The following is a 72,089-nucleotide window of genomic DNA, read 5'->3' on the forward strand; positions in this document are numbered from 1 at the left end:
TCGAACAAGAGCGCTTCAAGCGCCGGCTTATAGCCACGGCAAATAGCCTTAAGAAAAAGCAGCAGCAGCTTCAAGCTGATCAAGATCTGCTAGCTGACAGATGGACCGAAGTCCTGGCGGCCGAGGAATATAAACTCGAACGCCCCTCCAAGAGTTACCCAAAATGTAGGTTGCTACCCCGACTGGAGGAAGAAGCGTATGATACGGCTGATCGGCCACCCCGTGGCCGCGACAGAGAGGCATTCCAGCCAAAAGCTCAGCCCGCACCCCGACACCATTCAAATAAAAAGGCATGGGGAAATATGCCAGACCTACAAGACGTATTGGAGGACAAAGCAAAACATGCAAGATCGATCTACGGATCACGAGGGCGTGCCACTACGCGAGACGATAATCGTCGCACCGGATACAGTAAAAGTAAATCCGGCCGGGCTGAGCACAGCGGACAAGACTCATTGGAGCAACGTCGCGACATTGCCCAGTATAGAGGCGCCGCACACCCCTTATGCTTCACAGACGAAGTAATGGATCATCAAATCCCAGAGGGATTTAAACCGGTAAATATAGAATCATACGACGGCACAACAGATCCTGTGGTATGGATCGAGGATTTCCTCCTTCATATCCACATGGCACGAGATGATGATCTACACGCCATTAAATACCTTCCACTCAAACTCAAAGGACCATCTCGGCATTGGCTCAATAGCTTGCCCGCAGAGTCCATTGGCTTTTGGTAAGATCTGGAAGCCACATTCCTCGACAACTTTCAGGGCACTTATGTGCGACCACCAAATGCCGATGACTTGAGCCACATAATTCAGCAGCCAGAGGAATCGGCCAGGCAATTATGGACACGGTTACTAACAAAGAAAAACCAAATCATCGACTGTCCGGATGCAGAGGCCCTAGCAGCTTTCAAGCACAACATCCGTGACGAGTGGCTAGCCCGGCACCTTGGTCAGAAAAGCCGAAATCTATGGCAGCCCTCATGACACTCATGACCCGCTTTTGTGCGGGAGAAGACAGCTGGCTGGCTCGCAGTAATACCATATCAAAGAACCATGGTACTTCAGATACCAAGGACAGCAATAGCAGGTCACGTCGCAACAAACATAAGCGTCGCATTAACAGCGATAATACTGAGGATACGACAGTCAATGCCGGATTCAGAGGCTCTAAACCCGGTCAGCAGAAAAAGCCATTCAAACAAAGCACTCCGGGCCTGTCCAGTTTGGACTGTATACTCGATCGCTCATGTCAAATACACAGCACCCCCGACAAGCCAGCCAACCACACCAACAGGGCTTGTTGGGTGTTCAAGCAGGCCGGCAAGTTAATTGCCGAAAACAAAGATAAGGGGCCGCATAGTGATGACGAGGAGGAGCCCCGGCAGCCGAATACCATAGGACAGAAGAGGTTCCCCCCCACAAGTGCGGACGGTGAACACGATATACGCAACCCACATCCCCAAGAGGGAGCGGAAGCGTGCGCTCAGGGACGTATATGCGTTGGAGCCAGTCGCCCCAGAGTTCAACCCATGGTCCTCCTGTCCGATCACCTTCGATCGCAGGGACCACCCCACTAGTATCCATCACGATGGATTCGCCGCACTGGTCCTACACCCAATCATTGATGGATTTCACCTCACTCGAGTCCTTATGGATGGCGGCAGCAGCCTGAACCTGCTTTATCAGGACACAGTGCGCAAAATGGGTATAGACCCCTCAAGGATAAAACCCACAAAAACGACCTTTAAAGGCATCATACCAGGTGTAGAGGCCCATTGCACAGGCTCAGTCACACTGGAAGTGGTCTTCGGATCCCCGGATAACTTCCGAAGCGAAGAGTTAATCTTCGATATAGTCCCGTTCCGCAGTGGTTATCATGCACTGCTCGGGCGAACCGCGTTTGCAAGATTCAATGCGGTACCGCATTATGCATACCTCAAGCTCAAGATGCCAGGACCTCGGGGGGTCATTACAGTTAATGGAAACACAGAGCGCTCTCTCCGAACGGAGGAGCACACTGCGGCCCTCGCAGCAGAAGCGCAAAGCAGACTCTCAAGGCAATACACCAGTTCGGCGTTTCAAGACCCAGACACCTTCAACCGCGCTCGGAGTAATCGACAACTGGATCGCCTGGCATGATCTGAGCTCACGTAGCAATGCGGCCCACACCCCAGTCCCAGCCAACCGGCGAAATCCGTGCCACGCGTACATAATTACGCATTAAAAATACCATGGGCACAGGTGGGGAGGGGGGCACAACTACGGCACGCCCCAAGACGCGGCTTAAACTGCACTAGGGGCTTCCCGCTTTGTTATCTTTCTCTTTTCAGGACTTTAATCTCTGGAAACCCTATCCGACAGCATGATTGCCGAACACATGATGCAGCAACCAAGGAGGCAGAAAGCTACGTCACACCACGGAACTCCCAGGTGGATTACGATAATGAGTGAAATACTTACTTTAATATTTTCCTCAGCCTGCCCTTGGAGGGGACATAGTCCTACTTTTTGCTTATCGCACTACCTGTATCATTCTGCTTTAACGCACCTTTTTGAATAAACAATGCATAGCATTAAGACTATTATTGCATTCTTCTTTTTTTATATATATGTGTTCATTAATGACGCCTTGCAACCGTACATTTTGGTACGGCCAATACACCAGGGGCTTAAATACCCCACAATATGGTGTGAGAAGTCCGAACACTTTCACAAGTGCGGCACCCCGAACTTATAGCATTATATGCATCAACTCCGAATCATGTCTTTGGTCAAATGTTGGGTTTGCCCGGCTCCTATGTTTTGGTACCTTATGTTCCGCTCTATCGGCTAAGGTAGCACTAGGAGAACTACTGCGATTGTGCCCCGGTTCTGCTGGGCTAAGCACCTCAGTAGAGAAAGCTAAAACTGACTGTCATGATAAGGCGAGAGACTGGTCGCTGTTCGGCAAGGTTTCGAGTCCCTAAAGACTTATGCCGCTTAGAGCGAGGAGCCGGTCCTGTCCGGCTTAAAGGCGTGTATCGCGCCCCGAATTCGGCCTTCCGAATACCAGGGGCTTCGCCGAAATTTAAAATTATAGAATTCTATGGCTAAGTGAGAGTGATAAAGCATTATTAGTCTGGTTGCCTTGTTCGCTGTGCTGAGCACCTCCCTTGAAGGACCCAAAAATGGGAACAAGAGTGCTCAGGTTTATCCCGAACACCCCAGCACTCGCAGCATGGGGGCAGAAGCCGAGGACTAGCCATCTCTCAGTTTGGATACACAGCCAAACAGAAGGTAATATTTTAAATTCAAACAAGCGTTGCATAGCGCATATGAAACAAGTTTTTCATCATACAGGATTACACGAGCAAGTTTACTCAAATATTACATCCTTTGGACATTCGTCCGCTACAAGATGGGCACCCTTCAGGACACCCTCATAATAAATTTCGGGAGTGTGATGTTCCTTGCCATGCGGCGGTCCTTCCTTCATCAGCTTCACGGCGTCTAGCTTGGCCCATTGCACCTTCACACGGGCGAAAGCCCGGCGTGCACCTTCGATGCAGATGGACCGCTTGACGACTTCCAGCCGTGGACAGGCATCCACAAGCCGCCTCACCAGGCCGAAGTAGCTGTTCGGAAGGGCGTCGCCAGGACACAGCCGGACTATAAGGCCCTTCATGGCCTGTTCGGCCGCCTTGTGTAGCTCGACCAGCTGCGTTAGCTGGTCGCTCAGAGGCATCGGGTGTTCGGTCCCAGTATACTGAGACCAGAACAACTTCTCCGTTGAGCTTCCCTCCTCGGCCTGGTAAAACTGTGCGGCAACCGACATGCTGCGGGGAAAATCTGCGAATGCTCCTGGAGAGCTCCGAATTCGGGTAAGTAATAGGTAATTTACTCTCACATGCTTGGTTTGCATATAGAATGTCTTACCCGCCGCTATTTTCTTCATCGTGTCAATCTCCTAGAGAGCCATTTGGGCTTCAGCCTTGGCACTCTTTGCGCTCTTGAGGGCCGCGGCAAGCTCAGACTCTCGCGTCTTCGAGTCAAGCTCCAATGCCTCGTGCTTCGTCATGAGAGCCTGGAGCTCTTGCTGCACCTCGCCCACCCGAGCCTCTTGCCTTTCCCGCTCGGTGCGCTCCTTGGCCGCTTTATCTTCGGCCTCGGATAGCGCTTGCTTTAGGGTCGCCACTTCGGTTGTGGCCCCTGGCAAATTCATGATGATCCTGTCATTTTGCAATCGCATTCTTTTTATACATATCCATAGACTAGGTACTACTTACCTTTGTTCTCCTCGAGTTGCCTCTTGGCAAGGCCGAGCTCTTCCTTGGACCCTTTCAGGCCCTGCTTCAGTACGGCGACCTCCGCAGTCAGTGCGGCAGAGGCCAGCAGCGAAGCCTGCATACGCATATAGACATACTTATATTAGACTCCTACGATATTGTTTGATCCTCTGTTCGGCTTTTCTTTGTGAACACCGAACAGAGCATCAGGGGCTACTATCTATGCAGTAATATTTTTTGTATATTTTAAATACTCACCTCAAAGCCTGTTAGAAGGCTGGCACAAGCTTCAGTCATTCCGCTTTTGGCGGACTGAACCTTCTCGATCACCGCACTCATAATAGTGCGGTGCTCTTCGTCGATGGAAGCGCTGCGAAGCGCTCCCAGCAGATTGTCCGGTGCCTCTGGATGGACAGAGGTCATCGGCACAGGCGTCTTGCCCCTCTTGGAAGGAGGCCACCTGCTTGAGTCCGGAACCACTGGAGGTTCCGGGCACGGTGTTCGGCTGAGGGCCGAACTCGGAGCCCTCGGGGGCTTTGCTCCCTCTGCTCCCAGAGTCCGGAAGGTCGCCTTGAGGCGCCTCCGGGACTGTCACCCCTCGACCCGGTGCCTCTTGAGACAATACCTCGGCATTGTTCGTAGGGCCAGGGGAGGTGGCGGTCGAAAGTAGATCGCTATCCATATCCGACAAGCCCAGGGAGCCGTCCGACGATACATCGATACGGGCTCGTGGCGGTCTGCATAGTCACAATTCGGCGTTAGGAAAGGAAGTGCGACAAAGGTATGCTATGAGATGCTCTGGCATCTGAATACTTATGACTTCGCCAGGGGCTTATCCCTGAGAAGCCACTCGTCTTCGTGTATGGCGGCGGTGGTGGAGTAGTCCGGAAGGAGAGTCATTCCCTTCTTGGACCCTTCGTCCTCCCCAGTTGGGGCGGCCTTCCTTTTCTTGTCTCCCCCAGCTGGAGGGGGAGCATCTTCATCTTCCTCCTCGTCTTTGGGGGGGAGTGCGTCGCGGAGTTTTCAAACGATGAGTCTGATACCCCCTGGCGCCGGGAACTCTTTCGGGTTCCCTTGGCCTTCTTGGTCTTCTCCGGCAACTTGTAAGGAGCCGGAGTCAGCATCTTCGTCAGAAGAGCGTCTGCTGGGCCTTCGGGCAAAGATGCCGGACAGTCGATCTGTCTGGCCGTCTCCTACCAGTCATGTCAAAGGTACGGGAGCTTAGATCCTGCATAGAGTCAAACTATGAAAAACAAGTATCCTGTAAGAGGTAAAACAGCTTACCGCGCTGGCTTGGCGCTTCACGCTGAATCCGCGATCCTCAGTAGTGGGAGGGGGAACCTAGGAACCCTTGAATAGCACCTTCTAGGCATCCTCGTGTGTTGTGTCGAAGAGCCTGTTCAAAGTTCAGTGTTGGGCCGGGTCGAACTCCCACAAGTTGAAAGCCCGTTGTTGGAACGGGAGGATCCGGCGGATGAGCATGACCTGGACTACGTTGACAAGTTTGAGCTTCTTGTTCACCATGTTTTGAATACATGTTTGGAGTCCGGTCAGCTCTCCCGAACTACCCCATGACAGACCCTTCTCTTGCCAGGAGGTGAGCCGCGTGGGGGTGCCAGATCGAAACTCAGGGGCCGCTGCCCATTTAGGGTCACGTGGCTCGGTGATGTAGAACCACCCCGATTGCCACCCCTTTATGGTCTCCACGAAGGAGCCCTCGAGCCATGTGACGTTGGGCATCTTGCCCACCATGGCGCCTCCGCACTCCGCCTGGCGGCCGCTCACTACCTTCGTCTTGACATTGAAGGTCTTCAGCCATAAGCCGAAGTGGGGCTTGATGCGGAGGAAGGCCTCGCACACGACGATAAACGCCGAGATGTTGAGGATAAAGTTCGGGGCCAGATCCTGGAAATCCAGGCCGTAGTAGAACATGAGCCCCCGGATGAATGGGTGGAGAGGGAATCCTAGTCCGCGGAGGAAATGGGTAAGGAACACTACCCTCTCATGGGGCCTGGGGGTGGGGATGAGTTGCCTCACATCTGGGAGCCGGTGCGCGATGTCGGCGGGCAAGTATCCGGCTCTCCTCAGCTTCTTGATGTGTCCCTCCGTAACGGAGGAGACCATCCACCTGCCTCCCGCTCCGGACATGGTTGGAGAGGGTTGAGGTGGGAAGTGCGGACTTGGGCACTGGAGCTCGAGTGTGCGAAAATGGATGAGCAAAGGAGGAAGAAGGCGTGGATGAAAAGGTGAATCCTTATCCCTTTATATGGGCGGACGAAACTATGCGTCCCCACTAGCCTGGTAAAACTCGCTTATCCCCCAAGCGCTGTAATCGATGGCGCGGTTGGGTTACCCACGCCCGTATTGATGAGAATCCCGTGATAAAGGGGACACGATCTCTGCTTTGACAAGACATGTCAAAAAACTGCCTCGCGTTATATGCGGGGCTAGTTAAAGGAAACGGTTCGAATAATTATCGGGCCATGGCATAATGTCATGTTGCCAAAACAAGTCAGCAGATTAGATTTGTGGAAATATTATTCTCTCTACGGTGGAATGTGGAACTTATTTTGCAGGGTCGGACACTATCCTTGAATTTTTCCGTGGTGTATTCGGAGGAGGAACCCGCCTTGCAATGCCGAAGACAATACTGCACGCCGAACTCATCGTCATTGAAGCCTGGTTCAGGGGCTACTGAGGGAGTCCTGGATTAGGGGGTCTCCGGACAGCCGGACTATATCCTTTGGCTGGACTGTTAGACTATGAAGATACAAGATTGAAGACTTCGTCTCGTGTCCGGATGGGACTCTACTTGGCGTGGAAGGCAAGCTAGGCAATACGGATATGTATATCTCCTCCTTTGTAACCGACCTTGTGTAACCCTAGCCCCCTCCGGTGTCTATATAAACCGGAGGGTTTTAGTCCGTAGGACAACATACAATCATACCATAGGCTAGCTTCTAGGGTTTAGCCTCTCTGATCTTGTGGTAGATCTACTCTTGTACTACCCATATCATCAATATTATTCAAGCAGGACGTAGGGTTTTACCTCCATCAAGAGGGCCCGAACCTGGGTAAAACATCATGTCCCCTGCCTCCTGTTACCATCTGCCTTAGACGCACAGTTCGGGACCCCCTACCCGAGATCCGCCGGTTTTGACACCGACACCAGGCTTATGAGAATGCCAATCTGTTTAAAGGAAAGGTTAAAACATGGCATGACAAAAGGATACAAAAACGTGAGTTTAATGTAGGTGATTATGTATTGTTATACAACTCTCGTTTAAGATTTTTTGCAGGCAAACTCCTCTCTAAATGGGAAGGTCCTTACGTCATCGAGGAGGTCTATCGTTCCGGTGCCATAAAAATCAACAACTTCGAAGGCACAAATCTGAGGGTGGTGAATGGTCAAAGAATCAAACATTATATCTCAGGTAATCCCATAAATGTTGAAACTAATGTTATTGAAACCGTAACCCCGGAGGAATACATAAGGGACACTTTCCAGAACGTTTCAGATCCAAAAAGGAATAGGTACGTGGTACGGTAAGTAAACCGACTCCAAAACAGTTCTAATGGCAATTTTTCTCCATTTTGTAATATTTAAGAAAATAGGAAAATAAGAAGTCATCCGGAAAGGACAAGAGGCTTCCACGAGGGTGGAGAGCGCGCCCTACCCCCTTGGGCGTGCCCCCTGCCTCGTGAGCACATCGTGTGCTCTCCGGACTCCGTTTTCTTGCACGATACTTCTTTTGGTCGGTAAAAATTCATTATATAATCTCCCGAAGGTTTTGACCACCGTATCACGCAAATATCTTCTGTCTTTGTTTCGAGCTGTTTTTCTGACAGATCTAGATTGCCATGGCGTCTTCAAGTGCCCCCAAGGACAAGTTCTTCGAGAAGGTCATCAACCCCTACCTCGCGGAGGTGCTGCAACACCCTCAAACCATTGAGATGTGTGAGGGGTTGCTGCACATCCGTGATGTTGAGGGACCAAGGAGGACCGGAAGCGTGGAGACAAGGCTCGAGGAAATGGAGCAACAAGTTTTCAAGTGCCAGGAGATGATGGAACATGGACTCGAATCCAATCATATCATGATCACGGAGTTCACCAACAACCACAAGCTGGATGACAAGAACATTGGGGAGGTCATCTTCAAACTTCACGAGAAAATTGAGCGCCTCCAAGCCCAGATCTATGACCTGCAAAACCAAAATTGTGAATATGAATATAGATTCAAGAGGATGAGTTTGGCTGCAGATTTGAGGATCCCAGAGACTCGATCATCCTTCTATGATGGTGATCCTATGCCTTGGAAGATGCACGACAAGCCCAAATCATCAACAACTCCATCATCACCACCTCCGAGGAAGGAGACATAAACACATGGGTATGGGCACTCCCCTTGGCAACTTCCAAGCTTGGGGGAGTGCCCCGGTATCGTATCACCATCACACTTTTATATTTACCGTTTTTCTTAGTTCGATCCTTTTGGTAATATCTTGACATAGTAGAATAAAGTTTTAGTACGATCTAGTTTTGAGTTTTGCTTTATGATCCTTCTATGTAATCGAGTCCCTGAGCTATATATAATAAAGATTAGTGTTGAGTCAAGGGCTTGATTATCTTGCTATGATCTCGGGGGAATAAAATAAAAGAGAAAGAATAAAAAGAAATAAAGAGATCATATGGATCTTATGGAGAGTAATGACTTCACATATAAAGAGTATGATGAATAAAATTTGTTGAGAGTTGACAAACATAGTTTTGGTCATCGTTGCAATTAATAGATAGTAATAAAGAAAGAGAGGTTTTCACATATAAATATACCATCTTGAACATCTTTTATGATTGTGAGCACTTATTAAAATATGACATGCTAAAGAGCTGAGGTTGGACAAGGAAGACAACGTAATGGGTTATGTTTTCTTACATCTGAAATAAATTATATTGTCATGGATCATCCAACATGTTGAGCTTGCCTTTCCCTCTCATGCTAGCCAAATTCTTTGCACCAAGTAGAGATACTACTTGTGCTTCCAAATATGCTTAAACCTAGTTTTGCCATGAGAGTCCACCATATCTACCTATGGATGGAGTAAGATCCTTCAAGTTGTCATCATTGCAAGCAATAAAAAATTGCTCTCTAAATGTGTATGATTTATTAGTGCGGAGAAAATAAGCTTTATACGATCTTGTGATGTGGAAGAAATAAAAGCGACGGACTGCATAATAAAAGTCCATATCACAAGTGGCAATATAAAGTGATGTTCTTTTGCATTAAGACTTCGTGCATCCAACCATAAAAGCACATGACAACCTCTGCTTCCATCTGCGAAGGGCCTATCTTTTTATTCTTGTCCTATACTTCATGCAAGAGTCGTGGTGATCTTCACCTTTCCTTTTTACATTTTATCCTTTGGCAAGCACAATGTGTTGGAAAGATCTAGATATATATATAGCTAATTGGATGTGAGTTTTCATGAACTATTATTGTTGACATTACCCTTGAGGTAAAAGGTTGGGAGGCAAAACTATAAGCCCCTATCTTTCTCTGTGTCCGATTAAAACTTCATAACCATAAATATCGCATCAGTGCTAGCAATTGTGAAAGACTAAATGATGGTTGAGTATGTGGACTTGCTGAAAAGCTCTTATATTGAATCTTTCCTATGTTATGATAAATTGCAATTGCTTCAATGACTGAGATTATAGTTCGTTGGTTCTCAATGAAGTTTCTGATTCATACTTGAAATTGTGACTGAATTTTTACTTTAGCATAAGAGATCATATGACAATATGTATATGTTGTTGTTCTAAGAATGATCATGATGCCCTCATGTCCGTATTTTATTTTATCGACACCTCTATCTCTAAACATGTGGACATATTTTTCGATGTCGGCTTTCGCTTGAGGACAAGCGAGGTCTAAGCTTGGTGGAGTTGATACGTCCATTTTGAATCATGCTTTTATATCGATATTTAGTGCATTATGGGATGTTATTACACATTATGTCACAATACTTATGCCTATTCTCTCTTATTTTACAAGGTTTACATGAAGAGGGGGGAATGCCGGCAGCTGGAATTCTGGGCTAGAAAAGGTGCAAATATTAGAGACCTATTCTGCACATCTCCAAAAGTCATGAAACTTCATGGGAGAACGTTTAAGAATATATATAAAATATTGGGTGAAAGAAGTACCAGAGGGGGGTCACCCACCGTCCATGAGGGTGGGGGCGCACCCTACCCCCTGGGCGCGCCCCCTGCCTCGTGGGCCCCCTGGCAGCCCTTTGATGCCCATCTTTGGCTATATGGAGTCATTCGTCGAGGAAAAAATCATAAGCAAGCTTTCGGGAAGAACCTCCGCTGCCATGAGGCGGAACCTTGGCGGAACCAATCTAGGGCTCCGGCGGAGCTATTCTACCGGGGAAACTTCCCTTCTCGGGGGGGGGGGGGGGGGAATCGTCACCATCGTCATCACCATCGATCCTCTCATTGGGAGGGGGTCAATCTCCATCAACATCTTCACCGGCACCATCTCATCTCAATCCCTAGTTCATCTCTTGTATCCAATCTTTGTCTCAAAACCTCAGATTGGTACCTGTGGGTTGCAAGTAGTGTTGATTACTCCTTGTAGTTGATGCTAGTTGGTTTATTCAGTGGAAGATCATATGTTTAGATCCATTATGCATATTAATACCCCTCTGATTATGAACATGAATATTATTTGTGAGTAGTTACGTTTGTTCCTGAGGGCATGGGAGAAGTCTTGCTATAAGTAGTCATGTGAATTTGGTATTCGTTCGATATTTTGATGAGATGTATGTTGTCTCTCCCCTAGTGGTGTCATGTGAACGTCGACTACATGACACTTCACCATTGTTTGGGCCTAGAGGGAGGCATTGGGGAGTAATAAGTAGATGATGGGTTGCTAGAGTGATAGAAGCTTAAACCCTAGTTTATGCGTTGCTTCCTAAGGGGCTGATTTGGATCCATATGTTTCATGCTATGGTTAGGTTTACCTTAATACTTATGTTGTTGTTGCGGATGCTTGCAATAGGGGTTAATCATAAGTGGGATGCTTGTCCAAGGAAGGACAGTACCCAAGCACCGGTCCACCCACATATCAAATTATCAAAGTACCGAACGCGAATCATATGAACGTGATGAAAACTAGCTTGATGATAATTCCCATGTGTCATCGGGAGCGCTTTCCTTTATATAAGAGTTTGTCCAGGCTTGTCCTTTTCTACAAAAAGGATTGGGCCATCTTTCTGCACCTTATTTACTTTTATTACTTTCTACCTATTACAAATTACATTATCACAAAACTATCAGCTACCGATAATTTTAGTGCTTGCAGAGAATACCTTACTGAAAACTGCTTATCATTTCCTTCTGCTCCTCGTTGGGTTCGACACTCTTACTTATCGAAAAGGCTACGATATATCCCCTACACTTGTGGGTCATCAACGGCATGTTGATGCCACTCCATGATAACATGCCAAGTTTCATAAATTTCAGACGAGTTTTGGATCTACTAGAATTTAAAAACTAGGTATCTCAATGTTTGCGGCCGAGTGACGTGGCAGGGTATTTGACATTCATTCCCATTTCTTGCATGGGACCTAAGAAGGCAACCAAGGACACAGATTTAAATTTTCAACTAATTTATATGCATTAGAGCATGTGTTTGTAGTTCAAATTTGAATTATGCACATGAATGCACAGAAAACTCAGTTAATGTATAAAAATGTCCAAGCAAACCCCGAAAAATACCAAAAAATGACACAACACTCCTGTTGTTCTATGTTGAAACTAGGAAAAAATTTGAAATGAAGAAGAGGCAACGGATATCATTTCGTCCGGAAAAGGTGAAATGTTCCTTACCGAAACCATCACACTTGTTGTGTGAGAAGCTCTGGTTTCTGGGAAGCTTATTCCCAAACCTGCCTCAAATGGGACACAAATTTTACCACGGCATGGTGATGCCGCTCCATGATAGCATGCCAAGTTTCATGAATTTCAGACGAATTTTGGATTTGCTACAATTACAGAAGCAAGTATGTCGATGTTTTCCGGAGAGCCATGGTGCCGTGGTGTTCGAATTTCATCCCCATTTATTTCTTGCATGGGAGATAAGCATAAACCCATGGACACATATATGATTTTACAACCCATGTTGGTGCACTAGAGCATGTGCATGTAGTTTAATTTTGAATTGTGCACCTGAAATGGCTAGAAAACCAATTTAATGTATAAAATGTTCAAACGAACCCTGAATAATTCCAATTCTTTTACGACACACATATAGTTGCATGTTCACTCCAGATAAAAGGTCTAGCAATTCAAACACCGTCCATTGCCACTGTGACCCCATTTTGTAATTCAAAACAAGATGAAAAATCAAGTAGAACACACACAGTTTATTATCACCAACCGTGTGAGATGAAACACAAAATATCCCAGAGCACCGTCGGTGTATAGTACGCCTATGGCTTACACGAAAAGGTGCGTCGGCTATAGTCCACAGCCGGCGTCTCAAGCACACTAGCTCTCTCCCCAAATATCATTTCACTGTTCAATCTGTGGATCACGGGTTCCGGCAAAACCCTTAAGGTTCGAACACTAGGGTGTGCGCGAAGATCTCCCCCCTACCGATCCACGTCCTAGCTTTGCTAAGATCTTACGGGCTAACTCAACGAACTCATAACACAAGGGACACAAGGTTTATACTGGTTCGGGCCACCATTGTGGTGTAATACCCTACTCCAGCGTGTGGTGGTGGATTGCCTCTTGGGCTGGGGATGAATAGTACAAGGGGAAGAACAGCCTCCTAAGGAGAGGTGTTCTTGTGCTCGGTGAACTTGTGGTTGTTCTCTCTCTCTCGATCTGATCGATCGATTCTCGAGGCGAGTTCTCGATCTCCTCCCCTTCCTACTATGGTGGCTAGTCCTATTTGCAGAGGCCCTGGTCCTCTCCCCAAATATTGAGCGCGAAGGGAGCCAACAACGGCCAATTCGAAAGGGGACAGCTAGTACAGCCTATCCTAACAAAAGTGGTCTTCGCCTGCCAAAGGCTCTGGTGGTGACGCCGTCTTGGGCTCCACGATGACCTCCGTCTTGCCGTCCTTTTGGTCTTGGTCACATTGCACCGATATGTAAACCTTTGCTTGACGCCTCGGTACTCTGCGTCTGCGCTTGCTTCCTTAGCACCAAAGAGGAAACAAGGACACTGTGTGTGTTGGCGCCCGCTTGGCACCCGCCTGGACTTGGTCGTCATGGCTTACGTCATTGGAACCTCGCGAGGTTTGCCTGGCCTTGATCTCTCCGCCCCTCGTGAGCCAGCCTGGTGAGGCCGCTCCTGAGGAGGTCTTGTGTCATTTCCCTCGCGAGGCTTGTCCCCTCGTGAGGGTCTTGAGTCCTTGATGAGTCTCTGTTGCATGCAGGGAAAAACCATCATTACCTATGATCGTGGGGGTGCTGGTTGGCCTTCTTCTGCTATAAATGGTGAGGGGGTAGAGCCCCCGTCGCCCATCTCTTCCCATTCTGCTTGCTTCTTGCTCTTTGCTCTATCTCCGTTTGCAACACTAATGGTGCCGTCGAAGAGGTTCTCCGCCGCGGAGAAAGAGAAGGCCCCTCGCAAGGGGCCCGGCTCTCCGGCGCCCAAGCGTGGACGCGGCCATCCCTGCAAGCACCCCGCGACCCCCGCCACGGCCCCGCATAGCCGTGGCGATGCCACTTCGCGGGGCAGGGGTCGCTCTGGTCGTGGCGGTCCTGTCGATGAAGGGATGCGTGATGTGGTTGCGCGGCCTCCCCGGCCACGCTTCCACTCGGCGGAGGTGCTGCCAGAGTTCGTCATTTGGTCGGAGAACCTGGCCGGCAACTAGCTTCAGCTTCCGCGTTTCTTCATTGACGAGCTGCCAGCCTCTGGTCTAGGCGGGCTCTGGCTGCAGGCGGATGGCTGCTGCAGCAGGGCTTCCTGGGTCGCGGTCGAGGTCTCCGTCGCGAGCAACATAGCCCTGGCCCATGGCTGGCAGATGTTTGCCCGCGCGCGCGGCCTGGGCAGGCGGTGCACCCTCCATTTCAAGTATGATGGTGACGCGACCCTCTACGTGAGGGTGTTTGGGGAAGATGGTCGCCGCGCCGGGTACTTCCTCGAGGTCAATGACGGCGAGGAGGTGCTCGTCGTTGGCGATGGTCGTGATGAGGAGGAGGGCGAACCTGCCCTTGGGGCCGACCACGTCTCGTCCAGCTATGGCGGTTCTTCCTCCAGCGAAAGCTCCAGCAGCGGTGGTTACGACCAGCCGCCGCGCCCGCTTTGAAGGCGGCAGTGGGTCGTCTGGCCGCCGCGCCTCCGTGAAGCGCGAGGAGGGGTCCGGATGAGCTCGGGACGGCGCCAGGAGCCTGCCCCCGTGGACCGCTATTGGGGTAGACGCAACTTTTATTTTGTTCTTCCTTTCCTTCCTGCATCAAAAGGAAACCAGAATGGGCCCCGGAGGGGCGTGTATCGAACTATGATCTCAATCATTATGATATGTTTGTTGCTTCTGTGTTGTGTTGCAACATCGTCATTTTATGTAGGGATAACTTAGCTTGACTTGCTCGGAGTAGCCTCCTCCTCACGAGGTGCTTGCTTGCTTCCTGGTACCTGTCGAGGCCTCCTTGACCTGATGGGCGCTTAGGAACTGCAAAACATTCGTCAAGAGGTTTATCGTTCACCTAAGGCTTGGTCGCAGGCGCCGCTGGCTTTGACCCAGCGCTTCGCATCGCGGTACCTGAGGGGCACGGATTGAGGGAGTAGTGCGCCAGCTTGCGGGCTCAAACGAGGGTACCTTGTGAAAAACAGAAGAAGGAATCTCGTGAAGGTACTTGTTCAGCCCCCTCGCGAGGAACGCGCGAGAGAGAGAGTACAGGCCGACCAAAGAAACAAAGGCAGAAATAGAGGCAGAAAGAGAAAGGGCGAGACCAGCAAGAGACACCAGAAAGCAAATTTCAATTAAAGAGGGGCGAGTAAACTTTGGAAAGAAAATGAAAAGCAGCATCCGACACCTAGTCTAGTCTTCGACGTCTTCTCACCAGCGCGGAGCTAAGTGCTGCCACTAAGACGTGGGAGGGAGCCCCCGAGGCCCAAGGGAGGCACTCCTGAGACTCCGGGGCATGTACATCCCCACTCGTTATTATGTGAGAGTGTCACGGGCGGCGATCTTCACAGGCACTGGGCCTTCTTCACAGGCGCTGGGCCTTTCTTCACAGACACCGGGCCTTCTTCATAGGCGCTTGGGCCTTTCTTCAGGGGTAGAACTTCCGGAGGTGCTGAATGTTCCAGGTGTTCTGGATGGGTACCCCATCCTGTGTCTCCAGGCACGCGGCGCCAGGCCTGGAGACATGGACGACCTTGAACGGGCCCTCCCACATGGGTGAGAGCTTATGCAGCCCTTCCCTGGAGAGGACCCGCCTTAGGATGAGGTCACCCACCTCGAGCGTCCTGGAGCGGACGCTGCGACAGTGGTACCGCTGCAGCGCCTGCTGGTATCTTGCTTCCCGTAGTGCGGCTTCGCGGCGATGTTCCTCCCCCAGCACGAGGTCCATCCCCCGCCTGGCGTCCTACTATGTTTCATCAAATGCCAGGACCCGTGCGGAGCAATGTCTGACCTCGTGAGGGAGGACTGCTTCTGCTCCATAGACGAGGAAGAACGGGGTCTCACCCGTCAGCTTGGTGGCGGTGGTGCGGATGGACCACAGCATGGACTGGAGCTCATCGTGCCAGCCCCTGCCGCAGGCCTTAAGCTTCTTCTTGAAGGTCCTGGTCTTGAGGCCTCTCAAGACCTCCACGTTGGCACGTTCGGCCTGGCCATTGCTCCTGGGGTAAGCTACTAAAGCGTAGCAGATCTGCGTTCCAAGGTTAGCACAACATGACTTGAAGAGATTACTAGTGAACTGCGAGCCATTATCGGTGATGATGCGGTTGGGGACCCCATAACGGCTCACGAGGCCCTTGATGAACTTGGCCGCAGAGCCAGCTGGGATGGTGCGGATGGCTTCAACCTCCGCCCACTTAGTGAACTTGTCGATGGCGACGTAGAGGTATCGATAGCCCCCAGGCGCCCGAGGGAATGGGCCCAGGATATCTAGCCCCCACACTATGAACGGACACAAGAGTGGAATGGTCTGGAGGCCCTGAGCTGGCTGATGGATCTGCTTGGCGTGGAATTAGCAGGCCTCGCAGGACTTCACCAGCTCAGCTGCATCATTGAGCACCGTAGGCCAGTAGAATCCGCTGCGGAATGCCTTGCCGACGAGGGTTCGCGACGACGAATGGTGCCCCAGTCCCCGCCATGTATGTCGGCTATCAGCTCTTTCCCCTGTTCCCTGGAGATACAATGCAGTGAAACGTCATTTGGCCGCTTCCTGTATAACTCACCGTCCTGGATGCAGTATGTTGTGGCCTGCCGGGCCACGCGCTCCGCGTCCTCCTCCTTCCATTGCAACATCCCTTGTGTCAGGTATTCCTTGAATTCCTTGGTCCAGCATCCCTCCTGGGGCTCGAGTGCCAAGAGTAGGCGCGCTCCCGAGGTCGGGCCATAGGCCAGGGCTCCTGTGGCAGGCGGTTGCGGGAGTTCCTCCCGAGGCTGAGAAGTTCTCGAAAACGGTGCTGTTGCTGATGGCTTGAAGAGCCGCTCCTCGAAGAAGCCAGGCTCTTGGGGCTGTCGCTTGGATGCTCTTCTGGCGATGTCGTCAACTTCCTTGTTGGTGCCACGGGGCACGTGCTGCAACTCCAGGCCCAGGAATTGCTTCTCCATCGTGCACACCTCCGCAAGGTATGCTTCCATGTGCTCGTCCTTTGGCTCGTACACCTTGTTGGAGAAGTTGACGAGGAGCTGTGAGTCACCCCTAACGGTGAGGCGCTTCACCCCCAGAGCTGCCGCAGCTTTCAGGCCAGCTATGAGGCCCTCGTATTCTGTGATGTTGTTGGATACCTTCTCGCCCTGCTAAAAGCAGAGCTGCACAACGTAGTAGAGCTTGTCCCGAGTGGGTGAGATGAGCACCGCTCCAGCCCCCGCGCCCTGGTGTGCGAAGGCACCATCGAAATACATGACCCAGCTGTCAGGCGCCTCACTTCCCAGTGAGAGGGACCGATCTTCGCCTACTTCAAGCGCCGGGGCGTTTGTCCATTCTGCCACAAAATCTGCGAGTGTGGCTCCCTTGATGACCCTGGTAGTGTTGAACTCCAACTGGAATGCTTGCAACTCGATGTTCCACTCAGCAACCCTTCCAGCAGAGTTGGGGCTCCTGAGCACCCTCTCCAGTGGGTAGGCCGAGACGACTTTGATGGGGTGGCCTTGAAAGTAGTGCCACGGCTTTTGTGAGACCACCAGGAGCGCGAGCAGGAGCTTCTGAGGCATGGGGTATCATGCTCTTGCGTCCCACAACACCGTGCTGACGAAGCATACCGGGTGCTCGACGAGGGTAGGCGCGCTGATGAGGCTTGCGTCTTCCGGGAGTTGTGGTGCCTCCTGAGGTGGCGGAGCCCCCAACGCTCGATCGCTTGTCAAGGCCTTTGCGGGTTCGGGAGCGTCATCCTGTTGAGCTTTCTCTTCTACTATTGCTACGGCGGCCCTTGTGGCGCCCTCCTGGTCTCGCGTCGTCTCTGCTGGAGGTGTAGCTCGGCGCGATGTGCCCTTGGCTTGGTGTTCTTCCCGAACCGCCGCTAAAGTCGTGTTGGTGGAGTAGGGAGTGGCGGCAAGATAGAGCACTAGGTGCTCGAGAGGTCGCGGTGCCACCATCACTGGGGGGGCTAGTCAGGTATCTCTTGAGGTCTTGAAATGCTCGGTCGGCCTTCGGGGTCCACTCGAACGGGCCCTTCTTCTTCACCATCTTGAAGAAGGGTAGGGCACGCTCTCCGAGCTTGGAAATAAAGCATCCCAATGCAGTCACCCGTCTAGCAAGCTTCTTCATTTCCTTGAGGGTTTGCGGTGGACTCATGTCTTCAATGGCCTTGACCTTCTCTGAGTTGGCCTCGATCCCCCCGTGGGACACAAGGAAGCCCAGCAGCTTGCCGGAAGGGATGCCAAATACGCACTTCTCCAGGTTGAGCTGCAAGTCCACCTGGCGGAGGATTTCAAAGGTCTCCTCCAGGTCTTGGATCAAGGTCTTGGCCTCCCGAGACTTCACCATGATGTCGTCGACGTAGGCTTCAACGTTCCTCCCGAGCTGCCGACCCAATGCGATGTGCATGAGCCGCTGGAAGGTTGCGCCTGCGTTGCGCAGTCCAAAAGGCATGCAAGTGTAGCAGTATACCCCACCCGGTGTTTGGAAGGCCGTCTTATCCACATCTTTACCACCATCTTGATCTGGTGATACCCTGAGAACGCATCCAGGAAGCACAGCAAGTCGCACTCGGGAGTGGAGTCAACGATCTGGTCGATGCGTGGAAGCGGGAACGGATCTTGGGGGCAGGCCTTGTTGAGGTTGGTGAAGCCGACGCATATCCGCTCCTTCCCGCCTTTCTTGGGGACAACGACGAGGTTTGCTAGCCACTCGGGGTACCGAACCACGCGTATGACACCCGCAGCCTCCAGCTTGCGGGTTTCTTGGACGATGAAAGCTTGCTTCTCCATGGACTGCCGCCTCTCCTTCTGCTTCACGGGGCGTACGTTGGGGCACACCTTCAGGTGGTGCTCTATCACCTCTCTTGGGACCCCCACTAGCTGATTGGGCTCCCAAGCGAACACTTCCTTGTTCGCGTGCAAGAACTTCACCAACGCCTCCTCCTGACCAGGCTCGAGGTTGACGCCTATGGTAAAGGTTTCCCCGGAGGACCCGTCCTCCTTGACTGGCACTCACTTGGTTTCCTCCTTGACCTGAGTGAAAAACTGCTTCTTCTTGGTTTGTGCGGCTCCCTCGGCCTTGGAGGCATCCGAGTCGGAGGGCTGCACTGTTGCGGCGGTCTTGAGGGCGGGCTTGACCGTCATCAAGGCTTCCTTGGCGTCCCCCTTGATGGTGAGGACACCCTCGCTCCCTAGCATCTTCATGAGGTTGTAAGCTGGATGGGTTGCTGCCATGAACTAGGCCAGAGCCGGGTACCCGAGGATGGCGTTGCACGGGAGGCCGATGTGGGCGATGTCGAAGTCGATGAGCTCGGTGCGGTAGTTGTCACGCGTGCCGAAGGTCACGGGGAGGCGGATATGCCCCAGGGAGTAGGCGGATCTTCCGCCAACCCCTGAGAAAGGCTTGCTAGGACGAAGCCGCTCGAGCGGTACGTGAAGAAGGCTGAAGGCCTCGACGGAGAGCACGTTGAGGCTGGCACGGCCGTAGACGAGCGTCTTGGTGATGGACACATGGCAGATGGTGGGCATGCAAAGCATCGGGAGTGCACCCGAGCCGACGGTGGAGGCGGGATGATCCCCTGAGTCGAAGGTGAGGTCGGCCTCGGGCGCGGCCCAGCCCAGCGGAGCCTCGGGGCGCTTGGAAGCAGCGCCGACCTGGCGAAAGAACGGCTTGACGTGACGATCTGAGGGTGGTGCTTGTGAGCCGTCGAGGAGGGCTGCAACCGCGTGGGGCACCGGTGCCGCGTGGCGCACAACGAAGAGACCGCGCAACTCCTCCCAGGACGCCACCGTGGATCCGGGGAGGTTGAGCAGCCAGGCGCGCGATGCGCCAGTGAGGGCCATGGGAAGCCAGTTGGCCATGACCTTGTCGTCGCCCCGGCCTTAAGTACGGCCTCCTCATACGCCATCAGGAAAGTCGTCGGGTCCGCCGCGCCGTCGTAGCGTGGTGGGATCTCCGGCTTGAACTTGGGCAGCGACTACACCTGTCGCAGGGTGAGGGCCAAGGCTAGGAGCCCCCTGGCCCCGCTGTCGACACCGGTCGTCGGAGCAGGGAGCGAGGCACCTGCCATGAGCGCGAAGCAAGGTGGCGGCGGAGCGCAGATCGACAGAAGGAAAACTCTAGCGCACCCCCTACCTGGCGTGCCAAATGTCGGATCACGGGTTCCGGCAAAACCCTTAAGATTCCAACACTTGGGTGCGCGCGAAGATCTCCCCCCTACCGATCCACGTCCTAGCTTTGCTAAGATCTTATGGGCTAACTCGACGAACTCGTAACACAAGGGACACAAGGTTTATACTGCTTCGGGCCACCGTTGTGGTGTAATACCCTACTCCAGTGTGTGGTGGTGGATTACCTCTTGGGATGGGGATGGATAGTACAAGGGGAAGAATAGCCTCCTGAGGAGAGGTGTTCTTGTGCTCGGTGAACTTGTGGTTGTTCTCTCTCTCTCTCGATCTGATCGATCAATCCTCGAGGCGAGTTCTCGATCTCCCCCTTCCTACTATGGTGGCTAGTCCTATTTTTAGAGGCCCTGGTCGTCTCCCCAAATATTGAGCGGGAAGGGAGACAAGAACGGCCAATTCGAAAGGGGACAGCTAGTACAGCTTATCCTGACAAAAGTGGTCTTCGCTACCAAAGACTCTAGTGGTGACGCTGTCTTGGGCTCCACGATGACCTCCGTATTGACGTCCTTCTATTCTTGGTCCCGTTGCACCAATATGGAAACCATTGCTTCACGCCTCGGTACTCTGCGTTTGCGCTTGCTTCCTTAGCACCAAAGAGGAAACAAGGACACTGTGCGTGCTGGCGCCCGCCTGGCCTTGGTCGTCATGGCTTACATCATTGGAACCTCAGGAGGTTTGCCTGGCCTTGATCTCTCCGCCCCTCATGAGCCAGCCTGGTGAGGCCGCTCCTGAGGAGGTCTTGTGTCATTCACCTCGCGAGGGTCTTGAGTCCTTGCTGGTGAAGATGGGTCGTACGGGCCTGCTCGCAGAGCCATGCGGTGAGACGCAGGCAGGCAAGTCTGGGGACCCCCGTTCCCAGAACGCCGACACAATCATCGCCGGTGAAAGATGGGCACGTGGACCCGAGTCGTGAGGGCAACTTCGGTGGCCCACTCCGGCGAGAGCACGGCCACAGCCGCCATGTGCGTGCTAACAAGGTGCATGAGCACGCCGCAATCTGCGACCGGGCAGCCATGGCAGCCCAAACGGCCGCTGTTGCTTCTCATGTGGCGGTAGCAACATCTGGCTCGGGGATAACAACTGGCGAGAGCAGCACAACAGCTGTCTGTTCCGCAGCGGCGGCCTTAGCCCTGATGGAGGCCGCCACGACCATGTTGAGGCCGCCCACGCCCAGCTCCTGGTGGTCACCGCACAAATCGAACAAAGCTTCTCCGACAATGGTCGACAACCACGGCAAAAGAGCTGGCAATCATTGACAGCGTTCGAGCAGCCGTCCGCTCCTCTGCCGCATACGTTGCGATGACGGAGCCCGTCCAAGCCCAGATCGTGTCGGCCCGCGCCCAGCTCGTGGCGGCCTTTTCCAAAGAGATGGCAGACGCGGATGGTGAGATGCTTGTCGAGTATGGTGCGATGAATGCCATGGAGCCCCTTCCCCAGGAGACCGTCGGGCGCGAGCTGGACATGGAGGCAGCGGCGGAGATCGACGAGCATCAGCCGTAGTAGTACTCTTTGTTTTGTTTAATTAAGAGCGTCCGTCTATAATTTGTTAGAGTAATGTTTATGTCAGCTAGCTCTATTTAATTTTTGAACTTGCTCGATTAAGAAGTTAATCTCCTTTGTGTACCCAAATTATGAAATGACGTGGATGACCCCTGTAACCAGGGAAATTCGAACCAAAATTTTTGACGTTCAAACTAATCACACACAGGTTAAGCTATCTAAATCGTTTGTGATGTTCACATATCGTACACAGTTCTGAATAAGGGCCGTGTCTGATGACACTTTGCACGCCAGTTTTTTCGCTGAAGTGATTCCAAATTTTCGGCTTCCGTGGAAATATTTACGTCCCCACCCCCTCCCCCTTACCAAAAGCCACATTTCCCCTGTTCCCGCCTTCCTTTCCAAGTTGAAACCTTCACTCCTTGCTTGCAGCGCCGCCGCCTCCTCGCCGGCGACCCTACTTCACGTTGCTTGGCCTCGCCTATCCAGGCAGGTAATCGACACCGACTCCCATCGTCCTCCTCCTTCGACATCCCACGTGCCCCGACCGCCGGCGTGAGCGTGACACCTTCCACCCAAATCACCGACCCTGAAGGAAATATGCCCAGAGGCAATAATAAAGTTGTTATTTATATTTCCTTATATCATTATAAATGTTTCCTAATCATGCTAGAATTGTATTAACCGGAAACTTAGTACATGTGTGAATACATAGACAAACAGAGTGTAACTAGTATGCCTCTACTTAACTAGCTCATTAAATCCATGATGGTTATGTTTCCTAACCATAGACATGAGTTTTCACTTGATTAACAGGATCACATCATTAGAGAATGATGTGATTGACTTGACCCATCCATTAGCTTAGCACAATGATCGTTTAGTTTGTTGCTATTGCTTTTTCCATAACTTATACATGTTCCTATGACTATGAGATCATGCAACTCCCGAATACCGGAGGAACACTTAGTGTGCTACCAAAAATCACAATGTAACTGGGTGACTATAAAGATGCTCTACAGGTGTCTCTGATGGTGTTTGTTGAGTTGGCATAGATCGAGATTAGGATTTGTCACTCTGAGTATCAGAGAGGTATCTTTGGGCCCTCTCGGTAATGCACATCACTATAAGCCTTGGAAGCAATGTAACTAATGAGTTAGTTACGGGATGATGCATTACGGAACGAGTAAAGAGACTTGCCAGTAACGATATTGAACTAGGTATTGAGATACCGACGATTGAATCTCGGGCAAGTAACATACCGATGACAAAGGGAACAACATATGTTGTTATGCGGTTTGATCAATAAAGATCTCCGTAGAATATGTGGGAGCCAATATGAACATCCAGGTTCCGCTATTGGTTATTGACCGGAGACGTGTCTCGGTCATGTCTACATAGTTCTCGAACCTGTAGGGTCCGCACGCTTAACGTTCGGTGACGAACGGTATTATGAGTTTATGTGTTTTGATGTACCGAAGGTAGTTTGGAGTCCCGGATGTGATCACGAACATGACGAGGAGTCTCGAAATAGTCGAGACATAAAGATCAATATATTGGATGACTATGTTTGGACATCGGAAAGGTTTCGAGAGAGTTCGGGCATATACCGGAGTACCGGGGGGCTATCGGAACCCCCGGGGAGTCAATGGGCCTTAATGGGCCATAGTGGAAAGGAGGAGGAGGCCGCCAAGGTGGCCCCCCCAGCCCAATCCGAATTGGACGGGGGGCCGGCCCCCCTTTCCTTCTCTCCTTCTCCCCCTTCCTTCCCTCTCCTACTCCAACTAGGGAAGGGGGAATCCTACTCCTACGGGGAGTAGGACTCCCCCCTTGGGCGTGCCTAGGAGGCCGGCCCTCTCCCCCTCCTCCACTCCTTTATATACGGGGGGAGGGGGCACCCCATAGATACACAAGTTAATTATTGATCTCTTAGCCGTGTGTGGTGCCCCCCTACACCATAATTCACCTCGGTCATATCGTTGAAGTGCTTAGGCGAATCCCTGCACCGGTAACTTCATCATCACCGTCATCACGCCATCGTGCTGACAAAGCTCTCCCTCGACACTCTGCTGGATCGTGAGTTCGTGGGACGTCACCAAGCCTAACATGTGCAGATTGCGGAGGTGCCGTACTTTCGGTACTAGGATCGGTCGATCGTGAAGACGTATGACTACATTAACCGCATTATCATAACGCTTCTGCTTACGGTCTACGAGGGTACATAGACAACACTCGCCCCTCTCGTTGCTATGCATCACCATGATCTTGCGTGTGCGTAGGAAATTTTTTGAAATTACTGCGTTCCCCAAAAGTGGCATCCGAGCCAGGTCTATGCGTAGATGTTATATGCACGAGTAGAACACAAAGGAGTTGTGGGCGTGGGTATATACATATTGCTTGTCGTCACTGGTTGATTCTTGATTCAACGGTATTGTTGGATGAAGCGGCCCAGGCCGACATTACGCGTACGCTTACGCGAGACTGGTTCTACCAACGTGCTTCGCACACAGTTGGCTGGTGGGTGTTAGTTTCTCCAACTTTAGTTGAATCGGATTCAATGAACAGGGTTATTTCTGAAGATCAAAAAGCAATCACTATACCGCGTTGTGGTTTTTGATGCATAGGTAAGAACGGTTCTTGCTCAGCCCGTAGCAGCCACGTAAAACTTGCAACAACAAAGTAGAGGACGTCTAACTTGTTTTTGTAGGGCATGTTGTGATGTGATATGGTCAAGACATGATGCTAAATTTTATTGTATGAGATGATCATGTTTTATAACACAGTTATCGGCAACTGGCAGGAGCCATATGGTTATCGCTTTATTGTATGAAATGCAATCGCCATGTAATTGCTTTACTTTATCACTAAGTGGTAGCGATAGTCATAGAAGCAATAGTTGGCAAGACGACAACGATGCTTCGATCGAGATCAAGGTGTCAAGCCGGTGACGATGGTGATCATGACGGTGCTTTGGAGATGGAGATCAAAGGCACAAGATGATGATGGCCATATCATATCACTTATATTGATTGCATGTGATGTTTATCCTTTGTGCATCTTATTTTGCTTAATTCGGCGGTAGCATTATAAGATGATCTCTCACTAAATTTCAAGGTATAAGTGCTCTCCCTGAGTATGCACCATTGCTACAGTTCGTCGTGCCGAGACACCACGTGATGATCGGGTGTGATAAGCTCTACGTTCACATACAACGGGTGCAAGCCAGTTTTGCACACGCAGAATACTCGGGTTAAACTTGATGAGCCTAGCATATGCATATATGGCCTCGGAACACTGAGACCAAAAGGTCGAGTGTGAATCATATAGTAGATATGATCAACATAGTGATGTTCACCATTGAAAACTAATCCATCTCACGTGATGATCGGACATGGTTTAGTTGATATGGATCACGTGATCACTTAGATGATTAGAGAGATGTCTATCTAAGTGGGAGATCTTAAGTAATTTAATTAATTGAACTTTAATTTATCATGAACTTAGTACCTGATAGTATTTTGCATGTCTATGTTATTCTAGATAAATGGCCCGTGTTGTTGTTCCGTTGAATTTTAATGCGTTCCTAGAGAAAGCTAAGTTGAAAGATGATGGTAGCAACTACACGGACTGGGTCCGTAACTTGAGGATTATCCTCATTGCTACACAGAAGAATTACGTCCTGGAAGCACCGCTAGGTGACAAACCCGCTGCAGGAGCAACGCCATATGTTATGAACACCTGACAAAGCAAAGCTGATGACTACTTGATAGTTCAGTGTGCCATGCTTTACGGCTTAGAATTGGGACTTCAACGACATTTTAAATGTCGTGGAGCATATGAGATGTTCCAGGAGTTGAAGTTAATATTTCAAGCAAATGCCCGGATTGAGAGATATGAAGTCTCCAATAAGTTCTACAACTGCAAGATGGAGGAGAATAATTCTGTCAATGAACACATACTCAGAATGTCTGGGTACCACAACCACTTGACTCAACTGGGAGTTAATCTTCCTGATGATAGTGTCATTGACAGAGTTCTTCAATCACTGCCACCAAGCTACAAGAGCTTCATGATGAACTATAATATGCAAGGGATGGATAAGACGATTCCTGAGCTCTTCGCAATGCTAAAGGCTGCGGAGGTAGAAATCAAGAAGGAGCATCAAGTGTTGATGGTAAACAAGACCACCAGTTTCAAGAAAAAGGGTAAAGGGAAGAATGGGAACTTCAAGAAGAACAGCAAGCCAGTTGCTGCTCAAGTGAAGAAACCCAAGTGTCGACCTAAGCCTGAGACTGAGTGCTTCTACTGCAAAGGGACTAGTCACTGGAAGCAGAACTGCCCCAAGTATTTGGCGGAGAAGAAGGATGGCAAAGTGAAAGGTATATTTGATACACATGTTATTGATGTGTACCTTACTAATGCTCGCAGTAGTGCCTGGGTATTTGAAACTGGTTCAGTTGCTAACATTTGCAACTCGAAACAGGGGCTACGGATTAACCGAAGATTGGCTAAGGACGAGGTGACGATGCGTGTGGGAAATGGTTCCAAAGTCGATGTGATCGCCGTCGGCATGCTACCTCTACATGTACCTTCAGGATTAGTTTTAAACCTAAATAATTGTTATTTGGTGTCAGCGTTGAGCATGAACATTATATCTGGATCTTGTTTAATGCGATATGGTTATTCATTTAAATCGGAGAATAATGGTTGTTCTATTTATATGAGTAATATCTTTTATGGTCATGCACCCTTGATGAGTGGTCTATTTTTACTAAATCTTGATAGTAGTGATACACATGTTCATAGTTTTGAAGCCAAAAGATACAGAGTTGATAATGATAGTGCAACTTATTTGTGGCACTGCCATTTGGGTCATATTGGTATAAAGCGCATGAAGAAACTCCATTATGATGGACTTCTGGAATCACTTAATTATGAATCACTTGGTACTTGCGAACCATGCCTCATGGGCAAGATGACTAAAACTCCGTTCTCCGGAACAATGGAGCGAGCAACAGAGTTATTGGAAATCATACATACTGATGTATGTGGTCCAATGAACATTGAGGCTCGCGGAGGATGTCGTTATTTTCTCACCTTCACAAATGATTTGAGCGGATATGGTTATATCTACTTAATGGAACATAAGTCTGAAACGTTTGAAAAGTTCAAAGAATTTCGGAGTGAAGTGGAAAATCATCATAACAAGCAAATAAAGTTTCTACGATCTGATCATGGAGGAGAATATTTGAGTTACGAGTTTGGTCTTCATTTGAAACAATGCGGAATAGTTTTGCAACTCATGCCACCCGGAACACCACAGCGTAATGATGTGTCCGAACGTCGTAATCGTACTTTACTGGATATGGTGCTATCTATGATGTCTCTTACTGATTTACCGCTATCGTTTTGGGGTTATTCTTTAGAGACAGCTACATTCGCGTTAAATAGGACACCATCTAAATCCGTTGAGACGACACCTTATGAACTGTGGTTTGGCAAGAAACCCAAGTTGTTGTTTCTTAAAGTTTGGGGGTGCGATGCTTATGTGAAAAAACTTCAACCTGATAAGCTCGAACCCAAATCGGAGAAATGTGTCTTCATATGATACCCAACGGAGACTGTTGGGTACACCTTCTATCAAAGATCCAAAGGCAAGATATTCGTTGCTGAGAATGGATCCTTTCTAGAGAAGGAGCTTCTCTTGAAAGAAGTGAGTGGGAGGAAAGTAGAACTTGACGAGGTAATTGTACCTACTCCCTTGTTGGAAAGTAGTTCATCACTGAAATCAATTCCAGTGATTCCTACACCAGTAAGTGAGGAAGCTAATGATGATGATCATGAAACTTCAGATCAAGTTACTATCGAACCTCGTAGGTCAACTAGAGTAAGATCCGCACCAGGGTGGTATGGTAATCCTGTTCTGGAGGTCATGTTGCTGGACCATGATGAACCTACGAACTATGAGGAAGTGATGATGAGCCCAGATTCCGCAAAATGGCTTGAGGCCATGAAATCTGAGATGGATCCATGTATGAGAACAAAGTGCGGACTTTGGTTGACTTGCCCGATGATCAGCGGGCCATAGAGAATAAATGGATCTTCAAGAAGACTGACGATGATGGTAACGTTACTGTCTACAAAGCTTGACTTGTTGCAAAAGTTTTTCGACAAGTTCAAGGAGTTGACTACAATGAGACCTTCTCACCCGTAGCGATGCTTAAGTCCGTCTGAATCATGTTAGCAAGTGCCACATTTTATGATTATGAAATTTGGCAAATGGATGTCAAAACTGCATTCCTTAATGGATATCTAAAGAAGAGTTGTATATGATGCAACCAGAAGGTTTTGTCGATCCAAAAGGTGCTAACAAAGTGTGCAAGCTCCAGCGATCCATTTATGGACTGGTGCAAGCCTCTTAGAGTTGGAATATACGCTTTGATAGCGTGATCAAAGCATATGGTTTTATACAGACTTTTGGAGAAGCCTGTATTTACAAGAAAGTGAGTGGGAGCTCTGTAGCATTTCTGATATTATATGTAGATGACATATTTTGATTGGAAATGATACTAAATTTTTGAATAGCATAAAAGGACACTTGAATAAGAATTTTTCAATGAAAGACCTCGGTGAAGCTGCTTATATATTGGGAATCAAGATCTATAGAGATAGATCAAGATGCTTAATTGGACTTTCACAAAGCACATACCTTGATAAAGTTTTGAAGAAGTTCAAAATGGATCAAGCAAAGAAAGGGTTCTTGCATGTGTTACAAGGTGTGAAGCTGAGTCAGACTCAATGCCCGACCACTGCAAAAGATAGATAGAAAATGGAAGTCATTCCCTATGCTTCAACCATAGGTTCTGTCATGTATGCAATGTTGTGTACCAGACCTGATGTGTGCCTGGCTATTAGTTTAGCAGGGATGTGCCAAAGTAATCCAGGAGTGGATCACTGGACAGCGGTCAAGAACATCCTGAAATACCTGAAAAGTACTAAGGATATGTTTCTCGTTTATGGAGGTGAAAAAGAGCTTGTCGTAAACGGTTACGTCGATGCAAGCTTTTGACACTGATCCGGATGACTCTAAGTCACAAACCGGATACATATTTTTATTAAATGGTGGATCTGTCAGTTGGTGTAGTTCCAAGCAGAGTGTCGTGTCAGGATCTATGTGTGAAGCAGAGTATATAGCTGCTTCGGAAGCAGCAAATGAAGGAGTCTGGATGAAGGAGTTCATATCTGATCTAGGTGTCATACCTAGTGCATCAGGTCCAATGAAAATCTTTTGTGACAATACTGGTGCAATTGCCTTGGCAAAGGAATCTAGATTTCACAAGAGAACCAAGAACATCAAGAGACGCTTCAATTCCATCCGCTATCAAGTCAAGGAGGGAGACATACAGATTTGCAAGATACATACGGATCTGAATGTTGCAGACCCGTTGACTAAGCCTCTCTCACGAGAAAAACATGATCAGCACCAAGACTCCATGGGTGTTAGAATCATTACAATGTAATCTAGATTATTGACTCTAGTGCAAGTGGGAGACTAAAGGAAATATGCCCTAGAGGCAATAATAAAGTTGTTATTTATATTTCCTTATATCATGATAAATGTTTATTATTCATGCTAGAATTGTATTAACCGGAAACTTAGTACATGTGTGAATACATAAACAAACAGAGTGTCACTAGTATGCCTCTACTTGACTAGCTCGTTGAATCAATGATGGTTATGTTTACTAACCATAGACATGAGTTGTCACTTGATTAACGGGATCACATCATTATAGAATGATGTGATTGACTTGACATACCCGTTAGCTTTGCACGATGATCATTTAGTTTGTTGCTATTGCTTTTTTCATAACTTATACATGTTCCTATGACTATGAGATCATGCAACTGCCGAATACCGGAGGAACACTTAGTGTGCTATCAAATGTCACAATGTAACTGGGTGACTATAAAGATGCTCTACAGGTGTCTCCAATGGTGTTTGTTGAGTTGGCATAGATCGAGATTAGGATTTGTCACTCCGAGTATCGGATAGGTATCTCCGGGCCCTCTCGGTAATGCACATCACTATAAGCCTTGCAAGCAATGTAACTAATGAGTTAGTTACGGGATGATGCATTAAGGAACGAGTAAAGAGACTTGCCGGTAACGAGATTGAACTAGGTATTGAGATACCGATGATCGAATCTCAGGCAAGTAACATACCGATGACAAAGGGAACAACGTATGTTGTTATGCGGTTTGACCGATAAAGATCTTCGTAGAGTATGTGGGAGCCAATATGAACATCCAGGTTCCGCTATTGGTTATTGACCGGAGACATTTCTTGGTCATGTCTACATAGTTCTTGAACCCGTAGGGTCCGCACGCTTAACGTTTAGTGACGATCGGTATTATGAGTTTATGTGTTTTGATGTACCGAAGGTAGTTCAGAGTCCCGTATGTGATCACAGACATGACGAGGAGTCTCGGAATGGTCGAGACATAATGATCAGTATATTGGATGACTATGTTTGGACATTGGAAAGGTTTCGAGAGATTTCGGGCATATATCGGAGTACGAGGGGGTTACCGGAACCCCCCGGGGAGTCAATGGGCCTTAATGGGCCATAGTGGAAAGGAGGAGGAGGCGGCCAAGGTGGGGGCACCCCCCCCAAGCCGAATCCGAATTGGAGGGGGGCGGCCCTCCTTTCCTTCTCTCCTTCTCCCCCTTCCTTCCCTCTCCTACTCCAACTAGGGAAGTGGGAATCCTACTCCCACCGAGAGTAGGACTCCCCCCTTGGGCGCGCCTAGGAGTCCGGCCCTCTCCCCCTCCTCCACTCCTTTACATACGGGGGGAGGGGGGAACCCCATAGACACACAAGTTGATCATTGATCTCTTAGCCGTGTGCGATGCCCCCTCCACCATAATCCACCTCGGTCATATCATTGTAGTGCTTAGGCGAAGCCCTACGCCGGTAACTTCATCATCACCGTCATCACGCCGCCGTGCTGACAAAGCTCTCCCTCGACACTCTGCTGGATCGTGAGTTCGTGGGACGTCAAGCATGCTTGGTTTGGTTATACATTGTGCAATGTGGTGCTCAATTAACGTTTGGTTCATTTGTGTTGTGGTGTTTAGTTAATTGTTTGGTTCAATTCTGCAATGCGATGTTCAATTGTTGTGGTTGCATTCTGTTATTGTATACCATGTGAGGAATAAATCGAATTTGACTGTACTAAATACATGAGAAACAAATACAATTGCTATATTTCCAAGTTCTTAAGCATGCTTGGTTTGGTTAACTGTCTGATCTTCTATTAGGAGTATGTTATTATGCAATGTGGTGCTCAGTTAACGTTTGGTTCATTTGTTGTGGTGTTTAGTTAACTGCTTGGTTCAATTCTGCAATGCGATGTTCAATTGATGTGGCTGCATTCTGTTATTGTATACCATGTCAGGAATAAATCGAATTTGGCTGCACTTAATACATGAGAAACATATACAAGTGCTATATTTCCTAGTTCTTAATCATGCTTGGTTTGGATAAATGGGTTTTCCATGTGGCTTGAATTAATCTGATGAATTTGCAATGTGCTTATTTTTCATCAACATATTTTACTGATAGCAAGCAAACCCTTACTTAACCTGATGACTAACTACCTTATATGTGTTACAGGGAAACAATGGGAAGCACCGAGGTTTACAATCAAGGTTAGCACGTGCATGGTTCGTTGTCTAATAGCACATTATTTGCAATTGCAGGAACCATTCTAATATTTTGGTTTTTAACAATTTGGTCTTGCACATGTAGGTCCTGCTGTCAGAGGTTTTGACCCACTGTTTGACCATTTTTGCATATGGGGAAATGAGTTGTCCATGAATATCAATCAAATCAACAAACTCGGAAAGATTGTTAGGATAAAGAAATTAGCGACAAAAAACAACAAGATCTTTGTCTGCACAATGGAGAAGACATCAGTTCACTACAAGATGGTACTAACTATTATACCTTGCCTTTTTATTCCTTTGCCCCATTTCCAATATAGAGAAGATATTTATGCACATCCTTATTTTCAGGCCTTTCCAAAGCAGTTCACTGATGATTACCTCTCAACCCACCTCTATGGTCAGGAGGCGAGGAAGGTTTTCATACAACACCCATGGTTAAATATTGAAGTGTTCCTGAAAAGGACGAAGGACGGACGGTTAATCATCCACACGCACTGGCCTAAAGTTGCAAAGACCTTCAACATGAATGAAGGATCAATATTCGCCTTCCGCTTCAGCAGTTTTCCAAATGAGATGCATCTGTCTATATACCGTCTATGATGCTAATTTTGAAAGGTTCTACATGTTGCATGTGAAACTTGGTGCTGGTGCAGTTGTGTAATGGGGTAGCTGAGTGCTGAAGCTATATCATGTTGTACTCTGATGTATTTCAATTATGAAATTCTGCTTCCTTAATATGGAAATGAAATATATCATGTGCTTAATATGAATGTCAATTAGATTAATAAATGGATTTAATAATAGGGCAATTAGCCTGCTAATGGCGAATTAGCCTGCTAATTGGGTTTTGCTATTGCAAACGGTTGTTGAAAAAATACCGTGGGCGATGACCTCAGACAACGCACACAGTTTCTAGGAATAAACCGTGTTGGATCAATGAACAATCACGCGACTTTCTCTTGAAAATTTTTTGCGTTAGGCCACCTTGCGCAAACGTTCACAACATAAAAATTGTGTGTGATGAACAGCCTTTGCCACACAGTTTCTTGTACGGATCATGTGTGATACATTCAATAACGCAAACGATTTAACAGGAAAAATTGTGTGTGATGTACCTGTGAACGGAAACGTTTTCCTTGGAGCAACTGTGTGGGATGTACATATGAACAGAAACGTTTAGCGGGGACTAACTGTGTGGGATGTACTTGCGACCGGAAACAATTTCGCCGTATAATTGTATTTTTAGCTCTACTGTACGTATTTCCGTATTTGAGCGCTCGCCGGTCCCACACGACCTCATTTTGTCAAGTGTGTGTGCCAGGAGGGCATATCCCCGATGGTTTTTGGGTCGTGTGGGAAGGACCCCCCTATCACCCACACTCACTTGGCGACGGTTCCAAATACCGTCGCGGAAAGGGGTTAAAACCCGTTTGTTTAGGACCGACGTGTACCAGTGCATCGCCATGTGATTTAACACCAATAGTTCACATCTTTATGTGATTAACACCCATAGTTCACATCGCCATGTGAACAACACCCAAAGGGATTACTACAGTCAATAATCTAGTTCATATCGTTATGTGATTAACACCCAAAGAGTACTAAGGTGTGATCATTTTTGCTTGTGAGAGAAGTTTAGTCAATGGGTTTGCCACATTCAGATCCATATGTATTTTGCAAATTTCTATGTCTACAATGCTCTGCATGGAGCTACTCTAGATAATTGCTCCCATGTTCAATACGTATCTAGATTGAGACTTGGAGTCATCTAGATCAGTGTCAAAGCTTTGCACCGACGTAACTCTTTACAACGAACTCTTTATCACCTCCATAACCGATACATATTTCCTTAGTCATCTTTATGTACCTGAGGATAATTTTGACATATGTCCAGTGATCTACTCCTGGATCACTATTGTGCCCCCTTGCCAAACTCATGGCAAGGCACACAACAGATCTGGTACACAGCATGGCATACTTTATAGAACCTATGACTGAGGCATAGGGAATGACTTTCATTCTCTCTATATATTCTGTCGTGGTTGGATTTTGAGTCTTACTAAACTTCACACCTTGTAACACAAGCAAGAACCCTTTCTTTGACTGATCCATTTGAACTTTTTCAAAACTTTTTCAAGGTATGTTCTTTGTGAAAGTCCTATCAAGCGTCTTGATCTATCTCTATAGATCTTGATACTCCATATGCAAGTAGCTTCACCGAGGTCTTTCATTGAAAATTCTTATTCAAGTATCCTTTTATGCCATACAGAAATTCTATATCATTTCCAATCAATAATATGTCCTCCATAGATAATATCAGAAATGCTACAGAGCTCCCACTCACTTTCTTGTAAATACAGGCTTCACCGTAAGTCTGTATAAAACCATATGCTTTTATCACCTCATCAAAGCGTATATTCCAACTCTGAGATGCTTGCACCAGTCCATAGATGGATCGCTGGAGCTTGCACACTTTGTTAGCACCTTTAGGATCAACAAAACCTTCTGGTTGCATCATATACAACTCTTCTTTAAGAAATCCATTAAGGAATGCAGTTTTGACGTCCAATTGCCAGATTTCATAATCATAAAATGCGGCAATTGCTAACATGATTCGGACAGACTTAAGCATCGCTATGGGTGAGAAGGTCTCATCGTAGTCAACTCCTTGAACTTGTCAAAAACCTTTCGCGACAAGTCGAGCTTTGTAGACAGTAACATTACCATCAGGGTCAGTCTTCTTGAAGATTCATTTATTATCTATGCCTTGCTGATCATCGGGCAAGTCAACCAAAGTCCACACTTTGTTCTCATACATGGATCCTATCTCAGATTTCATGGCCTCAAGCCATTTATCGGAATCTGGGCTCATCATCGCTTCTTCATAATTCGTAGGTTTGTCATGGTCTAGCAACATGACTTCCATAACAGAATTATCATGCCACTCTGGTGTGGAACGTGCTCTGGTTGACCTATGAGGTTCGGTAGTAACTTGATCTGAAGTTTCATGATCATTATCATTGGCTTCCTCTCTAGTTGGTGTATGCATGACTGGAACGATTTTCTGTGATGAGCTATTTTCCAATTCAAGATAAGGTACAATTACCTCAAAAAGTTCTACTTTCCTCCCACTCACTTCTTTCGAGAGAAACTCCTTCTCTAGAAAGGATCCATTCTTAGCAACAAAGATCTTGCCTTCGAATCTGTGGTAGAAGGTGTACCCAACAGTTTCTTTTGGATATCCTATGAAGACGCACTTCTCCGATTTGGGTTCGAGCTTATCAGGTTGAAGCTTTTTCACATAAGCATCGCAGCCCCAAAGTTTAAGAAATGACAACTTTGGTTTCTTGCCAAACCACAGTTCATAAGGCATTGTCTCAACGGATTTAGATGGTGCCCTATTTAACATGAATGCAACTGTCTCTAATGCATAACCCCGAAATGATAGTGGTAAATAGGTAATAAACATCATAGATCGCACCATATCTAATAAAGTACTGTTATGACGTTCAGACACACCATTATGCTGTGGTGTTCCGGGTGGCGTGAATTGTGAAACTATTCCACATTGTTTTAAAATGAAGGTCAAACTCGTAACTCAAATATTCGCTTCCGCTATGTAACGCCCTCGATGCGGCTATATCTCCCACGTGTCGAAGCACGACTTAGAGGCATAACCGCATTGAAAGCAATGTCGCAAGTGAGGTAATCTTCGCAAACATCCCATGTAATACAATAAGGGAAAAGAGATACATAGTTGGCTTACAATCGCCACTTCACACAATACATGAACAAAGCATTACATCATCCAGATACAATCAAGGTCCGACTACGGAACCAAAATAAAATAAGACTACCCCAAATGCTACACAGATCCACGATCGCCCCGACTGGGCTCCACTACTGATCAACTAGAACGAAACAACACAAAGGACAAGATCTTCATCGAGCTCCTCCTTGAGCTTGATTGCGTCACCTGCTCGGTAACATCGGCACCTGCAAGCAGGTTTGGAAGTATCTGTGAGTCACAGAGACTCAGCAATCTCACACCCTTGCAATCAAGACTATTTAAGCTTATGGGTAAGGTAAAGGAATGAGGTGGGGCTGCAGCAAGCGACTAGCATATTTGCTGGCTAACATATACGCAAAAGAGAGCGAGAAGAGGAGGCAAAAGCACGGTCGAACATCTATGATCAAGAAGTGATCCAAGAACAACCTACGTCGAGCATAACTCCGACACCGTGTTCACTTCCCGGACTCCGCCGGAAAGAGACCATCACGGTTACACGCACGGTTGATGTATTTTAATTAAGATCAACTTCAGGTTTTCTACAACCGGACATTAACAAATTCCCATATGCCCATAACCGCGGGCACGGCTTTCGAAAGTTCAAATCCCTACAGGGGTGTCCCAACTTAGCCCATCACATGCCCTCATGGTCAAAGAAGGATATTCCTTCTAGCGGGAAAACCTGATCAGACTCGGAATCCCGGTTACAATACATTTCGACAATGGTAAAACAAGACCAGCAAAGCCACCCGAATGTACCGACAAATCCCGCTAGGAGCTGCACATATCTCTTTCTCAGGGCACACCGGATTGTCCAAGGTTCCGGTAGGCCAGCCCAGAGTTGCCCCTGGTGGCCACCGGCAGCTGACAGGTTGGACCAACACTCAGAGGAGCACTAGCCCGGGGGGTTTAAATAAAGATGACCCTTGAGTCTGCAGAACCCAAGGGAAAGAAAAGGCTGGGTGGCAAATGGTAAAACCAATGTTGGGCCTTGCTGGAGGAGTTTTATTCAAGGCGAACTGTCAAGGGGTTCCCATTATAACCCAACCGCGTAAGGAACGCAAAATCCGGGAACATAACACCGATATGACGGAAACTAGGGCGGCAAGAGTGGAACAAAACACCAGGAATAAGGCCGAGCCTTCCACCCTTTACCAAGTATGTAGATGGATTAATTAAATAAGAGATATTGTGATATCCCAACAAGTAAACATGTTCCAACAGGGAACAACATCTTCATGTTCCAACAAGGAACAAACTTCAATCTTCACCTGCAACTAACAACACTATAAGAGGGGTTGAGCAAAGCGGTAATATAGCCAAACAACGGTTTTGCTAGGACAAGGTGGGTTAGAGGCTTGGTTTAACAATATGTGAGGCATGATAAGCAAGTGGTAGGTATCGCAGCATAGGCATAACAAAAGAGCGAGCAACTAGCAAGCAAAGATAGAAGTGATTTCGAGGGTATGGTCATCTTGCCTGAAATCCTGCAAGGAAGATGAACGAGTCCATGAAGAAGACAAATGGGCGTAGTCGAACGGATCCTCACAAACGCGAAGTTATCGGGACTAACCCGAAGAAGCAACACCAGAAAGAAGCAAACAGCATAGTAAACAACCATCACATCAACATGGCATGATGCACAACCAAGTATGATGCATGTCCGGTTTAATGAAGCATGGCATGGCAAAGTGCACAAACAATCCGACAAATTAAGTGGAGCTCAATATGCAACTCCCTTGCATATTGACGAAACACCACTTCAATTATTTAGTTCCTCTCGTTTATGTACCCAACAATATTGAATGTTGATTAACATGGCAAGGGGTGAAGCAAATGAAAACTACCTATATAGGCAAGTTTAAATGAGGCCGGAACAACAAGCAACGAGTCCGGAAAAATCCTCATGAGCATATATTAGATTTGGTACTGTTCTGCCCTAAACACAATTTTAGAGTTGTTAAACATGCAAAGTAAGACCACCATGTTAAACTAGGTATTTTTCTACCCCAAATACATATAAAGTTTGTTAGGTTTGAAGCTACGATTATTTAGTTATGAAATAAACCATTTTAACAAGTTATTTAAGCAAAAATAAATAAACAACATTTTAACCATTTTTAACATGCATGAAAGTTGCATATTATGAAACTAGATAAAATTCTAAGCAAGTTACATATTAAGTTTGTTTAATTTGGATGCAAGCATATTTAGTTATTAACAATACAAAAGAGTGGCATTCCTGTAATTATGCATGCACTGGAAAAATAATAAAACCAGAGAAGGAAAAAAACATACGTGGGCCGGGTTGCAACAAAGTGCAGCGGCCCACGAGGTGATTTGGCCCGGTGGTTGAGTGTGCAAAAAAACAGGAAAACATAGCTAAAATGGGACCGGCTGGGACTCAATCCCTTGACCTCCTATGTAGAGGAGCAAAGCGCTGACCAGCTGACCTAACTGAGCGTTCGTGATTATGAAGGGACATAGGTCTTTTGAACAAGCAGGAGGCTCGGTCTTGGAACCGCCATGAACGCACAGCAACTTGCCAGCGACGACGACGAGCAAAGCAGCGGCTACCGGTGCAACGGATCACCGGCGGGGGTGCGGAAATGTGCGAGGGTGCGCGCTTGTGAGCGAAGGCTGCTTCCGGGGTGGCGTGCATGCAGGCACTTGTGCACGAGCAGGAGCTCGTCCCCGGTCATGGGGAAGACTACGACCGGATCCGTGCGGTTGGTGTTGTGCGGCTGCTGTGCTAGGATTGTGTGCGTGCGCGAACAGAGAGGGTCGAGCGCTTGCGGGGGTGTGCAGGAGCATCCGTACGTGGGTGCAGCAAGGGCGGCAGCGTGCATGCAGAGATTGCGCGACCATGGTGGCTATGCAGCCGGAGCTTCAGTTTGCTCGGGGAAGCGCTCAAATGCTTGGATCAACAAACTAAAGGTGGTAGGAGGAGCGGAGCTTCACCGGGGGGCTGCTGGAGACGTACGAGGTCGACGGAGATCAAAGACGGCGAGAGGATGCGCTGACCGACGGCGATGGATTAGCCGAAGGAAGAAGACGATGTAAAGGACGTCGTTGAAGGAGCTACGGGACCGTGTGGACGCATGCGTAGTCGAGGAAGACAACGACGAGGCACGCGAGGCTCTGGGCGAAGAAGACGGCAGCTGCTTGTCGGATCACGCCGGAGAGAAGCTCGGTCTCCTGGAGAAGAGGTAGCAGGGGAAGACAACGGCTACGTGGACGTGGATGACGGCATGGAGGCGATCCATTTCAGCCATCCATCAGAATCGGTCGAGGACGGAGAAGGGGTGCACGAGGACATGTCGAAGACGAGCTTGAGGCCCTCTGGCCGCGAGAACGACGACGGACGTCGACAGTTTATCTCCCTGCTCTCAGTGCTCTGATTTGTGGAAGAAGAAGCAGAGGGAAGGGAAAGAGGTGGCGGCGGCAAGAGGGGAAGAGGGAAACCCTAGTTTGCGGGGTGGCGGCTTTACAGGGGGGCGCGGGCGCCGTGGTGGCCATGTGCGGGCGCCCCTGGAGGTTTTACTGTGAGAGAGAGGGTGCGTGAGGTGGAAGAAAAAGGTTAGGGTTGAGGGGATGACAGGCGGGCCCGACGGGGTGCATGTGGGAAATTTACCAGGGAAAGATGAGATGGGCTGGATCGGCTGGGCTGCTGTGTTGTTGAAGCTACTGGTCGCTGGGCTACACTGCTGCTACTGGGATGCGCTTGCTGCTAATCTTCTATTTGAATTTCTTCAAATAGAAAACGAAAAGAAAAGGCCAGGGGCATAAGGAAGGAATTTGGGAAATATAAAAATAATCCCAAGGTCCTGAAATTGTGCTACAATTTATGAAACTGTCCTCGACATTTTTAGAGGTAGAAAAATAAAACTAGTTTGAATATAATTCAAACTTGAGGCATTTTTGAACCTAACCAAAACAAATCATTACATTTGGCAGAGAAGTTAATGATGAGGTGTGAGATTTGCAGGGAGAAGTTGAACATTAAAGGAGGAGGGCAAGATGGCACTTGTAAAAAAGAAAGAAAAGAGAAGGAAGGAGAGGTGGTGATGCTTGGATCACACATGGGGCATGCAACAAATGTCATGCATGAGTAGCACAATGCACATGATGACATGATGACATGATGCAATGCAAAAATATGCAATGATGAATGCAACAAGCTAAACAAATCACATGACGAATCTCGGAAAACATGGAAGGCATCTGGAGCTCCGGTCTTGGGGCGTCACAACACTCCACCACTACAAGAGGATCTCGTCCTGAGATCTAGGATGGCACCGGAGGGAAACAGAAGAAGAAGATAAGAGGTAAAACTAAGTTGCTTCTTTGACAAACGAGTGAAACCAAAGAACCTTGAAAGGTTGAACAACTTGAAAGAAAGAATACAACGGAGATGATCGAAGTTGAAAACACCCTGTTAGGAAAGATGAACAAGGAAGAACAAATTCGGGCAGCACTCCGGTTGAAAAGTGATACGAAACTTGATAAGATGAAAAGAACTTGAGCAAAGGACACAACACTCCGGTTAAATGGATAAGCATGAAAAGAACATGATCTTGACAAAACAAAATGATGGGTCGAAGAGAGCAACATCACAATGCCTCTGGAAGAAATGAAAGAATGGAATGGAATGAACGGAGGGAAACAAGATCTTGAGAGAGCACGCTTACAACAAATGCTAGGACGGAGTTGTTGGATAAACCAACAACGAAAAGGATAAGCTTGATATGGACTTATAGAAGGCATCTCAAAATTATGAGGTGACAACTTGCCACTCACGGAAAAGATTTGATTGGGAGCTAGAAAAAGATAGAAATCTTTTTCCACCGAGGTGATAAGGATAAAACTTGGATCATAGATAATCACCACAAAGAGCAACATTCCCAATGGAAGGCTTTAGGTGAAATTTATACCAAGATAACTCCATGGAAGAAAGTGATGGGTTTAAATACCTCATTCTTGTGAATGAAGAATGATATATTACCACCTCAAAAGATAAGGGAGAACAATTGCACTCCGGATTGCAAGATGAAGAAAACTTGAGCTCCTCTGAAAAGAATCTCAATGAACACTTCGAGAAGGAATTAAATCCTTGATGAACCATCATGTAGAGCCTCCATGAAGAACTCCGGTAATAAAAGAATGATTAAACGAAAGGAAAGAGAAGTTGAAAGGAACTCCGGTAGGAGCCTTGCAATGATTTAGGTGGAGCATTGAAATGATATAACCGAGAAAACTTGGAATTCCGGAAAGAAAGATGAACAACTGAAATCAAGAATTTTTGATGAACCTCCGGAATAAGGAATTAGTCCCTTGGATGAAACAATAATAAGAATTATGTTATGCGTATCCTTCATCAATTTAAGTTGATGACAAGCAACTGATTGCAAACAACTTATTCTCGTGGAAAGGATTAAAGAGAGGTATAACTTGAGCTTGAGAAGGTCTTCAACGATCCACCGGAAGGATTGAGACAACGAATAAAACTGTATGAAACGAAGGAGAAGAACTCTTGAATGAAACACCGTAAGAATTAAAAATGAACGAAGAGAAGATAAAGAAACACCGGGAAGAATTAGCAAATGAATGAAAATGCTTGAGAGAATTTAGATACAAGTGAACGAAGGGATCACAAACTGATTAGAGAATATTGAATGATGCACCGGTAAGATTTGGAGAATGATAGCTGAAAGCTAAGAAAGAATAAATCTGAGATGATGGGCTCCGGATGAACAAACTGAAAATACTCCTGAATTTGCTCCGGATAGGTGAAAAGAATTCTGATAATCGAAAACAATAAAGAGAGGATGGCGTCAAAGCTAGAACCATGAATCTTGAAGAGAATGGAGCAAGATTTAGAGGAAAAACTCTTCTTCGTCTTCAAATATCTGAGAATGACGATGAGAAACACCACCAAATTGTTGAGATACTCCAGGATGAAAAATGGAAAGGTTGAACCAACGATGAAAGAATTTGAAAGATCAAGGAGAAAGGCATTTGACTGATGATAACTTATTCTTACGTCAAACTTTGAAATGAATTTGAGACTAACTCCAGGAGAATAAGAAGAGTCAGGTAAGATCCTAGAAAAGGACCTGTGGGTTAGGTCCCAATCAAAAGAAACACCGTAGAACGATTTGAAGGAGAGATTGCACCGGTTGAATTACATGGCTTGAATAAGATAGGACCTCGAAATAGCTTGAACGGATGCAAAGTGAAAACACAAATCTTCGAAATATCTTCAGCACTTCGGAACAAATGAATAACGAGAGGTGAATGATTAAGAGGTGCACCGGTATGAGAAGGCATTTGAGACGAGTAAAAAGGATCAACAAAGCATGAATTGAATCCACCGGAGGAGAAAATGAGTGAAGAGTGACGAACTTGAAGCTCCATTAGAATCTTCATGAGAAACATCGGGTAAGAACATTGAAAGGAAAGAAAGAAGAGACTTCACATGAATAAAATGGATACTTGCTTAAGAAATCCGAATCCTTGAAGAAAAAGGGGGGGTGGGCGGGAAAACAAAGGCAACATGGAGACGAATGAAACAAACACCGTTGAGAAGACTTAAGTTGATCTTGCGGATGTTGAAATGATCGGATCCACTTGAAGAGAAACACGCCGGTTGAAAACGATTGTCATGACAATCTCAATAATCAAGAAGGATTAGTATTCACATAGGAACATGAGAACATCGCTTGGGGAAGGTATGGAATCAACATTTGACTTCGAAGCAACTCGAATACCACAATCCAAAACAAAACAAAGGATTGGCTTGCAAAATAAGCCGGAACAAACATATGATAGAGATTTCGTCTGAAGTTTTTGTGGTGGGGCCAACACGGGCTCGATCGTACAGCACCATCATGTACAAGGCAGTGCACATGACATACGAAGCGTCCCCGAGTCGGCATAGCCAAGGACTCTTTAAGACACAACAAGACCACTGTAAAACCAACCGTGGATAGGCGGACCACTAGACGTCGAACCCCAATTTCAAATCATACATCTGTCAGAAAGATATCCTAAGAGCTACTTGAATTCCCACTTATAAACTCCTGAAATTTTCCAGTTATGCAATCAGGTGTTGGGGATACAGGGGAAGCATAATATCTCACCCAAACTAACAAATCCTACATCCAGCTGTATCCATCCTTCAACACATAACCAAGAAAACTTCGGAAATCGTTTACCTCAACCTTCGAAAAGCATCCGTTATACGAGTTATGGCAATACTCCCGAACTCCCGCCCCGGTACTGGGTGGAGTCGAGGTTATCTCACCAACAACTGCATAAAAGAGATTTTCGATGTCGGCGAAACTAAACTCAGGTATTCCAGAACTGCAACGATAAAATTGTGACGACAACACCTCGGAGCTCAACTCCCCGGGACACTGCCACAACCCTTAAATGACAGGAGGCACCAAGAACAATGTTCTCGTCACAAAACCATCAGAACGATTCCAAGATACCTGCGTGATCCTAAAAAATTTTTTAGTGAAATTTGAGAAGAGAAGAGTCAAAACTCTACGTCAGGATGCCTCACTAGAGCGACGAAGGGACTGAGGAGTAAAAAGAATTCCTAACTCTCCGATATATATAATTCCTAAATGACTCAAAACATTTCTAGACTCAATAACGCCAATGATTCGATCAAGCAGGGGGCTCCTAAGGTCGGGGAAGGCTCTGATACCAACTTGTAACGCCCTCGATGCGGCTATATCTCCCACGTGTCGAAGCACGACTTAGAGGAATAACCGCATTGAAAGCAATGTCGCAAGTGAGGTAATCTTCGCAAACATCCCATGTAATACAATAAGGGAAAAGAGATACATAGTTGGCTTACAATCGCCACTTCACACAATACATGAACAAAGCATTACATCATCCAGATACAATAAAGGTCCGACTATGGAACCAAAATAAAATAAGACTACCCCAAATGCTACACAGATCCCCGATCGTCCCGACTGGGCTCCACTACTGATCAACTAGAATGAAACAACACAAAGGACAAGATCTTCATCGAGCTCCTCCTTGAGCTTGGTTGCGTCACCTCCTCGGTAACATCGGCGCCTACAAGCTGGTTTGGAAGTATCTGTGAGTCACGGAGACTCAGCAATCTCACACCCTCGCGATCAAGACTATTTAAGCATATGGGTAAGGTAAAGGAATGAGGTGGGGCTGCAGCAAGTGACTAGCATATTTGGTGGCTAACATATACGCAAAAGAGAGCGAGAAGAGAAGGCAAAAGCACGGTCGAACATCTATGATCAAGAAGTGATCCTAGAACAACCTACGTCAAGCATAACTCCAACACCGTGTTCACTTCCCGGACTCCGCCGGAAAGAGACCATCACGGTTACACACGCGGTTGATGTATTTTAGTTAAGATCAACTTCAGGTTTTCTACAACCGGACATTAACAAATTCCCATATGCCCATAACCGCGGGCACGGCTTTCGAAAGTTCAAATCCCTACAGGGGTGTCCCAACTTAGCCCATCACAAGCTCTCACGGTCAATGAAGGATATTCCTTCTAGCGGGAAAACCCGATCAGACTCGGAATCCCGGTTACAAGACATTTCGACAATGGTAAAACAAGACCAGCAAAGTCACCCGAATGTGCTGACAAATCCCGATAGGAGCTGCACATATCTCTTTCTCAGGGCTCACCGGATTGTCCAAGGTTCTGGTAGGCTAGCCCAGAGTTGCCCCTGGTGGCCACCGGCAGCTAACAGGATGGACCAACACTCAGAGGAGCACTGGCCCGGGGGGTTTAAATAAAGATGACCCTTGAGTCTGCAGAACCCAAGGGAAAGAAAAGGCTGGGTGGCAAATGGTAAAACCAATGTTGGGCCTTGCTGGAGGAGTTTTATTCAAGGCGAACTGTCAAGGGGTTCCCATTATAACCCAACCGTGTAAGGAACGCAAAATCTGGGAACATAACACCGATATGACGGAAACTAGGGCGGCAAGAGTGGAACAAAACACCAGGCATAAGGCCGAGCCTTCCACCCTTTACCAAGTATATAGATGCATTAATTAAATAAGAGATATTGTGATATCCCAACAAGTAAACATGTTCCAACAAGGAACAACATCTTCATGTTCCAACAACGAACAAACTTCAATCTTCACCTGCAACTAACAACGCTATAAGAGGGGCTGAGCAAAGCGGTAATATAGACAAACAACGGTTTGCTAGGACAAGGTGGGTTAGAGGCTTGGTTTAACAATATGAGAGGCATGATAAGCAAGTGGTAGGTATCGCAGCATAGGCATAACAAAAGAGCGAGCAACTAGCAAGCAAAGATAGAAGTGATTTCGAGGGTATGGTCATCTTGCCTGAAATCCTGCAAGGAAGATGAACGAGTCCATGAAGAAGACAAACGGGCGTAGTTGAACGGATCCTCACAAACGCGAAGTTATCGGGACTAACCCGAAGAAGCAACACCAGAAAGAAGCAAACAACATAGTAAACAACCATCACATCAACATGGCATGATGCACAACCAAGTATGATGCATGTCCGATTTAATGAAGCATGGCATGGCAAAGTGCACAAACAATCCGACAAATTAAGTGGAGCTCAATATGCAACTCCGTTGCATATTGATGAAACACCACTTCAATTATTTAGTTCCTCTCATTTATGTACCCAACAATATTGAATGTTGATTAACATGGCAAGGGGTGAAGCAAATGAAAACTACCTATATAGGCAAGTTTAAATGAGGCCGGAACAACAAGCAACGAGTCCGGAAAAATCCTCATGAGCATATATTAGATTTGGTACTGTTCTGCCCTAAACACAATTTTAGAGTTGTTAAACATGAAAAGTAAGACCACCATGTTAAACTAGGTATTTTTCTACCCCAAATACATATAAAGTTTGTTAGGTTTGAAGCTACGATTATTTAGTTATGAAATAAACCATTTTAACAAGTTATTTAAGCAAAAATAAACAAACAGCATTTTAACCATTTTTAACATGCATGAAAGTTGCATATTATGAAACTAGATAAAATTCTAAGCAAGTTACATATTAAGTTTGTTTAATTTGGATGCAAGCATATTTAGTTATTAACAATACAAAAGAGTGGCATTCCTGTAATTATGCATGCACTGGAAAAATACTCAAACCAGGGAAGGAAAAAAACATACGTGGGCCGGGTTGCAACACAGTGCAGCGGCCCACGAGGTGATTAGGCCCGGTGGTTGAGTGTGCAAAAAAAACAGGAAAACATAGCTAAAATGGGGCCGGCTGGGACTCAATCCCTCGACCTCCTATGTAGAGGAGCAAAGCGCTAACCAGCTGACCTAACTGAGCGTTCGTGATTATGAAGGGACATAGGTCTTTTGAACAAGCAGGAGGGTCGGTCTTGGAACCGCCATGAACGCACAGCAACTTGCCGGCGACGACGACGAGCAAAGTAGCGACTACCGGTGCAGCGGATCACCAGCGGGGGTGCAGAAATGTGCGAGGGTGCACGCTTGTGAGCGAAGGCTGCTTCCAGGGTGGCGTGCGTGCGGGCACTTGTGCACGAGCAGGAGCTCGTCCCCGGTCATGGGGAAGACTACGACCGGATCCGTGCGGTTGGTGTTGTGCGGCTGCTGCGCTAGGATTGTGTGCGTGCGCGAACAGAGAGGGTCGAGCGCTTGCGGGGGTGTGCAGGAGCATCTGTACGTGGGTGCAGCAAGGGCGGCAGCGTGCATGCAGAGATTGCGCGACCATGGTGGCTATGCAGCCGGAGCTTCAGTTTGCTCGGGGAAGCACTCAAATGCTTGGATCAACAAAATAAAGGCGGTAGGAGGAGCGGAGCTTCACCGGGGGGCTGCTGGAGACTTACGAGGTCGACGGAGATCGAAGACGGCGGGAGGATGCGCTGACCGACGGCGATGGATTAGCCGAAGGAAGAAGACGACGTAAAGGACGTCGTTGAAGGAGCTACGGGACCGTGTGGACGCGTGCGTAGTCGAGGAAGACGACGACGAGGCACACGAGGCTCTGGGCGAAGAAGACTGCAGTTGCTTGTCGGATCATGACGGAGAGAAGCTCGGTCTCCTGGAGAAGAGGAAGCAGGGGAAGACAACGGCGACATGGACGTGGACGACGGCATGGAGGCGATCCAGTTCAGCCATCCATCAGAATCGGTCGAGGACAGAGAAGGGGTGCAGGAGGACATGTCGAAGACGAGCTTGAGGCCCTCTGGCCTTGAGAACGACGACGGATGTCGACAGTTTATCTCCCTGCTCTCGGTGCTCTGATTTGTGGAAGAAGAAGTAGAGGGAAGGGAAAGAGGTGGCGGTGGCAAGAGGGGAAGAGGGAAACCCTAGTTCGCGGGGTGGCGGCTTTATAGGGGGGCGCGGGCGCCGTGGTGGCCATGTGCGGGCGCCCCTGGAGGTTTTACTATGAGAGAGAGGGTGCATGAGGTGGAAGAAAAAGGTTAGGGTTGAGGGGATGACAGGCGGGCCCGACGGGGTGCATGTGGGAAATTTACCAGGGAGAGATGAGATGGGATGGATCGGCTGGGCGACTGGGTTGTTGAAGCCACTGGTCGCTGGGCTACACTGCTGCTACTGGGATGCGCCTGCTGCTAATCTTCTATTTGAATTTCTTCAAATAGAAAATGAAAAGAAAAGGCCAGGGGCATAAGGAAGGAATTTGGAAATATAAAAATAATCCCAAGGTCCTAAAATTGTGCTACAATTTATGAAACTGTCCTCGACATTTTTAGAGGTAGAAAAATAAAACTAGTTTGAATATAATTCAAACTTGAGGCATTTTTGAACCTAACCAAAACAAATCCAAATAGAATGACATTTGGCAGAGAAGTTAATGATGAGGTGTGAGATTTGCAGGGAGAAGTTGAACATTAAAGGAGGAGGGCAAGATGGCACTTGTAAAAAAAGAAAGAAAAGAGAAGGAAGGAGAGGTGGTGATGCCTGGATCACACATGGGGCATGCAAAAAATGTCATGCATGAATAGCACAATGCACATGATGACATGATGCAATGCAAAAATATGCAATGATGAATGCAACAAGCTAAACAAATAACATGAAGAATCTCGGAAAACATGGAAGGCATCTGGAGCTCCGGTCTTGGGACGTCACACGCTCTCAGATCATAGAAACTTTATTTTCTTGTTACGATGATTCTCCACTTCACTCTAAAATTCTTTGAACTTTTCAAATGTTTCATACTTGTGTTTCATTAAGTAGATATACCCATATCTACTCAAATCATCTGTGAAGGTCAGAAAATAACGATACCCGCTGCGAGCCTCAACACTCATCGGACCGCATACAATCAGTATGTATTATTTCCAATAAGTCAGTAGCTCGCTCCATTGTTTCGGAGAATGGAGTTTTAGTCATCTTGCCCATGAGACATGGTTCGCAAGTATCAAATGATTCATAATCAAGTGATTCCAAAAGCCCATCTACATGGAGTTTCTTCATGCGATTTACACCAATATGACTTAAACGGCAGTGCCACAAATATGTTGCACTATCATTATCAACTTTGCATATTTTGGTATCAATATTATGAATATGTGTATCACTACGATGATATTCAATAAACCATTCACATTGTGTGTATGACCATAGAAGGTTTTATTCATGTAAACAGAACAACAATTATTCTCTGACTTAAATGAATAAACGTATTGCAATGGACATGATCTAATCATATTCATGCTCAATGCAAACACCAAATAACATTTATTTAGGTTCAACACTAATCTTGAAGGTAGATGGAGTGTGCGATGGTGATCATATCAACCTTGGAATTATTTCCAACACACATCGTCACCTCGCTTTTAACTAGTCTCTACAACTCATGTTTCGAGTTACTAATCTTAGCAACTGAACTGGCATCAAATACCTAGGGGTTACTACAAACACTAGTAGAATACACATCAATAACATGTATATCAAATATACCTTCGTTCACTTTGTCATCCTTCTTATCCGCCAAGTATTTGGGGCAATTCCACTTCCCGTGAACATTTCCTTTGTAGTAGAAGCACTTAGTTTCAGGAATGGGTCCAGCTTTGGGCTTCTTCACGGGAGTGGAAATTTGCTTGCCATTCTTCTTGAAGTTCCCTTTATTTCCCTCGCCCTTTTTCTTGAAACTAGTGGTGTTGTTGACCATCAACATTTGATGCTTTTTCTTGATTTCTACCTTCGCTGATTTCAGCATCACGAAGAGCTTGGGAATCATTTTTGTCATCCCTTGCATATTATAGTTCATCACAAAGTTCTAGTAGCTTGGTGATAGTGACTAGAGAACTCTATCAATCACTATCTTATCTGGAAGATTAACCCACTTCATTCAAGTGATTGTAGTACCCATACATTTTGAGCACATGCTCACTAGCTGAGCTATTCTCCTCCATCTTGTAGGAAAAGTACTTGTCAGAGGTCTCATACCTCTCAACATGGGCATGAGTCTGAAATACCAATTTCATCTCTTGGAACATCTCATATGCTTCATGGCATTCCAAACGTTTTTGAAGTCCCGGTTCTAAGTCGTAAAGCATGGCGCACTAAACTATTAAGTAGTCATCATATCGAGCTTTCCAAACGTTCATAATGTCTGCAACTACTTCCTGTAATAGGTCTTTCACCTAGCGGTGCATCAAGGACATAATTCTTCTGTGCAGAAATAAGATAATCCTCATATCACGGACCTAGTCCGCATCATTGCTACTATCATGTTTCAACTTAGTTTTCTCTAGGAACATATAAAAACATAGGGGAGCTACAACGCGAGCTATTGATCTACAACATAGATATGCAAATACTATCAAGACTAAGTTCATGATAAATTAAGTTCAATTAATCATATTACTTAAGAACTCCCACTTAGATAGACATCCCTCAAGTCATCTAAATGATACGTGATCCAAATCAACTAAACCATGTCCGATCATCACGTGAGATGGAGTAGTCATCGATGGTGAACATCTCTATGTTGATCATATCTACTTTATGATTCACATTCGACCTTTCGCTCTCCAGTGTTCGGAGGCCATGTCTGTACATGCTAGGCTCATCAAGTTTAACCCAAGTATTCCGCATGTGCAAAACTGTCTTGCACCTCTTGTATGTGAACGTAGAGCCTATCACACCCAATCATCACGTGGTGTCTCAGCATGAAGAACTGTCGCAATGGTGCATACTCAGGGAGAACACTTATACCTTGAAATTTTAGTGAGGAATCATCTTATAATGCTACCATCGTACTAAGCAAAATAAGATGCATAAAAGATAAACATCACATGCAATCAAAATATGTGACATGATATGGCCATCATCATCTTGTGCTTTTTATCTCCATCTCCAAAGCATCGTCGGGATCTCCATCATCACCGGCTTAACACCTTGATCTCCATCGTAGCGTCGTGGTCGTCTCGCCAACTATTGCTTCTACAACTATCGCTAACACATAGTGATAAAGTAAGGCAATTACATGGCATTTGCATTTCATACAATAAAGAGACAACCATAAGGCTCATGTCGGCTGCCAGTAACTTTTACAAAACATGATCATCTCATACAATAACGTATATCTCATCATGTCTTGACCATATCACATCACAACATGCCCCGCAAAAACAAGTTAGACATCCTCTACTTTGTTGTTGCAAGTTTTACGTGGCTGGTACGGTCTTCTAGCAAGAACTGTTCCTACCTACACATCAAAACCACAATGGTGATTTATCAAGTTTGATATTTTAACCTTCAACAAGGACCGGCCACAGTCAAATTCGATTCAACTAAAGTTGGATAAACAGACACCCGTCAGCCACCTTTATGCAAAAGTACTTGCATGTTTTTCGGTGGAACCGGTCTCATGAATTTGGTCATGTAAGGTTGGTCTGAGTCGCTTCATCCAACAATACCGCCAAATCAAAATAAGATGTTGGTGGTAAGCAGTATGACGATCACCTCCCACAACTCTTTGTGTTCTACTCGTGCATATCATCTACGGATAGACCTGGCTTGGATGCCACTGTTGGGAAACACAGCATGCAATTTCAAAAAAAATCCTACGCTCACGCAAGATCTATCTAGGAGATGCATAGCAACCAGAGAGGGGTCTACGTACCCTCGTAGACCGAAAGCGGAAGCATTTGACAACGCAGATGATGTAGTTGAACTTCTTCTTGTTCCGAACGATCAAGCACCGAACGTACGTCACCTCCGAGTTCTGCAGACGTTCAGCTCGATGACGTCCCTCGAACTCTATGGTTATATTGTCGGTGGAGGCTCTATGGTTATAATGTTTTGTGAAAAGCCATTTTTTTCCTACAACAAAGGAATATATTTATTTAACTATCAAGGTAGTTGAAACATCATTGAGAAGGTTCCTCCAACTCAATCCAAATTAAAGTAATCATTTATGACCCAACAATTTAATTTTAGAGTGATGAGATCAAATCAATAATTCAAGTACTAGATACTCAAGATGTCCATAACCGGGGACACGGCTAACCATGATTAGTTTGTACACTCTGCAGAGGTTTGCGCACTTTTCCCCACAAGACTCGATCTCCTCCGTTGGATTTCTCGCACTACATGGTGTTTGAGAAACGGATGATCGAGACACAGTCTTTCAAAAACATTAACTCTTTACTCTAGGTGGACAGTTACACCTACTTTCCCCTACATCTGCTAGCCCACCACTGAAAGAGGTCATGCTACATACTCAAATATGCTAGAGCCCATAATAGCTTGTGGCTGCACATGGAAGTTTCTAGCATGAATAATCTTATGATCCCTTTGTGCCTGGGTGGCGGGCCGTAGGATGATGACACGGGTACTCCGGGATATCCTAGGACAACACTGGATTCTCCAGGTGCCCACAAGCAATCCACCCAGATGTGTATTAAAGTTGCCACCTTAAGTTGAACCATTAATTAAAAACTCACATATGTCATGGATACACTCAAACCCAATCCACGTCTACGAGCATAGCATGGCAATATACGCATAGCATAGAAGTAACTCCCAAGGGTTTGATAATAAAACAGGTAATAGGTTCTACCTCATCAACTACATCCCAAATCCCACATGTTAAGAGATCCTACTCATGCAATGTGTGAGGATTCTAACTAATGCATAAAAACTAGGTAATAAAGGGGTATGATCAATGTGTTACTTGCCTTGCTGACGATCTGTAAATCCTAAAGGCTCGTAGTAGCACACTTCGCACTCCAGGAATTCTATCGCAACAAACAATAGCATACATAAGCAATCAAGCAAAGATGCACGGGTAAAACTCAAATAAGAAGATCTAACCAGAAAGTTCAACTAAAGAACTCCGGTTTGCAAAAAGAATCAAATCAAACGGAGCAACAAAACTCAAACTACGAAAGAAACAAGATCTGTTTACTAATCTGGACTAAAGTCAAATTTTACAGTACCAAAATCTTGTTGAAGTTGGTTAAACAGAAAGAGGGCTTCGAGACGAAAATCTAGGCGCTTGTTTCACCTGATTTGGATAAACGAGCGAACGAGTGTTCGCTGTCTGTGGTTAACTGACGAACAGCGTTAGTTAAAACGAACGAACGGACGAACGTCCGCTAAATAACTGATCCGAGAAAACCGAACCGAACAAAATAAAAATACGCATCTAGGGTTTCTAAAAAACAATCAGTTTTACCTAAACCAAAAAAAAACGGGCATCGGATTCCGGCGAACGGCGGCGACTCCGGCGGGCTTGCGCGGGCGGCACGGCGAGGCGAGGCGCGGGGTTTGCGGCGACGCGGCTCGGCAGCAGCAGCGGCGGGCGGCGGCGGCATGCGGCGCGAGGCGGCGGCGGCGCGACTTGGCGGCGGCGCTGCGGCGAAGGGCGGTGGCGGCGGCGACTTGGGGTCCAGGAGGGTGCGGGCGGCGCTATTTAAGGAGGGGGGGCTCGGCCTTGGGAGGAGTCACGGGCGGCGACGGCGGCTCGGCCGGACTCGGGCACGGCAGCGGAGGCGGTGGCGGGTGCATATTTTTCTAATTCAAATAAAATAGCAATAAAATCCAAATAAAATTATTTATTTGATTTTAATATTTTTCCTCCAATATTTCATTTATTTTGGAGAAGTCATATTATCCCCTCTCATATATTTTAATATAAAATATTTTCGGAGAGAAAATAATTAAAACCAAAAATGACCCCCTTTCAATATTTGATAAAAAATGCAAATATGAAAATCGTGAAATCCCCAACTCTCTCCGTTGGTCCTTGAGTTGCTTAGGATTTTTAGGATCGCAAAGCAAAATGCTATAAAATATGATATGCATGAATGATGTCCTATGTATAACATTCCAAATTGAAAATTTGGGATGTTACAAACCTACCCCCTTAAGATGAATCTCGCCCTCGAGATTCGGGTTGGCTAGAAAATAGGTGTGGGTGGTGACGGTGTCCTGGACTAGGGAGTATTCAACACGTCATCTCCCGAACTGTTAGATTGGGCCGAGGACCCTATGACCGTATACTCATGGGCCAGTTCGGACAGCTGCCGCATACATGGAAGATTCCACAAGACTTGGTGATCAAGACAAGGACTCCTCCCCACCGGCGTATTTGGCTAGGACTCTTGTTATCCTAGGCCTCTGGTGCATTATATAAACCGAGGCCAGGCTAGTCGATAGAACATATACAACAATCATACCATAGGCTAGCTTCTAGGGTTTAGCCTCTCTGATCTCGTGGTAGATCCGCTCTTGTAACACCCATATCTTCAATATTAATCAAGCAGGACATAGGGTTTTACCTCCATCAATAGGGCCCGAACCTGGATAAACATCGTGTCCCCTGCCTCCTGTTACCATCGATCCTAGACACACAGTTCGGGACCCCCTACCCGAGATCCGCTGTTTTTGACACCGACATTGGTGCTTTCATTGAGAGTTCCGCTATGTGATCGGCAAAAGGATCAATGGCTCGCCCGCAGGTCAACTGCGACGCCGGCATCTTCATCGCCGGCTCGACTGGTCACCTTGGCTTGACCGAGGACCGTGCTCCATCTCTGATCGTCATGTTCGGATGGGGGTCTTCTTCAACATCAACTGCGATCTCTATCATGATCATAGAGGGGTCATCCATGGAGCTCGAGGGCTCAACGTCAACATTGCCCTCGGGCGGCCGTGCTGTTTTTACAGACAGCGAACTTGTAATCGCCGTCACCACCTCCTCGAGCGTCGGTTTGACGATTCCTTTGGTGGGATAGTGTGAAATTACGTCTACAACAGCCATGCAAAATTTCGTCGAGTTCCGATGGAGGAATCTTCGACAATCTCTGATATACCGGAGAGCTGTCAAATCAGGATGGGAATCTGGACGAGTTTAGGGCGTGGTCTCCAGAGCCCAGCTCGTAGGTCCTTTGGAAGATCCAACCGTTCATCTACTGCGGAATTCGCATATCTACGACCCCTCCAAATTTTAGCTCGATCCGACGGTTCAAACTCTGGGAACCTTCCGATGAGTGGACCAATTTTCGGATCCGTTTTCTGCGCGAACGGATCCGACCCGAATTCATGTTTCTTTATGAACGTGATATTGGACAACCTTTTTAGAGGAATTCTCTTATAGGGTATTGTGCGTAGTTTTTAAACACGTGCATGTAAATTTTTAAGCCTCCCCTGAGGTCATCTTCATACTGGTGTCAAACCAGTCCGGCAATATTGCTCCAAGGCTGCCGACCTGCGGTAGACACGTCGTCACTTTGTTGAGCCGAGCTCAACTCCTTTGGATCATCATCTCGGCAAGCCGAACACGAGTCCGGCATCGCGAAGGATAAATCATCACCAACATCGCCGCCCCACGGATTACACGGAGCGGGCATACCGGCATCGCCGCACGTTCACTTCATCAAGCCGGCATCGACCACGTCATGACCTGCATCGGCAGGGCCGCACTATTGCTTCTTCAAGCTGGTGTCCATCACGCCGACCTACTTCGACTCATCGGCTGACATCGAGGCTTCGACATCTCGGCTGGACTGGGGGCTTCGCCATCTCTTCATCAACCTACTCCGGAGACTTCGGTGTCACTAGCCGACCAACTCCGTCACGTTAGCTGGACTGAGGGCTTTGCCTCGGCAAGCCAACCTTTGCCAGCATCGCCATACCGTCGCTTTATCGCCCATCGGGCAATGGGTGTGCGGATCGAGTCCCAATTTTCGGAATCACCTTTCTTCGGATTGCTACAACAAATAAACCAGTTTCCGTACATAGTCCGGTGAACGCCGCATCCGGAACTCGGACCGACCTGTGGATTCAGGCTTTGCCACACCTTTACTTCATCACGCCGACACCCTGCATCGACATTGACTTCGGCGCAAGGCCATATTTCTTTTATTACTCACTTTGCATAAATTATTTATTATGCAACATTTTTTTATTATCATTACTATTATCTCCGGTTTTCACTATTTTTTGTGTGCACAGGAAAATGATCCGGGCTGGGCAGTATCGTCAACTCGGCGTACTGACATACCACGTCACCTCGGCTGGACGGGGGACTTCATCAACACTTCATTACCCCATGCCGGGGACTTCGGCATCACTCTGTTGGCCTGCATAGACCGTGCTATGTCACCACTTCGGAATGCCGAGCCCTTTGTCCAAACTTTGTTTGTGACACACAAATTCAAATACCCCGTTTACTTGGGGGCTCCCTTGATGGAGCTTTTCCTCTTGCATATGATTATACTTTTACGGATTCGTTCCTTGTTCGTGTATTACGCCACAATATGCACCATATTGACTTAAGCGATTTGCAAGCTAGGTTTCTTGGCTCCTGTGCTTAACCCTACGTTCCCGATTGTTCGGCTAGGGAGTAAAGGGAGCACCTCTGCAATTGTCACGACCGGGTCCTCCAAGCTCTGACCTTAGACTGGGTGAAGCCAAAAGCTAGCGCTCTTATTGTTTTTAATCATGGTCGGCACACAACGAAACTCATGAGTACAAAAAATCTATTGCACAAGTCTCATAGTAATAATGAGCACCGAAGAAAGGTATCGGTGGGGGTACTATTTTCTTTGAAGATGCTTCTTACACTTCGTCTGTAATATAGCATAAGTTCCCTGAGCGCGCTTTGTCTGTTACAGCCTTATGGCCCGGTTGCCTGGTTATCGGAAACACTGTCAATATTCTCGACAGGTGGAGTACATAACACTTTTCGGTCTTTAACCGAAGAGGGAGAAGCCGACGGTCGGTTAAGACGCGTTTAAAGTTCGGGTGAACAAAGATATGATATTAGTACTTCGGTACATACAATCATTATACATAAAATTCTTTTACCCAAGTCACTTGGGGGCTCTTAAATTTATATGAGCCGTTTTATAATAAGTGTTCTTCTTCTCAGTTGTTGCAAAGTTTTTATTACTATTATTATTCATCACTCCTTTTTTCGACACGAGTGTGTGGTCACTAGCCGGGGAGCCTAATTTCTCTCTCAAAGCCGCTAGAGTTTAGTTTGCTAAGCTGGCCTAATGAGAAGTACTCTGCCTTCCGGATAGGAGGTTGAAGCTGTAGGCTGACCCGCTTGAAGTCTTGAGATAGGATGTGTCATGTTAAAGCACGACAGAAGCACTCTTTTTTTTCTAAGAACAATTTTCGGATTGGCACCGAACACTTGATCTTGTTCGGACGTCAAGTTTTTATTGACGTTTTTTGGTTTTCCAAGCTTGTGGCACTTTTAAACTATTTGTGTGTTTTCAGCACAAGTCTCGCAGTGTGATGCCGGACACCTTTAGAGATTCGGCAAAAACATTCTCGGATATTGCTATATATGCATCGGTTTCGAATTGTGTCTTCGGTCAATAGTTGGGTTGCCCGGCTCCTGCACTTGCTTCCTATGTTCCGCTTTGTTTGGCTAGGTGTGCAAAGGGAGAACCACTGCGATTGTGCTTCCAGCTCACATGGTTAAGCACCTCAGTGGAGCAAGCCGAAAACTGACTGTCACAATAAGCGTAAACTGGTCAGCGATCCGATGACTGTGTTAAATGACGGGCCATTCATAACAATGGCCGAAGTGTTTACGGCCTGACCCTGATTGTCGCCGAACACTACTAGGGGCTATTAACTGGCCTCCCAAACTAAATCCTCGATATTTTGCTCTTACATTAGAGCTGAGGTTTCATGATCATGCTTAGCAGGACAACACAAAGAAAGGAACCGATAGCGGGACTATTTTCTTTGGAAGACATTTCTTATGTTAAACAGTAATATAACATATCTCTCTGCGTACCTTTGTTTCTAAAACCGTATGGCCAAACTGCCTTGTTTGTCGTAAATCTTTGCCCTCATAAAGGCTTTATAAACTAGGACAAACACTCCTCGGCTACTGGCTGACGAGGTGGAAGCCGATGGTCGGTCAACAAACTTTTGTACAATGCGGATCCGAGCATTAATGACGTAAAGTACTTGAATACATAGAGTCATTACACATAATTTGTGATTTTACTATGGATATCGATCCTTAATTCGGCCACCCGTGCCCGCATTAAGGCTCGGGGGCTACTGGGCTTTGGGCTTATTATTTACAAATATTAAAGAGGCACATCGATCCCCTGATCTGGTGTTGCCACCCGACCAGTGTCTCGGGGGCTACTGCATTGCCTGTCCAATGCAGAAAATTTTATGTGCAATATAGTTTCCAAGGAGATTTTGATCCTCAGGTTGGTCGGCCACACCCAATCTGAGTCTCGAGGACTGAGCACGCCGCTTTTAGCGTCCCGAAGTATTCTGCCGAGCTAGGACTTGATCCTCAGGCCGATTTTGCAAATCAACCTGAGTCTCAGCGGCTACTGGGATCAGCGGTCTTACGTCATCCTTCATGTGCATCTCGGGTTTTAGACCGATACACACCTTGAGGGCTACTGGCTATATATCTCGGTAGAGAATAAATTGCACCAATAAAAAATATTGACAAAAATCGGCCCATAGTCGGGGTGGTGCACCACCTCGGAAGCAGTCCGGCATAGAGCTCGGGCGCTAGTGGCTGGCTCCATAGAGGGCATTTCCAGCATTAAGCTCGGCTAAACTCCTTCAACCTTTTTGGACCAAGATGATATATGACATCTTGGATATAGTCCGGCGTTGGAGCTTGGACACAGTCCGGCGTTGGAGCTCGGATACATTTCGGCGTTGGAGCTCGGAAGCAGTCCGGTATTGGTGCTCGGCTACAAAAGATACCTCGAATGCTGTCCGGCGTTAGAGCTCGTATGCAAGAGGACACTGTCTCCCGGGAACAACTTCAAACCCGAGGTGTGGCATAAAAATAACAAGGCATTGATAAAGGCCGGAAACTTAAATGGGCTCCTCGGATACCCGACGTGTAAACTCGTCGAATGCATTTCGGCGATTCTCAAGATCGAAGATGAGAAGATTTGTTGAACCAGTTTTCAAGACTGACAACCGAAGATGAAGAACAGTTCGGAAGAATCAAGGAGCGTCCCTAACTTGAAGACCGGTTCAGGGGGCTACTGACGGTGTCCTGGACTAGGGGGTACTCAACATGTCATCTCCCGATCTGTTAGATTGGGCCGAGGACCCCATGGCCGTATACTCATGGGCCAGTTCGGACAGCGGCCGCATACATGGTAGATTCCACAAGACTTGGTGATCAAGACAAGGACTCCTCCCCACTGGCGTATTTGGCTAGGACTCTTATTATCCTAGGCCTCTGGTGCATTATATAAACCGAGGCCAGGCTAGTCGATAGAACATATACAACAATCATACCATAGGCTAGCTTCTAGGGTTTAGCCTCTCTGATCTCGTGGTAGATCCACTCTTGTAACACCCATATCTTCAATATTAATCAAGCAGGACATAGGGTTTTACCTCCATCAAGAGGGCCCGAACCTGGGTAAACATCGTGTCCCCTGCCTCCTGTTACCATCGATCCTAGACGCACAGTTCGGGACCCCCTACCCGAGATCCGCCGGTTTTGACACCGACATGTGGTCTTTCCGTAGATCGTCCTCTCGTTCCCAGGTAGCTTCATCCTCTGTATGGTGGCTCCACTGAACTCTGCAGAATTTGATAACTTTGCTGCGAGTGACTCGGCTGGCAAGCTCGAGAATCTTGACAGGTTTCTCCTCATAGGTCAGATCACTTTCCAACTGAATTGCTTCCAGGTGCACTGTATCTCTCAGAGGAATATTGGCCATCTCTGCATGGCACTTCTTCAATTGGGAAACATGAAACACATCATGAACTCCTGGCAGTCCTTCGGGTAACTCCAACTTGTATGCAACCTCTCCCATACGTTCCAAAACACGGTATGGCCCTACAAATCTCGGGGCTAGCTTTCCCTTAACTCCAAAACGTTTAACTCCTCGCAGAGGTGACACTCGCAGATATGCTCTGTCTCCAATTTCATAGACTACCTCCTTGCATTCTGAGTCTCCATAACTTTTCTGCCTGGACTGAGCTACCTTTAGTCTGTCTCGAATCAGCTTAACCTTTTCTTCTGACTCTTTAATCAAATCCGGTCCAAACAACTGATGGTCTCCAACTTCATCCCACATCAACGGTGTTCTGCACCTTCGTCCATACAAGGCTTCGAAAGGTGCCTTCTTCAAACTGGCCTGGTAGCTATTGTTGAATGAGAACTCCGCGTAGGGCAAGTTATCATCCCAACTAGATCCATAATCTAGCGCACAAGCTCTCAACATGTCCTCCAAAATCTGATTGACTCTCTCGGTCTGTCCATCTGTCTACGGATGAAAGGCTGTACTAAACTCTAGTCTGGTACCCAAAGTCTGGTGCAGCTGGTGCCAAAACTTTTAAGTGAATTGTGTTCCTCTATCTGGTACGATGGTCCTCGGAACTCCATGCAGACATATGATCCTGGTCATATATATCTTGGACAACTTCGCACTTGTATAGGTGGTTTTCACTGGGATAAAGTGAGCCACTTTGGTCAAGCGATCAACTACTACCCAGATAGAATCATATCCCGGTCGGGTATTGGGCAATCCGGTGATGAAATCCATGCCAAGCTTATCCCACTTCCATTCGGGTATCGACATAGGCTGCAGTAATCCTGCTGGCTTCTGATGTTCTGCCTTCACTCTTTGACATACATCACACACCGCTACATACTCGGCAATATCCTTCTTCATTCCAGTCCACCAAAAACGCTCCTTCAAATCCAAATACATTTTGGTGTTTCCGGAGTGTATGGAGTATAGCGAATCGTGAGCTTCCTGTAGTATCAACTTCCTGATCTCAACATTATTGGGCACATAAACACGGTCCTCAAACCACAAGGTGTCGTGCTCATCCTCACGAAAACCTTTGGCCTTTCCTTTGCTCATCTTCTCCTTTATCTCAGCAATTTCCTTATCATCCTTCTAAGCTTCTCGAATTTTTCCCAATAATGTCGACTGAATTTCTAATGCTGCAACAAAACCTCTAGGGACTATCTCCAAACGAAGCTCCCTGGGATCTTCAGCTAACTCCTTTGGCAATCCTCCGCTCACGAGGTATTGGCGTAACTCTTCCGACTCAGAGCGTCTGCTACGACATTGGCCTTGCCTGGATGATAGTGCAACTTCATATCATAATCCTTTATGAGCTCCAACCATCTCCTTTGCCTGAGATTTAACTCCTTCTATGTGAAAATGTACCTCAAACTCTTATGGTCCGTGTACACATCACAATGGTTTCCAATAAGAAAATGTCTCCAGGTCTTGAGTGCATGCACTACAGATGCTAACTCCAAATCATGTGTAGCATAATTCAACTCATGGGGTCGAAGCTGTCGTGAGGCATACGAAACAACTCTTCCATCTTGCATGAGTACTCCTCCAAGTCCTAAACGAGATGTGTCGCAATACACTTGGAAATCCTTACGTATATCCGGCAGAATCAGCATTGGGGTTGTAGTCAAACATTTCTTCAACTCCTGAAAACTTGCCTCACATTCATCTATCCATTTAAACTTGGTGTCCTTCTTCAACAGCTCTGTCATGGGCTTTGCAATCTTAGAGAAATTCTCAATGAATCTCCGATAATATCCCGTGAGTCCTAGAAAACTGCGGATCTCTCCAACTGAGGTGGGTGCCAACCACTCAGTGACTGACTGAACCTTCGTAGGGTCTACGGCCATACCTTATCCTGATATAACATGTCCAAGGAATCCAACTTCCTTCAACCAAAACTCACATTTGCTGAACTTGGCGTATAACTGATGTTCCCTGAGCTTCTCGAGAACTAAACGCAAATGCTCTGTATGCTCCTCTTCATTCTTCGAGTACACCAAAATTTCATCAATGAATACCATGATAAATTTATCCAAGAACTCCATGAACACCTTGTTCATCATATTCATGAAATAGGCAGGGGCGTTAGTCAATCCGAATGACATGACTGTATACTCATACAGCCCGTACCTGGTGGTGAAAGCTGTCTTAGGTATATCCTATTATCGAATCTTCATCTGGTGGTATCCTGATCGAAATCAATCTTGGAAAATACTTTATCTCCTTGCAGCTGGTCAAACAAATCATTGATCATCGGTAGTTGGTACTTGTTCTTGATTGTCACTTCATTCAATGCCCAATAATCAACAACCATTCTCAAAGACTTATCCTTCTTCTCAACCAAGAGCACTGGGGCTCCCCATGGTGACGAACTTCATTGAATGTAACCTTTCTCAAATAACTCCTTAATCTGTTTCTTAATCTCCTCCAGATCATTTGCGGGCATCCGGTATGGTCTCTTTGATATTGGTCCGGTGCTTGGCAATAACTCTATCAAAAACTCAATGTCTCGATCCAGGGGCATGCCTGGTAGTTCCTATGGAAATACATCTGGGTAATCCTTTACTACAGGCACTTCTTCCTGAACAACTCCCATGAGGGAATTTACGTGAGTACTCTTAGGAGTATGCTTAGATACATACTTAATCCTTTTTCCCTCCGGTGTAGTGAGTAGAATTGACCTACTAGAGCAATCAATGTTTCCTCCATACTTTGATAGCCAATCCATACCAAGTATCACATCCAATCCTTGTGATTCCAAAATTATCAAGTCTGAGGGAAAAACATGACTACCTATGGTCAATGGCATCTGAAAACATCCACTGCTTGCCATATACTCTGCTCCAGGTGAGCTTACTAACATAGGTGTCTTAAGAACTTTGGTGGGCAACTTATACTTATCCAAGAATCCCCTTGATATGTATGAATGTGATGCACCAGTATCAAAAAGAACTATTGCAGTAAATGACTTAACCAAAAACTTACCGATAACTGCATCTGGCTGCTCCTCAACCTCCTCCACGTTCATGTAGTGCACTTATCCCTTGTTGAAAGGGTTGGGCTTCTTTCCAGAGCTTCCATTCGGCGGAGTTTCGTCCGAGAAGATGGCTTATGATTATTTTTCCGTCGAAAGAGTCCATATATCAGAAGATGGTCACCGGAGGGCCACCAGGGGGCCCACAAGGTAGGGGGCGCGCCAAGGGGGGTAGGGCGCGCCCCCCACCCTCGTGGGTAGGGTGTGGCCCCCCTGGTGAAGTTCTTGTGGTCAACGTTTTTTATATATTTGGAAAACATCATCCATGAAGTTTCAGGACTTTTGGAGCTGTGCAGAATAGGTCTCTAATATTTGCTCCTTTTCCAGCCAGAATCCCAGCTGCGGGCATTCTCCCTCTTTATGCAAACCTTCTAAAATAAGAGAGAATAGGCATAAGTATTGTGACATAATGTGTAATAACAGCCCATAATGCAATAAATATTGATATAAAAGCATGATGCAAAATGGACGTATCACTTACCAGTATGTCATACTTTGGTTCGGCGGTATTGTTGGATGAAGCGGCCCGGACCGACATTATGCGTATGCTTACGTGAGACTGGTTCTACCAACGTGCTTTGCACACAGGTGGCTGTCGGGTGTCAGTTTCTCCAACTTTAGTTGAACCGAATGTGACTACGTCTGGTCCTTGTTGAAGGTTTAAACAACACTAACTTGACGAAATATCGTTGTGGTTTTGATGCGTAGGTAAGAATGGTTCTTGCTCAGCCCATAGCAGCCACGTAAAACTTGCAACAATAAAGTAGAGGACGTCTAACTTGTTTTTGCAGGGCATGTTGTGATGTGATATGGTCAAGGCATGATGCTATATTTTATTGTATGAGATGATCATGTTTTGTAACGGAGTTATCGGCAACTGGCAGGAGCCATATGGTTGCCGCTTTATTGTATGCAATGCAATTGCCCTGTAATTGCTTTGCTTTATCACTAAGCGGTAGCGATGGTTGTAGAAGAAATATTTGGCGAGACGGCAAGGATGCTACGATGGATATCAAGGTGTCGCGCTGGTGACGATGGTGATCATGACGGTGCTTTGGAGATGGAGATCAAAGGCACAATATGATGATGGCCATATCATATCACTTATATTGATTGCATGTGATGTTTATCCTTTATGCATCTTATTCTGCTTGATTGACGGTAGCATTATAAGATGATCTCACTAAATTTCAAGGTACAAGTGTTCTCCCTGAGTATGCACCATTTCCAAAGTTCGTCGTGCTGAGACACCACGTGATGATCGGGTGTGATAAGCTCTACGTTGACATACAACGGGTGCAAGCCAGTTTTGCACATGCAGAAATACTCGGCTTAAACTTGACGAGCCTAGCATATGTAGATATGGCCTCGGAACACTGAGACCGAAAGGTCGAGCATGAATCATATAGTAGATATGAATAACATAGTGATGTTCACCATTGAAAAGTACTCCATTTCACGTGATGATCGGTCATGGTTTAGTTGATTTGGATCACGTGACCACTTAGATGATTAGAGGGATGTCTATCTAAGTGGGGGTTCTTAAATATGATTAATTGAACTTTAATTTATCATGAACTTAGTCCTAATAGTGTTTGCATAACTATGTTGTAGATCAATAGCTCACGATGTAGCTCCCCGTTTATTTTTGATATGTTCCTAGAGAAAAACTAAGTTGAAAGATGTTAGTAGCAATGATGCGGATTGGATCTGTGATCTGAGGATTATCCTCATTGCTGCACAGAAGAATTATGTCCTTGATGCACCGCTAGGTGACAGACCGATTGCAGGAGCATATGCAGACGTTATGAACGTTTGGCGAGCTCGATATGATGACTACTTGATAGCCTAGTGCACCATGCTTTACGGCTTAGAATCGGGGCTTCAAAGACGTTTTGAATGCCACGGAGCATATGAGATGTTCCAAAGTTGAAATTAGTATTTCAGACTCATTCCCATGTCGAAAGGTATGAAACCTTTGGCAAGCACTTTGCCTACAAGATGGAGAAGAATAGCTCAGCTAGTGAGCATGTGCTCAGAATGTCTGAGTACTACAATCACTTGAATCAAGTGGGAGTTAATCTTCCAGATAATATAGTGATTGACAGAGTTCTTTAGTCACTATCACCAAGTTACTAGAACTTTGTGATGAACTATAATATGCAAGGGATAACGGAAACGATTCCCAAGCTCTTCGTGATGCTGAAATCGACGAAGGTAGAAATCAAGAAAAGCATCAATTGTTGATGGTTGACAAGACCACTAGTTTCAAGAAAAGGGCAAAGGGAAGAAGGGGAACTTCAAGAAGAACAACAAGCAATTTGCTGCTCAAGTGAAGAAGCCCAAGTCTAGACCTAAGCCTGAGACGAAGTGCTTCTACTGCAAAGGGATTGGTCACTAGAAGCAAAACTGCCCCAAGTATTTGGCGGATAAGAAGGATGGCAAAGTGAACAAAGGTATATTTGATATACATGTTATTGATGCGTACTTTACTAGTGTTTATAGCAACCCCTCAGTATTTGATACTAGTTCAGTTGCTGAGATTAGTAACTCGAAACAGGAGTTGCAGAATGAACAGAGACTAGTTAAGGGTGAAGTGACGATGTGTGTTGGAAGTGGTTCCAAGATTGATATGATCATCATCGCACACTCCCTATACTTTCGGGATTAGTGTTGAACCTAAATAAATGTTATTTGGTGTTTGCGTTAAGCATGAATATGATTTGATCATGTTTATTACAATACGGTTATTCATTTAAAGTCAGAGAATAATTATTGTTTCATTTACATGAATAAAACCTTAAATGGCCATACACCCAAGGTGAATGGTTTATTGAATCTCGATCATAGTAATACACATATTCATAATATTAAAGCCAAAAGATGCAAAGTTAATAATGATAGTGCAACTTATTTGTGGCACTGTTGTTTAGGTCATATTGGTATAAAGCGCATGAAGAAAATCCATGCTGATGGGCTTTTGGAATCACTTGATTATGAATCAGTTGATGCTTGCGAACCATGCCTCATGGGCAAGATGATTCAGACTCCGTTCTCCGGAACAATGGAGCGAGCAACAGACTTGTTGGAAATAATACATACTGATGTATGCAGTCCGATGAGTGTTGAGGCTCGCGGCAGGTATCATTATTTTCTTACCTTCATAGATGATTTGAGTAAGATATGGGTATATCTTCTTGATAAAACATAAATCTAAAACATTTGAAAAGTTCAAATAATTTTAGAGTGAAGTGGAAAATCATCGTAACAAGAAAATAAAGTTTCTACGATCTGATCATGGAGGAGAATATTTGAGTTACGAGTTTGGTCTTCATTTGAAACAATGCGGAATAGTTTCGCAACTCAGGCCACCTGGAACACCACAACATAATGGTGTGTCCGAACATCATAACCGTACTTTATTAGATATGGTGCAATCTATGATGTCTCTTACCGATTTACCACTATCGTTTTGGGGTTATGCATTAGAGACAACTGCATTCACGTTAATTAGGGCACCATCTAAATCCGTTGAGACGACGCCATATGAACTATGGTTTGGCAAGAAACCAAATTTGTCGTTTCTTAAAGTTTGGGGTTGTGATGCTTATGTGAAAAAGTTTCATCCTGATAAGCTCAAACCAAAATCGGAGAAATGTGTCTTCATAGGATACTCAAAGGAGATAGTTGGGTACACCTTCTATCACAGATCCGAAGGCAAGACATTCGTTGCTAAGAATGGATCCTTTCTAGAGAAGGAGTTTCTCTCGAAAGAATTGAGTGGGAGGAAAGTAGAACTTGATGAGGTAACTGTACCTGCTCCCTTATTGGAAAGTAGTTCATCACAGAAATCTGTTCCTGTGACTCCTACACCAATTAGTGAGGAAGCTAATGATGATGATCATGTAACTTCAGATCAAGTTACTACTGAACCTCGTAGGTCAACCAGAGTGAGATCTGCACCAGAGTGGTACGGTAATCCTATTCTGGATGTCATGTTACTTGACCATGACGAACCTACGAACTATGAGGAAGTGATGATGAGCCCAGATCCCGCGAAATGGATTGAGGCCATGAAATCTGAGATGGGATCCATGTATGAGAACAAAGTATGGACTTTGATTGACTTACCCGATGATCGGTGAGTCATTAAGAATAAATGGATCTTCAAGAGGAAGATGGACACTGATAGTAGTGTTACTATCTACAAAGCTCAAATTGTTGCAAAATGTTTTCGACAAGTTCAAGGTGTTGACTACGATGAGATTTTCTCACTCGTATCGATGCTTAAAAGTCTGTTCGAATCATGTTAGCAGTTGCCACATTTTATGAAATATGGCAAATGGATGTCAAAACTGTATTCCTTCATTGATTTCTTAAAAGAAGAGTTGTATATGATGCAACTAGAAGGTTTTGTCGATCCTAAAGGTGCTAACAAAGCGATCCATCTATGGACTGGTGCAAGCATCTCGGAAGTTGGAATATATTCTTTGATAAAGTGATCAAAGCGTATGGTTTTATACGGACTTGCGGTGAAGCCTGTATTTACAAGAAAGTGAGTGGGAGCACTACAACATTTCTGATAAGTATATGTGAATGACATATTGTTGATCAGAAATAATGTAGAATTTTCTGGAAAGCATAAAGGAGTGTTTGAAAAGAGTTTTTCAAAGAAATACCTCGATGAAGCTGCTTACACATTGAGCATCAAGATCTATAGAGACAGATCAAGACGCTTGATAAGTTTTTTCAATGAGTACATACCTCGACAAGATTTTGAAGTAGTTCAAAATGGAACAGTCAAAGAAGGAGTTCTTGCCTGTGTTGCAAGGTGTGAAGCTGAGTAAAGACTCAAAACCCGACCACAACAGGAAATAGAAAGAGAATGAAAAGTCATTCCCTATGCCTCAGTCATAGGTTCTATAAAGTATGCTATGCTGTTTATCAGTCCTATTGTATACCTAGCATATTTCTGGCAAGGGAGTACAATAGTGATCTAGGAGTAGATCACTGGACAACGGTCAAAATTATCCTTAGAGGACTAAGGAAATATTTCGCGGTTATTGAGGTGATAAAAGAGTTTGTTGTAAAGAGTTACATCGATGCAAGCTTTTTACATTGATCTAGATGACTCTAAGTCTTGATCTAGATACATATTGAAAGTGGGAGCAATTAGCTAGAGTAGCTTCGTGCGGAGCATTGTAGACATAGAAATTTGCGAAATACATACGGATCTGAATGTTGCAGACCAATAAGCTAAAGTTCTCTCAGAAGCAAAACATGATCACTCTTTGGGTGTTAATCACATAGCGATGTGAACTAGATTATTGACTCTAGTAAACCCTTTGGGTATTAGTCACTTGGAGATGTGAACTAATCACATAAAGATGTGAACTAGATTATTGACTCTATTGCAAGTGGGAGACTGAAGGAAATATGCCCTAGAGGCAATAATAAAGTTATTATTTACTTCCTTATATCATGATAAATGTTTATTATTCATGCTAGAATTGTACTAATCAAAAACTTAGTACATGTGTGAATACATAGACAAACAGAGTGTCACTAGTTTGCCTCTACTTAACTAGCTCATTGAATCAATGATGGTTATGTTTCCTAACCATAGACATGAATTGTCATTTGATTAACGGGATCACATCATTAGAGAATGATGTGATTGACTTGACCCATCCATTAGCTTAGCACGATGATCGTTTAGTTTGTTGCTATTGCTTTCTCCATAACTATACATGTTCCTATGACTATGAGATCATGCAACTCCTGAATACCGGAGGAACACTTTGTGTGCTACCAAACTTCACAACGTAACTGGGTGATTATAAAGGTGCTCTACAGGTGTCTCCGATTGTATTTGTTGAGTTGGCATGGATCAAGATTAGGATTTGTCACTCCGATTGTCGGAGAGGTATCTCTGGGCCCTCTCGGTAATGCACATCACTATAAGTCTTGCAAGCAATGTGACTAATGAGTTAGTTGCAGGATGATGCATTGCGTAACGGGTAAAGAGACTTGCCGGTAACGAGATTGAGCTAGGCATTGAGATACCGGCGATCGAATCTTGGGAAAGTAACATACCGATGACAAAGGGAACAAAGTATGTTATTATGCGGTTTGACCGATAAAGATCTTCGTAGAATATGTAGGAGCCAATATGAGCATCCGGGTTCCACTATTGGCTATTGACCAGAGACGTGTCTCGGTCATGTCTACATAGTTCTCGAACCCGTAGGGTCCGCACGCTTAACGTTTGATGACGATTGATATTATGAGTTTATGTGATTTGATGTACCGAAGGTAGTTCGGAGTCCCGGATGTGACCACAGACATGACGAGGAGTCTTGAAATGGCCGAGACATAAAGATTCATATATTGGACGACTATATTCGGATACCGGAAGTGTTCCGGGTGATTTTGGAGAAAACCAGAGTGCCGGAGGGTTAACGGAACCCCCCGGGAGAAGTAATGGGCCACATGGGCCTTAGTGGAGAGAGAGGGCTGGCCAGGGCTGGCCGCGCCCCCACCCCCTCTGGTCCGAATTGGACTAGGGAAGGGGGGGGGCAGCGCCCCCCTTTCCTTCTCCCTCTCCTCCTTCCTTTCCCCCTCCTAGTAGGAGTAGGAAAGGGGAGTCCTACTCCTACTAGGAGGAGGACTCCTTCTCCTGGCGCGCCCTGCAAGGGCTGGCCGGCCTCCCCCTTGCTCCTTTATATACGGGGTCAAGGGGGCACCCTAGGACACACAAGTTGATTGTTCCAAGCCGTGTGCGGTACTCCCCTCCACCATAATCCACCTCGATCATATTGTAGCAGTGCTTAGGCGAAGCCCTGCGTCGGTAGCATCATCATCACCGTCATCACGCCGTCGTGCTGACGGAACTCTCCTGTGAAGCTCTGCTGGATCGGAGTTCGTGGGACGTCATCGAGCTGAATGTGTGCTGAACTCGGAGGTGCCTTACGTTCGGCACTTGGATCAGTCAGATCGTGAAGACGTACAACTATATCAACCGCGTTCTCATAATGCTTCCGCTTACGGTCTACGAGGGTACGTGGACGATACTCTTCCCTCTCGTTGCTATGCATCACCATGATCTTGCGTGTGCATAGGATTTTTTTTTGAAATTACTACGTTCCCCAACAAAATCAACAAATTGCAAGAATTGGGTATGATTATTTTTGGTGGGAATTTGTGAATTTGGCAGGAACAAAACAAAAGTAGGCTAGAAAGTTGGACGGGAGGGTTCCAAAGTGTGAGACCAAGATGATGTAGGGTAGAGACCCTAGGGTTCCCAATAACACTTGGAGGTGGAGAACTATGAACACAACAACAAGAAGAAGGGAAGCATTCAAATAAGAACCAAATCACACATCCACTACCTCCACAGAATCCCATATAAGCACATAGATCAACAAAAGGAATAAGTCAAAGAGGTGGTTCTTCCCAAATGCATGGAGAATTTAAGGCCTTGGGGGGTAGTCTTCTCCAATCCTAAGGGAGGAGGTCTTGAATTGACAAGGTAATCTTCTCCAATGGAGGTCTTGGCTACAATGATGTAGGTAAAGGAGCAAAGCTCTCTCTAGTTCATCTCATATGCTTTGCCAGCTCTAATCCATCCAAATGAAAGGGTATTTATAGTCTACGGAGAGAGAGAGGGGGGATAGATGGGTCAAAACCCAAGTGCTTTCACACATGCAATGTTGGGTGTCTGGTGGTTACCGGATATCTGGTGGATCGCGGGGGACCGGATGTCCGGTGGCTCGGGAGGGGTCGGATGTCTGGTGAGCGTCGGAATTTTGGTATTATTCACCATTTTGAGTTCTGGATAATGGTCGTCGGATTTTTGGTGCCGACCAGATGTCCGGTCTTTCGGGAGCTACCGGATGCTCGGTCTGCACCGGATGTTTGTCCACTGTATACTTGGGCTTTGGCAGCTTGTCTAGGGGCTCCTCCGCGCATTGCATCGGATGTCCGATGAATCTACTGGATATCTGGTAGCTGTAGTTTTCTTGTAGGTTCCCTTCTTGATCCTCTTGCTCCGCTTCTATGCCATCTTGTCCACCCCTCCTAGCTTCTCCTTGATCATTGTCATGGTACCTGATTACACATAGCGTCTCCTCCTTAGGTAGTAACTGATGAGGACATAACTACCTTGGATACGACCAATAATATTGCATACACACATATTTGTGAGGTGATTTCGAACGCAAACTATGCAATAATTTATTTATATTATCGAAGACAAAATACTTCATAGACTTTTGTGCCATGTCTAATTGCAGGTGTATGGGACATTTGTACAATCCACATATGAAGATAAGGGAAAAAGAGAAGTTTAGGTATTGTTCAAAAAGTCCTCTCACGTCACTTTTGGGTCAAGAGAAGATAGAGTCCAAGTCTCACATTATGGACTCAGATTCGGACTGCACAGACATACCTGACTCAAACTGCTAATATCTCTTTCATCCGGACTCTGAATTGGGTGATTCTTTTCTTTGAAACTATATTTCGTGCTCTTTCCAACCCAATTGGATTTATCTTCAAATTCATCTGGAGCATTGAGAGATTGACCCAATTTGAGTCAAACTACAAGTCCAAAGGTGTTGCATCACCTCCACTTGGGCCCATGGGCCTTTATGACCCTAGGGTTAGTTTTAGGCTGCCTTGGAATGTCCTCCCACCTCCTTGGCCGCCGCCCATTGCTCCTATATAAGTAGATCAATCTAGTAGCTTTTTCCTTGGGGATTTGTTTAGTAAGAAGTTAGCCATTGCAACTTCGTGTACTTCGTTTGTGTCCAACGACCAGGCCAAGACCGCTTACGGATCCCCACCTTTATAAATACTTCATCTATATTCGCAATATTCAGATTGCTTTTATCATATTATTGCTTGTTCTTTGATTGCTTGCAGGAATAGACCTTCGTGGTCAGGCTGATCGTGCTTCCAACATCGTCAGTAACATCAGGAGATTGGTTAGTGATTGCTAAGGCGCAACATCGTGCACGTTTGTAGTCTGATCGTCTCCACCAAATCGATAGTTATCATCTCATCGAAAGATCGGGACACCCTCGCCTTCTATCAAGTGGTATTAGTTTTCAGGTTGCTCGGTGAGAATTTCTAGTTTTTCCTATATTAGATTTATTTTCTTACCTATTGTCCAAGAAAAAGCCAAAAAAAGTTAGATCTATTCATCCTTTGTCCAAGCCAGTTTGAGCCTTTGCAATTTTGTTTTCATTGTTTGCATTATTGAATTATCGGTTGCATCGTTGTATCGAGTTGCTAGTCTTAGTGTCAAGTTCATTTAGAGTTTCGAGTTCCGTTCATATTAGTCACGCTGTCGGTGTCAAAACCGGTGGATCTCGGGTAGGGGGTCCCGAACTATGCGTCTAAGGTTGATGGTAACATGAGGCAGGGGACACGATGTTTTACCTAGGTTCGGGCCCTCTTGATGGAGGTAATACCCTATGTTCTGCTTGATTGATATTGATGAGTATGAGGATTACAAGAGTTGATCTACCACGAGATCGTAATGGCTAAAACTCTAGACGTCTAGCCGGTATGATTATGATTTCCTCTATGGACTAAACCCTCCGGTTTATATAGACACTGGAGGGGACTAGCGTTGTACAAAGTCGGTTACAGAGAAAGGAATCTTCATATCCGAACGCCAGGCTTGCCATCCACGCCAAGGAGAGTCCCATCCGGACACGGGAGAGATCCTTTTGTCTTGTATCTTCATAGCCCATTAGTGCGGCCCATGTCACATAGGCCAGACGCCCGAGGACCCCTTGATCTAGGACTCCCTCAGTAGCCCCTGAACCAGGCTTCAATGACGATGTGTCCGGCGCGTAGATTTTCTTCGACATGGCAAGGCGGGTTCCTCCTCTGAATACTCCAAAACAGCCTTCGAATACAGAAAACGTGTTTGGCTCTGCAAAACGAGTACCGCACACACATGCAGAGAGTATAATATTTTACGAATCCAATCCATTGACAACTTTTGTAGCGTGACATCACGTCACAGCCCGGTCATTACTTCGAATCGTTTTTTCTTTAGCCTCCCGCTCCATGTTTCAAGATGCGGTTTTATTGGCACGTCTTGTCAAAGCAGAGATCATGTCCCTTATCACGGGATTCTCATCAATACGGGCGTGGGTAATCCAACCACGCCACCTGCATGACCCTTGGGGAATAGGCGAGTTTTAAGGAGAGTGGGGAGGCGCTTGATATTCACTGCCTTTATAAAGGGATAAGGATTCACCTCTTTCACCCACACCTTCTTTCTCTCTGCACATCCATTCTCGAGCTCCAACGCCCAAGCTTCCATCATTTCCACCTCAAAAAAGCACTCCAGCCATGTCCGAATCTGGAGCGCAAGGCAAGTGGATTGTCTCCTCCGTCAAGGAGAAG

Source organism: Triticum urartu, chromosome 5A, assembly GCF_056163025.1.
Source record: "Triticum urartu cultivar PI428250 chromosome 5A, HENAU_Tu73, whole genome shotgun sequence".
Lineage (NCBI taxonomy): Eukaryota > Viridiplantae > Streptophyta > Magnoliopsida > Poales > Poaceae > Triticum > Triticum urartu.